This window comes from Enhydra lutris, unplaced genomic scaffold (assembly GCF_002288905.1).
Source record: "Enhydra lutris kenyoni isolate GAN:26980312 unplaced genomic scaffold, ASM228890v2 scaffoldscaffold12, whole genome shotgun sequence".
NCBI lineage: Eukaryota > Metazoa > Chordata > Mammalia > Carnivora > Mustelidae > Enhydra > Enhydra lutris.
This window is the reverse complement of record NW_019154096.1, coordinates 46197343-46250485: the sequence shown is the minus strand read 5'-3', so window position 1 is coordinate 46250485 and position 53143 is coordinate 46197343. Positions and strand designations below refer to the sequence as shown.

The 53143-nt window shown below is 38.0% G+C and overlaps 2 protein-coding genes across 3 annotated transcripts; one reads left to right on the top strand and one right to left on the bottom strand.

Annotated features, from left to right (window-relative positions):
• Positions 1-4463: 4463 nt before the first annotated feature.
• LOC111145164 (kinesin family member 11) lies at positions 4464-48276 on the bottom strand. 2 transcript variants are annotated; one of them, XM_022499866.1, is made up of 22 exons: positions 48013-48275; positions 41916-42048; positions 41134-41231; positions 40968-41046; positions 39409-39594; positions 39172-39296; positions 35890-35980; positions 34306-34548; positions 32218-32313; positions 29231-29319; positions 28289-28376; positions 26518-26706; positions 25680-25887; positions 23986-24158; positions 22003-22128; positions 21348-21506; positions 18468-18574; positions 13140-13419; positions 10627-10849; positions 7976-8127; positions 6577-6693; positions 4464-4659 (listed from the first exon to the last, which is right to left on the bottom strand). In XM_022499866.1, the coding sequence occupies exons 1-22, from the start codon at positions 48087-48089 to the stop codon at positions 4528-4530; spliced, it is 3171 nt and encodes a 1056-aa protein (XP_022355574.1). In that variant the 5' UTR covers positions 48090-48275; the 3' UTR covers positions 4464-4527. The 2 variants fall into 2 exon arrangements, with proteins under 2 accessions (XP_022355574.1, XP_022355573.1); XM_022499865.1 differs by lacking the exon at positions 4464-4659 and having other exon boundaries at positions 6239-6693; positions 48013-48276.
• LOC111144727 (proteasome assembly chaperone 1-like) lies at positions 42400-44945 on the top strand. Its single transcript, XM_022499167.1, is given in 2 exon segments — positions 42400-42404; positions 44090-44945. Coding segments are annotated over 2 exon segments (786 nt in total). The 3' UTR covers positions 44871-44945.
• Positions 48277-53143: the final 4867 nt, after the last annotated feature.

Here is a 53143-nt window from a genome sequence, read left to right as displayed (position 1 = left end):
TTTGCATCCACATTTTTTTTTTAAGATTTTATTTATTTATTTGACAGAGATCACAAGTAGGCAGACAGGCAGGCAGAGAGAGAGAGTGAGAGAGAGAGGAGGAAGCAGGCTCTTTGCTGAGCAGAGAGCCCGATGTGGGGGTCGATCCCAGGACCCCGGGATCATGACCTGAGCCTAAGGCAGAGGCTTTAACCCACTGAGCCACCCAGGCGCCCCTGCATCCACATTTTTTGAGTGGATTTTTTTTTAGAGGGTTTTTTGTTTTTGTTTTTGTTTTTGTTTTAGATTTTATTTGAGAGAGTGAGTGTGACATCTCACCAATACATGTTCTTTTCTGTTTTTACTCTAGCTCTCCTTGTGGATATGAACTGGTACCTCGGTGTGGTTTTGCTTTGCACTCCCTTGAAGACTACACTCTTATGCTTTCATGATTCTGTCTTCAGCTTTTGACAGTTTGAATATATAATGTGTCTTGTGGGTCTCTTTGAGTTTCTCCTGTTTGGATTTATTGAGTTTTTGGATGTAAAGATTCAACTGTTATAATGAATTTGATAAGTCTTCAGTTGTTTTTTTTTTTTTTTTTAAGATTTTTTTTTTGTCAGAGACAGAGTGAGCACAAGCAGTCAGAGTGGCAGGCAGACGCAGAGGGAGAAGCAGACTCCCTGCGGGACAAGGAGCCCGATGAGGGACTCGATCCCAGGACACTGGGATCATGACCCGAGAGCCAAATGAAGGCAGCCTCTTAATTGACTGAGCCACCCACGTGTCCCTCAGCTATTATTTCAAGTATGCTTTCTGCCCATTTCTCTCTTCTGGTACTCCCATTTTGAGAATGTTGGTATGATTCATTGTGCTCCACAGGTCTCTTAAGCTGTGTTCATCTTCCTTCATTCTTTTTTCTTTCTGCACTTTGGATTAGACAAATCAGTAACAGCTTCAAGTTCACTGGTTCTTTCTACTGCCTGTTCACATCTGCTATTGGAAGCCTCTAGTGTTGTGTGTGTTGTCATTTGTTTGATATTTTTTAGCTCAAAATGGCTGAAAAATATCAAACTGATATGGCTCTTTTTTAGTTTACCAAGTCTCTATTTGTTGAGACATTGTCCTCCTGAATTCCTTTAGCTCTATGAGGATATTTGAGACAGCTCATTTCAAGTCCAATGTTTACTTCAAAAGGGGTGGTTTGTGTTAATTTTTTTTTAAGTGGGCCATACTTTGTTTCTTTGCATACTTCTTAGTTTTTTGTTAGAAATTTTTAGTGTCGGGCCACCTGGGTGGCTCAGCGTTCAACTCTTGGTTTCAGCTCAGGTCATGATCTCAGGGTTGTGAGGATTAAGCCCAGCATCAGCCTTGCTGTGGCTCCAATGGCTTTCTACTTTTCTAAACGGTTTTCGACTCTCAATTCGTTGACTTAGGTAGTCTCTGAAGTCTCTCTTTGCTTGCATTCAGCTAGTATTACTGCTGACAGATTTCCTGGAATGCGAATAACCAAATAATAAAACAAAAATTTAAAAAAAGAAAAGAAAAAAATCCGTCTCTGCAGACTGTTGCACAACTTCAGGGCTTAGCTAGGCCATTTATTTATTTATTTATTTATTTATTTATTTATTTATTTTTAAAGATTTTATTTATTTATTTGTCAGAGAGAGAGGGAGAGAGAGCAAGCACAGGAAGACAGAATGGCAGGCAGAGGCAGAGGAAGAAGCAGGCTCCCTGATGAGCAAGGAGCCCAATGTGGGACTCGATCCCAGGACGCTGGGATCATGACCTGAGCCGAAGGCAGCTGCTTAACCAACTGAGCCACCCAGGCGTCCCGTGAACTCACCTTTTTCTATGGGGAGTTCTATATGCTTTATAGATGCTGCATAATTCAATTTCCACCCCTCCACTCTCTGTTATTGATAGTTATAGTAAGACTCATGCTATTTTTTCCACTCTCTTTCAAATAAATAAATAAAATCTTTTAAAAAATAATAACTTGGTACTCAAAGCTTCATAAAGGGGTGCGGGACTCGATCCCAGGACGCTGGGATCATGACCTGAGCCGAAGGCAGCTGCTTAACCAACTGAGCCACCCAGGCATCCCAGCTAGGCCATTTAAAATCTGCCTTAGCTTTCACTTTCTGCTTGTGCTGAACCTAGGGATCAGTCAGCAGTAGTGAAAGCTTAGGGTCTTCTTTAAGTGTATAAACTGGCCTGGACACAAGTGGCTTTCTCAATTCCCCAATATACATTGTCTTTGAATGGCCTAATTTCCTTAAGAAATTCTCTCCTGTCTTTTCCCTCTCAGGTTTTAGGCACTCCTTTATCTTACCTCAACTATCATCTTTTGCTGCAGGTAGCAGCCTGTTATTCATTTGCCTTATAGTTTTGAGAAATGCTTGCCACTTTTCCACCCTGAGCTGTGAATTAGATGAAAACAAAGGCAGGTGCCTTACTTCAGGCCTTCAGATTGCCCAGAGTAATTTTTTGAGATGAAACGATCCTCTACGCCCTCAGGACGAGTGAACAGGGTCGCCCTGCTCTGAGAATGTGGGTTGCTGTCTTCAAGACCACCACGGAGCTGGGAAGGGGAATGGAGCAAGGGCAAGTAAAACACCAAAAAGATTTCCTAGTTTTTAGCTTGCCTTCTCTTGACTGAGCACTAGGTTGCTATAAACCTAGCTCTGACAAAGTTGTTTCTGAATATTTTGCCTCAGGAAGAATGAGTCCTTGAAGCTACCTACCTACTCTATTTTTGCTGATGGTTATTTTTTGAGCGCTTGATATTGTATACAAAAAATTGTAGAGCTAATTTAAGGTGTGGGATGTTAAAATTTTCCAGTGATTTGGGGTGCCTGGCTGGTTCAGTCAGTGGAGCTTGCGACTCTTCATCTCGGGGTTGTGAGTTTGAGACCCACACTGGATATGGAACTTCCTTAAAATAAAAAAATTCTCCGGTGATTTATTTTTGCTTGTCAGTTGCATTAGCATTCCTAGATAACTTTAAAACATCAGGAAACAGATGACTTAAAGCTGGACATCAGGCCCTGTGAGGACCAATCTCTTTCTCACTAATCTTATACTAAGGTGTAGTCCCTTAGAGTATGACTGAAGGAGCCTGGGATGTTTACCAAGGTGCTTTGTCCTAGGTGGTATCTGTGTTAAAGTGTATTTTAGGAATTTTGGAACAACTTGCTAAACTCAATAAAGACACCCATTGCCAAATAAGAAATAATAGGGCAAACAAGTCAATGTAGAAACTAAATTTATTAATGGATTTACTGAAGGCAGTTTATTTTGTTAGATATTATCCATAGCTTATGTTGACATCTGATTTTGCAGAGATATTGTATCATTATTTTTATTAAGGTGACTAATACTTCTGCAAGGTAAATTTAGTTCCTTAAAGTAGCACATTTTCTAATTCTCCAATTGGGCTTGGCTTTACTTAGCTATCACAGTCAAAGTCAAATGTCTCTAAATTTAAATACTTAACTTGACGAAGGCATAAAATTTTTTCTTTGCCTCTATTCCTTCTAAGTGTGCTTGCTCTTCATGCTGAAAAAACTCAACTTCCAGAAATTTGGCTGCTAGATCAAAATTGTCAGGAACCTTCCAAGCGTTAAGATTTCACTAAAGAAAAATATACATATACATATTTTATTATATACAAAGTACAAAGTTTCATCAGATAAGCAAAAGGATATAAATTATAGTCATAATTAATAGTTTCAAAAAGCCCTTAAATCACTGGGACCTTCTGCATAACATATAGGCCACACAGCCATTAATCAGAGTTCTTGGTAGTTCTCCCATAAGAGTAATCTATTTTCTAGAGAAGCTGGCTTTTTACAAACTCTGTGGGGGTTAATGGGTTGGGCCTCATAAAGGAACACTTTTACATCGGGGAGAAACAAACTAAAAATATTGAAGGAAGGACTACTTCTAGAGTTTATTGTTGACAGTAATTTTAGAACCACAGAAAGTGTTAAAGACTTCTAAGTAAAATTCACACTATCTCATAATAAGAAGGGATACCATTTTGTAGCTCTACAAATGGTTTGGTCACAAATGAAAAAGGAAAAAGAGAGCTGAGAATGCAGAATGGAAAAGTCTAGGGAAGGAGGCAAGCAGATTCACATAATTCAATCATAGCAAGAAAAGTACAAAGATGGTCCTTCCCAAGACTGAGTTGGCAATATTTACCTAAGTAAGTTAAAGCCTAGAAGAACAGTACAACTTATATATATGTGTTGCCTAGTGATATACAAGAAAAATATTTTTCCTTTTTTAGGAAAGGGCTATTTTAATCAAAAGCTAAAAATACGTATTTACTCAATGCAAGTCCCAAATAAAACCCAACTTAATACACAGTGAACTACAGGCATGACAGAAAAATGAGTAGACATAGTAAATCCAACTAATTTACAGTATTGCCTTGATATTGTCCATTTGTTTTTCATCTGTACATAAGGCTCAAGTTCTGGAGTTATAGGTTTTATTTTTCATTTTTCTTAAAAAGAGAATCACCGATCCTCAAGGTAACTAAAGATTTATCTGGTTTCGTAGAGGTAGTCTGCTCCGTGTAACAGAATGCTCTGTAGTTTCTTCCACTTTAGACCTCTCCACTGAATTAATGCCTCTGTTTTCTTTGTCTTTTCCATGTGATTTTTTATGCTGTGGACATAAGGGGAGAAATTAAGTCAATATAAAGTAACACTTGATACATACTAGCTACACTCTATTTTCAAAGTCCTCTGGGTTATAGGCAAGAAATTAAGTATGGAAAAGGCTTAGCAGAAATCAGAGCCAACAATTTGTTCAGTAGGTAGAAATGAATGTCGTCTTCATCTTACCATCAAAGGAAGGAGTGAGGTGAAAGAATTATTAATTTTCTGCATGATTTTCCAAGGCATAATTATAGACTTTACTATAGGGCAATGGTTCTCAACAGGGAGCAATTTACCCCCCTCCTCCCAGAAGATATCTGGTAATATCTGGAGACATTTTTGGTTGTTAAAACAAGGAGGCGCTACTGGCTTCTTGTGCGTAGGAGTCAGGGATGCTGCCAAACCTCATATAATAAAAAGACAGTCCACCACAACAAAGGATCACCCAGCTCAAAATGTCAATAGTGCTGCTATTGAGAAAGCCTGCTCTAGGAAAACAAAGATTTAGTATCTTGCGAAAAAGGCAATTCTATTTTAAGCAGAGAATCTGATATATGGCTACCTCAAGACATTTTTTTTAAACTGTGTTTTACCTTTTCTCTTAAACTGATTTCATATTTCTCATTTAGGAATTATATTTCATTGGAATTCTCATATTTACCCATAAAGAGCTTTAGGAGACTAATGACATACATTGTAAAGATAATAATAATAATAATAATAATCCATGCTGAGAAAAATTATAAACCAACTTCAGAATTTCAAACCCAGAAAATTTCCCCACATGAAACTGCTTCAGGGAGAAAATAATTTTAGACTTCAGCTGAAGGTTTAAAATCCAATTCCAAATCTTTTCTGGTACTGTAGGGACTTCCCTGCCACAGCTGAACCACTAAATTCAAATTCAAAATGTCCTAAATGATAGTAAGGAAAGGACTTCCAGCCAGGGGATTAAGTAGTCACAAGGGTTCTCTTTTCCTAATTTTTCTTCTTTCCTTAACTTTAAAGATAGCGGAGAGGGTTGGAAAATGAAAAGAAATATATTTAGAGTTCTCTCATAGTAAAGAATAAAGCAAAAGGTAGGAAGGATTTGGGGATAAAATTACCTTGAGGGAAAGAGAGAACAGTTTAACAGAAATTAAGGTAGAAGTTTTAACAGCTTAAATCGCAGATGGAGGGTCTTTAGGCCTTGGTGGGAAGACCTGCAAGTCTACGAGGTACAAGGACATAAACATCACAAGCAGCACTTCAGACTGTAAAATGTAGACATCAGTGTTGTACGTGAGAAGATCCTTTCATCATAGACTGTGTATGTCTAGGCTCATGTCTTCAAAATAAAGGGAAAGATGCCGGGCAGTTTAAAGTGCGGTGCTCCTAAGAGTATTGAAAAGGAGTTAGAAAAGGTCACAGGATTTAACTGCACAAGATCAAGGCAGATGAGGAGGCTTAGGAAACATGAGAGAATCCTTAACAAGAGAAAAAAGCCTCAGGTAGGAGAAACGAATATAAACTGAGAGGCCTTCAGTCTCTGTCTTTTAAACCTTTTAGCTTTCAAAGTCTGAGTATGAGTAGACACAGACTCCAGGACTTCCACGTCAAAGGTGGAGGGAAGAGAGAAACGACTGCTCTCAGAATCCACGGTGCGCATGTAGAAAGTGGTAGGGCCTTACTGTAATAGCTAAAGAGTGCTATCTGAGGATGGAGATTAAGTTAAACTTTGCCTTTAATTTTCCTACAGAAAACCCCTCATCAATTATAATATTCGTGTAAATAATATATATCAGACAAGCTCAAAAGCCATCCCAAAGGGATGAAAAAATACCTTGCTGTTCCACCCACCAAGAGTGATGCCTTCCCATTCAGCAGCCAACGGCAGACGTCCGTCAGATATGGAAGGGGGACGTGACAGGACAGAACCACGTACCTGGAAGAACGGAATCCCACCACTTGACGAACAATCCACACCAGCATCTACACATGATTCCTGACTTGGAGGCTCTTCAACAGAGTGCCCTAGAACTGACTTTTCTTCATCCACGGCCTAAAATGAGAAGGTAGACGAGTGATTAAGTCCAAGGACTTAAAAATCTTCACAAAAGGAAGTGCAGCTTTCTTCTTTGAAAATAACACAATGTCCATTGTGTAAAAGTTAAACCTCAACCAAATAAGTAGGAAGTCTATAAAATAATGAGGATGCCTGGCTGGCTCAGTGGTAAGAGTATGGGACTCTTGATCTCAGAGTCTTAAGTTCGAGCCCCAGGTTGGGTGCAGTGGTTACTTAAAGAAAAAAACTCTGAAAATTAAAAAAAAAAAGAAAGAAAGAAAGAAAGAAAGAAAAGAATCCCAAATATATTTTCTCATAGAGACGTACCTATAATAAATGTTAAAAGTAGTAATCTCAGAATAATGGGGTTTCAGTTTATATTTTATCTTCTATTTCCCAACTTGTCTATAATTACTACAGTTAAGAGCAGACTGGAGATCTTCTAGGTTCTGATTCCAACTCCATCCTGTGACTTGGGACCAAGTAATTCTCAGTTTCCTCACCTCTAAAATGAGGACAGTACTAGCATCCACTTCACAGGGCCACTGAGAGTGTTAACTGAGTAAATATGTATGTAAAGGGCTTAGCACAGACTCTGGCACATAATAAGCACAACATAAATATTGGTTATTGTTATTATTACTTTGATAATAAAAAATGGCCAGATTAAAAGCAGCAAGCTGGGGCACCTGGGTGGCTCAGTGGGTTAAGCCTCTGCCTTCGGCTCAGGATATGATCTCAGGGCCCTAGGATCAAGACCCGCATCAGGCTCTCTGCTCAGCAGGGAGCCTGCCTCTCTGTCTACTTGTGATCTCTGTCTGTCAAATAAATAAATAAATAATCTTTTTTAAAAAATAAAAAATAGGGACGCCTGGGTGGCTCAGTTGGTTAAGCGGCTGCCTTCGGCTCAGGTCATGATCCCAGCATCCTGGGATGGAGTCCCACATTGGGCTCCTTGCTCGGCAGGGAACCTAAGGAGCCCGGCAGGGAACCTGCTTCTCCCTCTGTCTCTGCCTGCCTCTCTGCCTACTTGTGATCTCTCTCTCTCTCTCTCTGACAAATAAATAAAATCTTTAAAAAAAAATAAAAATAAAAATAAAAAATAAAAAATAAAAAAAATAAAAGCAGCAGACTTAGGCTTAAGGGTCAGATAACTACCATTAATTTTAAGCAACAGAGTAGGATTTAAGGGCAAAGAATAAAATTCTTCATACAAAGCTAATGACATAAGGAGTTTATGTGAGAGCTCTAACTAAAATTAAGAAGCTTTAGATTTTACCTGACTGAGCTCTTCCTTGTTGTTTTCTGAACAGTTTAGCATCATTAACAGTTCAGGCTGCTTCCTTTTCAGCTGATCAAGGAGCTGTTCACGTGGTTCAGTTCTCACCAGTGTTGATGGGTAGACGTAATTTTTCCTCTGTGGTGTTGTACCTTTAGTGGACATTATATAAATGGGAAAAGATCGAAGTGTGGAATAGGAGTAAGATTTTTTTTTAAGTTAGACTATATACTTCCCCATGAGTCTCTATCTTCCAAAGACATAACCATTGCCACACATGGGAATTAGCCTGTTACTCATCAGGCACAGATTGCTTTACAACTATTTCCTAACTTGACAAATGATCTTAAATGGACTCAATTATTTTCAGGATTCAACCTACCCCCAAACATGAAATTATCCATCTCTGAGGATGTACAAAAGATGTGTTGTAGGCTCTAAAAGGAATCAAAGTGTTCTGAGAAATGGCAGGATTCCTGGAATAAGTACAGTTTTCCCCCAACAAGATCTTTGATAGGATGATCATTTCACTGTAAATTTGGTGGTAGCTAAATATTAACGAGTTACATCTTTTTTTTTTTTTAAAGATTTTATTTATTTGAGAGAGAGAGAGAGAATGAGGAGGGGGAGGGGCAGAGCGACAAGTAGACTCCCTACTGAGAACAAAGCCTGACACAGGGCTCATTCCCAGGACTCTGAGATCATGACCTGAACTGAAGTCAGATATTCAACCTACTGAGACACCAAGGTGCCCCGCAATTATATTTCTTTATAATGAACTCATGTTCTCGTATTTTCCACAAGCACTTCTTTGTCTTTTTGCTTAGCACTTATATTTCTAATTTCATTGAAAAGTGGAAACAGGGGTGCCTGGGTGGCTCAGAGGGTTAAGCCTCTGCCTTCGGCTCAGGTCATGATCCCAGCGTCCCGGGATCGAGCCCCATATTGGGATTCCTGCTCGGCGGGAAGCCTGCTTCTCCCTCTCCCACTCTGTGCTTGTATTTCCTCTCTCGCTGTGTTGCTCTGTCAAATAAATAAATAAAATCTTTAAAAAGAAAAGTGGAAACAAATATTACAGGGCTCTTGAGGAGAAAATAAACTAACATTCTTTAGCATCGCCTCCTTTTATAATTGCTTTTAAAAAAAGCTTTGAAGTATAATTTACATACCATAAAATCTATTTAGTGATTTTTAGTAAATTTACGGGGTATGCAACCCTAAATGCAATCCAAATAATTGTTCGATTACTCATCCTGTTAAATAGTTTGCATATCTTCTTCCATGAAGGCTTTTCTAAATCATCATAGCCTAAAATAATCTTTGCCATCTCTGATAAAATGAGAGGTACACATAAGAGAATGCACAATGATAAGCTTTTTCCATTAAACTAGATTTATGTAATTACATTCCTCTATTTCTGGTATTAAAAGGCCTTTTTACAAACTGTGCTAGATAGATGGTTGTTGGTTTTTTTATTTGCTTTTAAAATATCTTCTCTTTGGGGCACCTGGATGACTCAGTTGGTTAAGTGTCTGCCTTCGGCTCAGGTCATGATCCTGGTTACCCTGGTCAGGCTCCTTGCTTGGCAGGGTGCTTCCTTCCCCCCACCCCCCTGCCCCCGGCACCCGCTCTGGCACGCTCTCTCAAATAAATAAATAAATAAAATCTTTAAAACAAATCTTCTCTGGAAAAAAAGTTTCTCTCCCTCTGCCCCCACCCCCACCCCTACGTGCTCTCTCTCTGTTAAAAAAAATAAAAATAAAAGGGGCACCCGGGTGACTTAGTCCATTAAGCATCTGCCTTTGGCTCAGGTCATGATCCCAGGACCCTGGTCGGGCTCCTTCCTTGGCAGGGAGCCTGCTTTTTCCTCTCCCTCTGCATGGTGCTCCCCCTGCTTTTGTGCATGCTCTGTCAAATAAATAAAATCTTAAAAATAAGTAAATAAATAAAATAAAGGGGTGCCTGCCTGGGCGGCTCAGTTGGTAAAGCTTCTGATTCTTGATTTTGGCTCAGGTCGTGATCTCAAGCCCCCCTTGGGCTCTGCTCAGCCTGAAGTTGGCTTGTCCCTCTTCCTCCCCCTCTGTTCCACCCTGCTTGCGCACACACACTCTAAAATAAATAAAAATCTTAAAAATAAAAGTAAATAAAAATTTTCTCTAAACAAAACCAGTGCCCTAAATATTTATAAAATCTTATTGATTCTAATGCCCAAGTTTTATGCCCAGTTTTATGACAAGTACATGTCACCTATATCATGACATCTAATCTTGATTAAAAATATTTTAGGGTTCCGGGGCGCCTGGGTGGCTCAGTGGGTTAAAGCCTCTGCCTTCGGCTCAGGTCATGATCCCAGGGTCCTGGGATCGAGCCCCACATCGGGCTCTCTGCTCAGCGGGGAACCTGCTTCCTCCTCTCTCTCTCTCTGCCTGCCTCGCTGCCTACCTGTGATCTCTATCTGTCAAATAAATAAATAAAATCTTTAAAAAATATATATATATATTTTAGGGTTCCATTTTTTCCATTTGAGATGACTGCAGTGAGATGCCAAATTCCTATCAGGCAATGGCAGGATATGGTTTTTCTGAACATCTGGCACAGTACAAGGTTGACTTCAACTTCAAAAATGTTAATTTTCTTTCCCTTTAAAGTACCTGTTGGGATATCCAGCTTCAGATCCTGTTGTAGAAAGCAATTAAGCTTAGTCAAACCAATTTTTATGGTTTCATTAAGTTCTAGACTTTGTGCCATCAACTTTTCTTCATCAGTAGTTATCTGATCAAAAAAAATGTTACGCTGGTTCTCATTAACTGCTTTATGTTCATTTAATTTTTCAGTGATCTCTGATCTGGCAGCCTCACAACCTTGGTTTACAACCTGTAAATGATGCAAATGAGCTTTCATTATTAAAATCAAAGTTGTCAGCATTTTATTCAATATATTATTTCCTTATCTTGAAATTTTCCATAGTAAAAACTTTGAAGAACATATGCAAAAGAAGAGAGAACAGTATAATTCCCCCTTGTATTGACCACCCAGTTTCAACATTTATCAAACAAGATTAACCACTTGGGGTATATAGATCAAATAAGATTAACCACTCCTCCTCCTCCTCCCATAGAATTATTTTAAAGCAAATGCTGTATCATTTCATCCACTTACTTCAGCATACATCTCTAAGAGTTAAGAGCTTTTTTAAGACCACTCTCACATCTAAAAAACTTAGCACTGATTTCTTTTTATCAAATGTCTAGTCAGCATGCAAATTTTACCAATTATCTCAAATGTTTTTCACAATTTGTTTAAATTTATCATTAGATTTGGTTGATCTGTCTTAAGTAGATGACCATATAATTTATCACCTAAACTGGGATACTTTTCAGAGTAAAAAGGGCCCTTCTTAATAACAATTACCTCCAAACAATAGATGTAAACAAGGACCATCCCAGACAAACTAGGTCTTAAGACCCTCTGGTCTTAACTCTCTTTTAACATAGGATACCTTTCCTCGTACTTTTTTAATTGTTTGGCAAGAATATTTTGTAGGTGATGCTAAAAGCACATATGCCCGATTCCGTCTCTCATGTTAAGATTAATCCATTGGGGGCACCCTGGTGGTTCAATCGGTTAAGCGGCTGCCTTTGGCTCAGGTCATGATCCCACATTCCTAGGATCGAGCCCCACATCGGGCTCCCACATTAGCAAGGAGCCTGCTTCTCCCTCTCCCCTTGCCTGCCACTCCCCTGCTTGTGCTCTCTGTCTCTCTCGGTCAAATAAATAAAATCTTAAAAAAAAAAAAAGATTAATCAGTTGAGGCACCTGGCTGGCTCAGTTGGTAGAGCATGCAGCTCTTGATCTCAGGTGTGTGATTCAGGGATGGGAGTAGAGTTTACTTAAAAAAATAAATAAAATTTTTAAAAAGAAAAGAAAGAAAAAAAAGATTAATTAGTGAGTTTCCATGTCATCACCCTATTAATTATAAAGCTCACGATCAAGGGGTGCCTGCCTTCTCAGTCAGAAGAGCATGAGACTCTTGATCTCAGGGTCATGAGCTTGAGCCCCATGTTGGGTGTAGAGATTACAAAAAACAAAAACAAAAACAAAAACTCAAAAAACTTGAAAAAATAAAATAAAAATTCTCCATCAGTTTTTATCAAATGATTTGGACAGTAACTAATGTCCATGGGGGTTATCTCACTAGGATTGCAAATGGTGGTTTTCAAATTCTTTCATTTCTTCTGCATCAGTTGGGATTCTTCTATGAAACACTTTTCTTCATCCACTATCCTGCTAAACCATGATAGAATTCTTTTGGCAAAGACACATGGTTGCTCAACTGTTTCCCTTTATTTACCAGTTTTCAAAATACTGCACTGCTTCCCTAACATGATCCAAAAAAGACCTATGAAATTTTTATGAATTCATAAGCTTTAATATATTTAATAGATTTTAATCTATTATAGCAATTATTCCTTTTGATACTCAAATTATACCATCTTTAAACAAAGGAATGTCATCAGGGGCTCCTATGTTTTTTTGATACAATCCCACTAATCTTTAATAGCTCTCTTACTTTTTAGTATGACAGGACCTCTAGGCTTATCTGGTATAATTTCCTGTTTCAACCTGAAATCAGCTATTTCTCCATTAACCTTGGTTCCTTTTGGTAAAATAATAGCTTATGTACAGCTTAAAATACTTACTTTTTTAAAAACCTTATATTCTTTTACCTAGTTCCTGAGAATATTAGTAAAACCCTTTTATAGCACAGAGAGAAAAACCAAGCCACAAAGGGCTCATGCAAGTGTTCAGATCAAGCAAACACACAAACCTATCAAGTATCCTTTAAGCAATAAGAGCAATATCCTAAATATTTAAAGCAGTAACAGGTTTGAATTATATTCAAAAAAACAGGGTGCAATTAACTGAAAGAACTAACAAGTCAAAAACCAAGGATACAGGACAGATCAGACACAGGAGTTAAATAATTTCAAACTCTAGGAGACAGGTACATAAACTAAATCATGTAATACTAACTATTATGCTTAAAATTTTAATTCATGATTTAAAACATCATCTGTTTTGAAACCAATTCTTAGCCAAGAATATTTAATTTTCTGATGATCACTATTCTCTCCAAAGTAGGTTCCAATTACAAAGTTATTACCTTCAATAAGTTCTGAAGTTCTTCTTCCCTTTTATTTAAACAAGATACCCACTGTTCAGAAAAAGAAAGCGTGCTTGTGTTCAGGGCCTCACATCTCTGTTCAGTCTCTTGAGATACTACTTCAAGGCTGTTACCAAGTTTATCACAGTGTTGCACAGACTCTTCAACCAATTTTGTACCTTCTTGGTTAAAGTGTCTGAGTTCCTGTGACAAGCCATCACAATCAGCACAAAATTGTGTATTATAAGAGGTTGTTTTGCTGATTATATCCTTAGATTTCCTATAGAAAAAGAGAACATTGTTAAAACAGAAAACTTAGACTCAAAAGGCCTGTAACTTGCCCAAGATCACCCAGTTCAAAAATGGTGTATTTGAACCCAGGCAGTCTGGCTCTAGAGCCCATGTTCTTAATGACTCTTCTATGTTGAGAATGGATGCTTTGGTCAGTGTCTCTTCATAGCAGAGTGACATCATATCTGTCATTAAATGACCTTTGGAAATGTCTTTTCTCCTAAAACCTTTCCCAGCTCTCCTCCAGATATGAAGCTTTACTTTGTACCTCTTAATGACTATACAGTTACTAAAATAAAATCTGCCATGTGGGGGCGCCTGGGTGGCTCAGTGGGTTAAGCCACTGCCTTCGGCTCAGGTCATGATCTCAGAGTCCTGGGATCGAGCCCCGCATCGGGCTCTCTGCTCTCTAGGGGAGCCTGCTTCCTCCTCTCTCTCTGCCTGCCTCTCTGCCTGCTTGTGATCTGTCAAATAAATAAATAAAATCTTAAAAAAAAAAAAAAAAAAATCTGCCATGTGTTTTATTCCTCCTACTAGATTATGTTACTTAAGGGCATCACCTGCAGTCTCTAGTCTAGTCCCTAAACTGTCCACAATCAGTCTGTCATTCTGTTCTTCAGCAGTTTTACCTTGCCTATGACCTTAAATAAATGGTAAAAATTATAAATATTATAAAACAAAGTCAACTATAAAGCTTTCTACTAATAAAGAAGATTATATTGGGGTGTGACAAACTATACACCTAGTGCACATAGTACACATAACCCTGAAAGAAAAGTAAAGTCCTCTGAAGACTTCAGAGTTGAACTTTGGTGAATGAAAGTTACCCTCTATTACCACTAGATGGTACACCATGTGAGGAAACCAAATGAGGAAGCAAACAGGTTGAAAACCGAAGTTCAGCTGCAGGTTAAATGGAAATGATTGAAAAAGAAAAAGAAATTCAAGTGAAAAACTTGGAGACTATCAACATAAATCTAGTCCCTTAAGGAATCACAACCTAGTAGGAAGATGGAATTTATTCATGAGTGACTACCATCCATGACAATAAGTGCCACAGGCAGTGAGTGGGTCTCGAACTTCAGTATATATTAACCTCCCCTAGATTCCTGGGCCCTACACCTGGCTGATTCTTTTACACAGTCCCTGGACCACACTTTGGAAACCACTGGTACAGGCAATAAATGTCAGGAAGATAGGGAAAATGGATTGCAGAGAGCTTAAAAAGAGTGTATCATAGTTCCGCGGCCATTTCAATCCTATTCTAGTATTCCCTTCAGAGCTATTGAAAAGGCCAGAAATCCTTAAGTCTAGACACTAGGAAAAAAAGTGGGGAAATGCTTTCTGGACTCAGAGTCTAGAAAAAAGAGTTCAGAATGGGGCATGGTATAATGAATAGGATCAACAACAGAACTGGAAAACCAATGATGGGAGTTAGGTAGTAAAAGAGGTGATAGCTAGAATTCTAGAATAGCACTATTCAATAGAATATAATATGAGCCACATAATTAAAAAATTTCTAGTAGCAAAAAAAAAAATTCTAGTAGCCACTTCAAAAAAGGAAATAAAGGGGTGCCTGGGTGGCTCAGTGGTTAAAGCCTCTACCTTTCACTCAGATCATGATCCCAGGGTCCTGGGACCGGGCCCTGCATTGGGCTCTCTGCTAGGCGGGAAGCCTACTTCCTTCTCTCTCTCTCTGCCTGCCTCTCTGCTGCCTATTTGTGATCTGTCTGTCAAATAAATAAATAAAATCTTAAAAAAAAAAAAAAAAAGAAATAAAGCGATCAGAGTAACAATGCCTTGGGTGTATACAGCATATGCAAAAGCAAAATATATGAAAACAATGCATAAAAGACAGGAGGAAGAAATTGGGAACATATTGTTATAAGTTCCTTTTATCACACATGAAACAGCAAATTACTTAGAAGTGTATTAACATTATTTAAAAATGTGTATCATTAATTCTAGAAAAACTACTTTAAAAATGGTAATTTAAAAGTATAAACAATAAAACTTGCCTTGGTAGCTCAGTCGGTAAAGCGTCTAACTCTTGATTTCAGCTCAGGTCATGATCTCAGAGCCTGCTTAGGATTCTCTCCCTCTGCCCACCCCCACCCTCCACCACCACTCTCATTTGCACTCTCTCTTAAAAAAAAAAAATAGTATACTGGGGCGCCTGGGTGGCTCAGCAGGTTAAAGCCTCTGCCTTTGGCTCGGGTCATGATCCCAGGGTCTTGGGATCGAGCCCCGCATCGGGCTCTCTGCTCTGCTTCCTCCTCTCTCTGCCTGCTTCTCTGCCTACTTGTGATCTCTGTCAAATAGATAAATAAAATCTTTTTAAAAAAAGGTATAAATGATAAATCAATGGAAGAGATAAAATGAAAACATAAAAACACTCAACTTAATTAGGAAAGGAATAAAGGAAACAAAGCACAGAATAGGCAACAAATAGAAAACAGCATCATGGTAGATTTTAATTCAACTATACCAATACTTTAAATGAAAATGTACCAGTTAAAAGAGGTACATTGCTAAATATGATGAAAAAGCAAGGTGATATCTGCAAGAAATGCATTTTAAATATAAAGATATAAAGACGCAGGCCAAAAGTGAAAGGATGGGAATACATTACATGTAAATAGCAATCAAAGAAAAGCTAAGTACTTATATTAGTTTCAGACAAAGTAGACTTCAGGACAAGGAAGATTATCAGGGATAAAATGGGACATTACATGCTGGTAAAGCAGTCAGTTCTCTAAGACATATCAACCTTAAATGTGTATGCATCTAACAATAGAGCATCACATATATGCAGCTAAAACTGATAAAACTGATGAGAAACAAACAAATCTAAAATTATAACCAGAGATTTCAACACCCCTCTCTTAATACTTGATAGAACAATTGGGCAGAAATTCAGTAAAGGGATGCCTGGGTGGCTCAGTGGGTTAAGCCTCTGCCTACCGCTCATGTCATAATCTCAGGGTCCTGAGATCAAGCCCCACATCGGGCCCCCCCACCCCACCTGCTTCTCTGCCTGCTTGTGATCTCTCCCTCTCTGTCAAATAAATAAATAAAATCTTAAAAAAAAAAAAAAAAAGAAAGAAACTCAGTAAGGCTACAGATGGCACAAATGACACTATCAATCAACTAGACTTAACTGACCTATATAGAACATTTCATCCATCAAAAGCAAAATACAAACTTTTTCATATGGGTAGCACCAAACAATACCTATCAGAATGCAAGGGCTCTGAAAACAAAACTGTCTTTGGAACCAAAGCTCACACAACTGGGCCAGGACCTTCATATTAAACTTAAACAAAAGTGAATGCCTGCCAAAAAAGATTTAAGTTGGATTCTGAATCTCCTAACATAACCGAAATGTTCAAGATACAGTCAAAACCATTCCAGAAAATCACAACTTGAATGAGACAAGACAACAGGTGCCAACACTGAGATAATTCCGATGCTGGAATAATCTGTCAAGGATTTTAAAGCAGCCATATAAAAATGTTTCAGTGGAAAAAAAATTTTTTCAGTCAACAATTAAAACACTTTTGGAAAAAATAAAACCTTAGCAAAGAAACAGAAGAGATGAAAAAAAGAACGAAATGAAAATTATAAAACTGAAAAACCCAATAACTGAAATATATAAAATACCTCTTTGAATGGGTTCTACAGTAGGTTAAAGATGACAAAGGAACACGAAGACAGTTCATAAAATGCCCTCAATCTGAGGGGCGCCTGGGTGGCTCAGCTGGTTAAGCCACTGCCTTCAGCTCAGGTCATGATCCCAGAGTCCTGGGATCGAGTCCTGCATCGGGTTCCCAGCTCTGCGAGGAGTCTGCTTCTCCCTCTGACCTTCTCCCCTCTCATGCTCTCTCTCACTTTCTCTCTCAAATAAATAAATAAAATCTTTAAAAAAAATTTTTTTTAGGGGCGCCTGGGTGGCTCAGTGGGTTGGGCCTCTGCCTTCGGCTCGGGTCGTGGTCCCCGGGTGCTGGGATCGGGCCCCGCGTCGGGCTCTCTGCTCAGCGGGGGGCCTGCTTCCTCCTCTCTCTCTGCCTGCCTCTCTGCCTACTTGTGATCTCTCTCTCTCTGTCCAATAAATAAATAAAATCTTTAAAAAAAAATTTTTTTTTTACTCAATCTGAACAACAAAGAGAAAATAAACTATCTATAGCCTCAGAGACCTATGGAACCACAATAAAAGATCTAACATTGGTGTCATCAAAACCCTAGAAGCAGAGGAGAAAGAATATGGAGCTGAAAAACATTCAAATAATGGATGAAAATTTCCACAACTGGTGACATAAGTGTACAGATTCAAAAAGCTGAGTAAATCCAAATAGGATAACCTCAAAGAAATATGTAAGACGACACAATATAATCAAACCTCCAAAAACTAAGGGCAAAGAAAAATATCTTGAAAGAAGCTACAGAGAAATTCCAATTAATCACGAAGGTCAATCCCAACTGAGGGACACTGTACTAAAAAAATATTCTATGCAGTTGAAAACGAAAGGTCATAAAAGACAAACACTATGAAACTACTCCAGATTAAAGGAGATTCAAGAGACATGACAACCAAATGCAATGTGTGATCCTAGATTAAATCCTAGAGCAGGAGGACAATTTCTTTCTTTTCCTATAAAGAACATCAGTGAGATAACTGACAAAATTTGAATCGGGTCTGTAATACTAGATAACAGGAGTTACCAATACTGATTTTCTGATTTATAATAATTATAGTAATATAAGAGATTATCCTTATTTTTAGGAAATACAGACTGAAGTATTTAAGGGAAAGTGAACATTATGTCTGCAATGTATACACAGCTAGTTCAAAAAAGATACCTAGACATAAAATATTAGAGGGGGCTGGGAAGAGAGAAAGGGAATGAGAATGAGAAAGCAAACATAATAAAATGTTAAAAGAGAAACTGAGTTGATAGTATTTGTACTGTTTGAAACCTTCTATTCTGAAATAACTTCAGGCAGGAGAAAAGTTAAAGAGAACTAAAAACTGCTTACTGTTCTGTATTTTCTTGGATGCTACCTAGTGGTTTCTGGATGTTTTCACACTTTTCCTCCAAGGCACAGAATCTCTCTGTCCAAAGATTGATTAACTGGCAAAGTTCCTGTAAGAAAGATATAGAAGTCATAGCTGAGAATTATACAAATTCTTGACAAGAGAACTTTAATTTCACTTCTCACCCATAGAGGAAAGCTATGTAACTGATATTAAAAGGATAATATGATTGGAATTTTTCAAAAAGTAAACAATTAAAAAAAAAAAAAGTAAACAATTAGCAAACTTTGCTACTTCAACTATCAATTAGTAACAAATTACTTTCAGTGTACCTCAATACTAAGCAAATACACCACAATGTCCCCTTATGCTGTAAGAACCACTCTGACAAGGATACAGCACCAGCTGCTTCTTAACTGATAACACTACTATGAAAGAAAAATACTAATAATCTGATGGGCCAAGCAGTCCAAAAATAGTATTCATTACTTAAAACATTTTACAGCATTTAGCTAGGTCATATTAATAAAATCTAATTTTACCTTTGCTCGTACTAGGCATCTTTAAAAACAAGTTCTTCTAAGGCACACAACATGATAGGGATTTAAACTTACAAAATAAAGCAGTTACACTAAAGGCCACGGAAGTGCTGAACACACACCCAGCATTCTTGTTCACTGTTCAGTCCATTAGTTGACCAACATCTCTAAAATACACATCAGCTGACAGTACATATCCAAGACTGCTTACAAATAATGTCTGTTAGTATTTTTATAGTCTCAAAGTAGAGGAAAATGCAGGTATATCCGATTTACCTACATGTAGGTAGGTGTTCAGAGTTTTACATAACTGCTTTGTTAGTGCTGACTTCAAGTTCTAGAAAACCTGAGAAACAGCTCACTTAATAAATTTAACTTCCATAAAGCCAGGGAAGTCAAATCATTCATGTTAAAAATATTTTCTGGATCACAGGTGTTTTACTTGTTTTTAAACAGCTGCTTATCAGTTTTAAACATTTCAAAACAGCTCATATATAAAAAGCTGATCTACCTTAGAATATATACCTGAAAAGATAAGGAAGGGTTGATGCAAGGGATGAGAAACTGCTACAATTTCAAATTGCAAGAATATATTCTAGAAACAGAGCCACTCAAAAGGGGATGCCTTTCAGGCACTATACTCACCACGACGACTCTCAGAGGATCTAAACACTCTCACATGCTTTCGAGGCCTTGGTTTCCTCATGAGAAAACTATGCTAGTAATAGCATGTGTATCTACACTGATGACAGGAATAAGCACATACTGAGGGACTCAGGAAATGTTAACTATTATTTTTACTAATGTGATGTTAATCTTTTCTCCAAAAAGTTTCATGCTTATCAATTAGGGAAACGAATACTCTGACTTCAAACCTGCTTTAACTCTTGCCTAAAAATCTTGGATTTGTTTCCTTTTTCATTTTGGATGACGTGGATATGAAATCCCTCTCCCTTACTTCCAAAGAAAAAGAAAACTCTATTACTCACTAAATCATGTCAATAGTTTTATTGACCAAAGAGTTCTGTCATGTAATAATTAGCCTCGTTTATTAAAATTTTACACACTCATTATTCAGGCCTTAGGAATACCAGGTGTTATTTTCCATATATGTCATCTTACAGATTATGACTTACCTAGTTTGGAGGTTTGGTTTTGGTTTAAAGCCTAATGCATGCAGTGAGGAACAGCTTACATGGAGGAAGGTAAGTCATAAATTACATTTAGAATTAATAAAAACTGAGAATCATATTAATTGGGGTGCCTCGGTGGCTCAGTCAGTTAAGTGTCCAACTCTTGGTTTCAGCGCACAGGTCACGATTTCAGGGTCATAAGATTGAACCCCGCATGGAGCCCAGTGTGGAGCCTCTTAAGATTCTCTCTGTCTCCCTCTGCCTCTGCCCTTCCCCCCACCACGAGCAACCATGAACTCTCTCCTGCTCTCTCTCAAAAAAAAAATTGTATTAATTTGCTACAATTCAGATGTCTGACATCAATGATACAGAAATAGTAACAGGATAGTTTATGAAAGAAAATAACTATCCATGTTACCCTAGAAAAAAAACAATTTATCAAATTATACTGTAGATACATATTCATTGTAAATACTTCTAATTGCACCCCCAAAGGTATGTTTCTCTAGCTTCATCCTGGTGTGATGAAAGGATAATCTTGTTGGTCTTTTTATTTTTTTTTAAAGATTTTACTTATTGTTTATTTGAGAGTGAGAGTGTGTGTGAGCAGGAGGAGGTGTGGAGGGGGAGGGAGAGGCAGAGAATCTCAAGCAGATTCCCCTGAGTGTGCGGCTTGATGCAGACTCAATCACACAACCCTGAGATCATGACTTGAGCTGAAATCCAGAGCTGAACGCTTAACAGACTGAGCCACCCAAGCGCCCCTCATTTGTCTTACAGATCTTTAGCATAGGGTTCTAAAGGTAGCAAATCCTAAAATATTAACTGGTCAAGAAAAGCATTCTTAAGTATTTTTTATTAATTATTGTTATAAGCAAGAGTGGCTATGATATCTTCAGGTTTCTAAATTAGTTTTACAGCATTCAGATTACCTAACAGGGATTATCAAGTTAAAGATTATAAAATTTCCAGGGGCGCCTGGGTAGCTCAGTGGGTTAAAGCCTCTGCCTTCAGCTCAGGTCGTGATCCCAGGGTCCTGGGATCAAGTCCCGCATCGGGCTCTCTGCTCAGCAGGGAGCCTGCTTCCCCCTCTCTCTGTCTGCCTCTGTGCCTACTTGTGATCTCTGTATAATAAATAAATAAAATCTTTAAAAAAAAAAAGATTATAAAACTTCCTTTTTATGCTCCCCAAATCACCTAAATGAGATACCTGTGAATGGATTTTTTTAATTGTCTTCAGGTCTTCAGTTAAGTTTTCACATAGCTTCCGAGATTCAGCCAAGGAAGAAACTGTATTTTCTTGTAATTCGTGTAGATTGTTACACAGTGTACTGAGAAAGCCATCCATTTCCTTTTTCTGATCTTCTATCTTTGAAGGAAAAGGTTTCTTTTAATTAAAAAACCTCTTTTTTGTTGAACACATATGAAACAGAACACATACAAAATGGAACACATACAAGCTAAAAAACAGTATGTAAAGTCTTGCCTTTCCAGCTGCTGGGACCCCAGTTCCACTCTCACCTTCAAGAGACCACTGCTATCATTTTTAAACACTTCCAGAGATATTTTATGCATATTTAGGCAGATGTGCAGACATATGCATGTATACATAAATATGCCCATCTCCCCCTATCCATGACAGCATGCTATATATGCTCCTACATAAATGCACAATTATTGTGAAGATCATTCTCCCATTTTTCTTAGCCATGATTCTGTTGATCACATCAATGGCAGCAAGCATCTTATTTCCTCCCAACTCACAACCCATGGCTTTTGCATGTATACAGATGTGGCCACAGATAGTTAGAATTCCTTTCTTAAACAACTTGATTTTGAGAAATTAAGAACATAGTATTTGTTACCTTACTGGCCACTGTCAATGAAGTCTTGAAAATATGCTTTAGTTGATTGTTTATTTTCAGTATAGATGTCATCGCAGGGGATAAAACTGTTTCCAGTGAAGTTAGAAGGTCAGTCTTAAGTACATCCTGGTTAAAAAGAATATTTTCCCTTCCATAAGTGTGGCTGGTTAAATGACATTATCTTAAATACTTTGTTAACACATGTATAGTGAAATACTAAGTTTCCATTCTCTAATCTTTATAGCTTATAGAGCTTATTTGTTTCTAGAATTTATATTCATCTTAAGTTACTTAATCCTACTTACAGTAATTAAGAAAATGGTCATGTAGTGCATGATAAACTCATAACAGTCTAATGGAATAGAAGTCCAAATAATTCAGAAGAGGGGAAAATGACAATCATTTGATAAGATTTCAGCATTGCAAATAAAGGAAATTTTTTTAAAAACTGCACAAATACATTTTAACAAAATAAATTTCAATAAGTTTAAGTTACTAGTCAAAAAGGCTGAGACTGAATAGCCTTCAAAGGTAGGTTTTGAGCTGGAGGTATTTAACTTTGAAGACCTGGTGACTTATATCCTATTGTATCTGAAGAACTTGTCAAGGTTCTTGTTCTTGTCAAGGTATATACGAAGTTGAGAATATAGATTGGGCATTTTTTTTTTTTTAAGATAGGTAATTTTCACAAAAAAGGAAAAAACTCCAACCTTACGTTCCCTTCACTTGGGCAGGGTGAGGAACTATAATAGAAACAATTAATGAAGAGTGAAAGGAAAAGGCAACTGGTACTCTTTTGGAAAGAAAAGCTATCATCATTTCAACTCATGCTGTGGGAGCAGCAGTCATCTCGCAATCATCAGACTCCAGCAGTGTTTCCAAGGTGGCATATAACTTGGTAGGAAGACACCAATAAATACAGTCTTGCATTTAGTGCATGAATCAATTTCCTGAAAGTACCAACTGAGCATCTTTTAGCTTCGTCAAACTTGGGTGAATGAAGAAATCTATCAAACAGTGTGATGTAAGGACTGAATCCCGGTAGTGTCAACTAATACTTGTAGTTATTTACTTGGAAAATGTTCAACAGATATTGTTAGAATCAAAAGGGGAGGCAGAGAGCCTACCTAAAGAAGAAAACAAGAAATATGGTCAAGGACTTCCTAGGCAAATCATACAATTACAAAATAAAGAGTATTATTCAAATCAGCTATGAAGGAGGTAATACTAGTGTAATTGGATGAGTGGCTTCTATAGAACTATGAAAAAAGGCTTTACAGTTAAGGGCTTGATCACACAGATCTGGCCCCATAAATTGTCATATGTGTTCCTAGAATTCTAGCAGTTCTTTTTCTTGCATTTTTCTGTATTACTGTTACTTTAAAATCAACCATCTAACATCCCCCCTGGTTGGGTCAACTGTAACATCAACATAACCAATCCAGAACCCTTGAGGAAAAGGAAATTTACCAATTTCTAAGCCAACTAACAACTGATGGGTCCCCCGAATTCATCTAGTGGTGCCAAAACTGCCCTTTCTAGTTATTAGGCTTGTTAACTCCTGTTCTTAATGTTACAAGGTTTAAGTGAAAAGGGTTTCAAAGGTTGGTTGGCACTTGGAAGTTAATCTTTCTGGAAAAAAAAAAAGCGGAGATTTGCTTTTAAAAATACAAATCTGGGGGGTGCCTAGGTGGCTTAGTCTGTTAAGCGTCTGCCTTTGGCTCAGGTCATGATCCCAGAGTCTCAAGACTGAGCCCCGCATAGGGCTCCCCACTCAGCAGGGAGTCTGCTTCTCCCTCTGCCCTTCACCCAGCTCATGCTCTCTAGCTCACTCTCAAATAAATAAAACCTTAAAAAATATATATGAGTCTACTCTTAAAGTGGTATTTATAACTGTCTGTAAAGCTTAAAATGAAAGAGCAGTTAACATTGTTTTCAAAGGCTTATCAAAGTAACACTTGAAAAATACTTTGATTTACTAACAATCAATGTCTGAAGTACAGTTTTACTTTCTGCTGCTAATGATTGTTCTTTTAATATCATATTAGAAATCTGAGAAACACGTATAGACACATTTTCTGGAACAGATGTGAGAGATCCAAGTGCTGTTGTAGTAATTGTGTCTAATGCAGAGAAACTGGAAGACAGCAGGTTACCTATACCAAAAAGAAAAAAGATACAAATGTTGACATAAATATATTAATACAGTTAGAAGTACTCTAAAGAGGTTGAGAAAATTATATCCTTGTGAAAATTTATAATAACAAGCTTAAAATAATTGGTTCATTACATCAACTAGGAAATATTTCGAATATAAATTGTTTATATTCTAGAGTATTCTACAAGTTTATTAGACTCATCACTATGTTCGCAGTAAACCAAGAATCATTGTGATCTCCAGCTACAAGTAATTACAGTATTATACAGGTAAAAGAGGTTATAAAAATCAATAAGCCAAACTTAGAGTGGTTGGCTTAGAGCGACTAGACTCTAGATGATTTTTACAAATTTTTACATTCTGTATCTTCTATAGTGAAGATAATACTTTCATACTAAAAAACTAATACTTGGGGCGCCTGGGTGGCTCAGTGGGTTAAAGCCTCTGCCTTCGGCTCAGGTCATGATCCCAGGGTTCTGGGATTGAGCCCCGCATTGGGCTCTCAGCTCGGTGGGGAGCTTGCTTCCCCCTCTCTCTCTGCCTGCTTCTCTGCCTAATTGTGATCTCTGTCAGTCAAATAAATAAAACCTTTAAAAAAAACAAAAACAAAACAACAACAACAAAAAAACCTAATACTTAGGGGTGTCTGGGTGGCTCAGTGGGTTAAGCCTCTGCCTTTGGCTCAGGTCATGATCTCAGGGTCCTGGGATCGAGTCCCGTATCAATCAGGCTCTCTGCTGGGCAGGGAGCCTGCTTCCTCCTCTCTCTGCCTGCCTCTCCACCTACTTGCGATCTCTGTCAAATAAATAAAATCTTAAAAAATAAAAACAAAAACAAAAAACCCCTAATACTGAAAAAAGAGTTTTTTCCCGGGCGCCTGGGTGGCTCACTGGGTTAAATAAAGCCTCTGCCTTCGGCTCAGGTCATGATCCCAGGTTCCTGGGATCAAGCCCCAAATCGGGCTCTCTGCTCTGCAGGGAGCTTGCTTCCCCACCCCCACCCCCGCCCCGCTCTCTCTGCCTGCCTCTCTGCCTACTTATGATCTTTGTCAAATAAATAAATAAAATAAAATAAAATAAAAAGTTTTTTCCCTGGGCGCCTAGGTGGTTCAACTGGTTAAGCCTCTGCCTTCCTAGGATTGAGCCCTGCGTCAGACTCCCTGCTCAGCAGTGAGTCTGCTTCTCCCTCTCCCTTTGCCCTGCCACCTGCTTGTGCTTGCTCCTGCTCTCTCAAATAAATAAATAAAATCTTTAAAAAAAAAAAAGGTTTTTTTCCTAAATGAAGATAACAATGGGTATGGTTAAAATTTGCTTTATAGAAAACAGGAAAAAGAAGAAAAAACCCAACTAAGATTTGTTTTAATTCAAAGGCAGTAAAAGCATTAATCCATAGTCTGAACAGAAAGTGTATGCATTGGAGGGGACTAGTAACATGATGGACACCTCAGTGTTCTAAAATATTAAATGGTGAGTTTTGAAATTAGTCTCAGACTAGAATAATTAGAAATGCTTGAACTTACCAAACAAAGTCTTGTGAGCTTCCAGCACGGCCTTCTGTTTTGAGCTGCTATCCTTAATTAATTCTTCCATACTACTAAACAGACTATTCAGGTTTTTGCCAAAAATATCCTGAGCTTCTGCATTGTGCTGATCAATTGCCTTCTTACGATCCAGTTTGGAATGGAGACCAGATACGTCTTTTGTAGTTTCTTCAACTGTAGTAAGCAACTATATGTGATTTTTAAAAATATTGATAAGATGGTTATGATAAAAATATTTTCTAATGAAAATATCTATGCTACCTAAGGATTTCTCCTCATGAGAACTAATAAGTTTTAAATGTTGTATCAGAACACATTTTTTAATTCATGCTAATTTATCCAGTTGCCCAGGAATTTCCTCTCATCTAGCAATCTTGGCAAGGAAAGGGATTTTGCCAACCTAATATATTAATTATGCTTCCTCACAAATTCTTCTATTATGTGTTACTATTTCCTCTAACATGCACCTAATAATTCTTTCAACATCTCTCATCACTAGAAGGTGCTAAATTCTGTAGGACTGATTAGTTCCAATCATGACTAAAGGGGAAAGTATTGCATCATTGTTCTCAATGTCCCCAAAGTACATTAAAATCATTTTCTATTTACAAAACTTTAGGCACTTTTTTTTCTTAAGTTGGAAACTCTAGTGAGGAAAATTCAGGTAAAATAGTAAAATAACGTTCTTTAAATTGGCAGAAATATCATTTGGGGTGGATAAATGGAATTTCACAGTTAACGCTTAAGCAAAGGAAAGTTACTTCTATCCATTCTCTAATTTCTTTAATGCAAGTGCAAATCAAAACAAAAGACAAACCCTGCTGGCAGCATCATGAAGTTTCTCCTCAGTACTTTCCAAAGCTGATGTAATATACTCTTCTTCAACAAGCTGTAATTTAGTTTCTTGTAAATGTTTTTGAGTGGTTTCAAGTTCCTGTGTCTTATTTTGCAGGTCAGATTTACACTGGTCAAGTTCATTTTTATTGTCCATAAACAACTCTGTAACCTAAATATAACATTTAAACATTTTTTTTTACTTACTTATTTTATTTATTTTTTATTTTTTTAAAAATTTTTTATTTTTTCAGGGTAACAGTATTCATTATTTTTAAACATTTTTTTAAGAATTACAAAATGCTGAACTGGTTGGTGAAACATCTGGCTAGTTCATAAAATAACAGAAGAAGAATCAAACAAATCATTTCCATGCAAAAGTTGTGACAAGTTGTAACAAGTTACGAGATAGGTTAGCACATTTTATATGGTATCTGGTCTCTTCCTGTAACCTCATTAAAAACTTTGAGATTAAATAACAGGTCTAGGGTAGTGGCGTTAGCCCTTCAGTTTCCTTTCAACACTGACAACATGAGGGTGACACAGAATGGTCATGTCTCTCCACCTTATTCAACATCTGGCTTCCCCTAACATCTGCTACACACAGTAATGAATATGTCTCAGCATTCATTATTTAGCTTAACAGTAAAACCACACGATTCAGTTCATTTCTTATAATGCTGCCTTAATGTGTCAAAAGAGACAGTAAAATTATGATACGACTTAATTTTAGTATGAATCAGCAAGAAAAAAAAATCTTAAACAAAAAATATTGGCAGGAGAGGCGCCTGGCTGGCTCAGTTAGTAGGGCATGCCACTCTTGTTCTCAGGGTTGTGAGTTCAAACCCCACATTGAGTATGAAGTCTATTTAAAAAACAAAAAAACAACAACAAAAAACAAAAAACAAACAAACAAAAAAAAAAACTGGCTTGTCTGAACTGAGATATACAGATAAAGCACACACGGTATTTTAAAGACTTAGTACAAATCAAAAGAATGTAAAAATGTAAAAAAAAAAAAAAAAAAAAAAAAAAAAAAATGATGTTGGTGCCTGGCTGGCTCAGTCACTAGAGCCTGAGACTCCCTATCTCAGGGTTTTCAAGGGTGTTAAGTCTAAGCCCCACCTTGGGTGTAGACATCACTTAAAAATAAAAAGTTTCAGGGGCGCCTGGGTGGCTCAGTGGGTTAAGCCTCTGCCTTCGGCTCAGGTCATGATCCCAGGGTCCTGGGATCGAGCCCCGCATCGGGCTCTCTGCTTAGCAGGGAGCCTGCTTCCTCCTTTCTCTCTGCCTACTTGTGATCTCTCTCTCTCTCTCTCTGTCAAATAAATAAATAAATAAATAATCTTTTTAAAAATAAATAGATAGATAAATAAATAAATAATTTCAAAAAAAATCTTTAAAAATCAAAATAAATTAAAAAAATATTTAAAAAAAAAATCATGTCCCTCAAGTTCTCAAATTTTCTTAATATTTGCTTTTCATATAACACACAATACTGTTTTGTTTTTTCATTCAATACTATTTTTTTAGAATTTTTAAAAGATTTTATTTATTTACTTGACAGAGACATACAGCCAGAGAGGGAACACAAGCAGGAGGTCTAAGAGAGGGACAGCAGGCATCCTGCCAAGTAGGGAGCCTGACGTGGGGCTCAATCCCAGGACACTGGGATCATGACCTGAGCGGAAGGTAGATGCCCAACGACTGAGCCACCCAGGCGCCCTTCATTCAATACTGTTTTAAATGCTTACCCTACTTAGCTCCTCTTCAACTGCGCCAATTTTTTCAATCAATTCTACAATCTGTTCTTCTTGAACAGTTAGTTTTCCACTCATGGCTCTAAAATAAAGTTTAATATGAATTTAACAGTTAATATTTCTTCTTAATTCCCTTAAGACTCATTCTAACAAAACTGTGGCAGTTACACATCATCTCTACCATTTATCACTATAATAATGATGCCTAAGTGTCAATAAGCAATGAACACAAATTACAAAAAACTAATGTATCCTTGTCCTTGTTTTATAAATGGAATATTCTTCTTGTGACCTCCATTTTGAAACTGAGAATCCCTTCTTATGAGGGAAAAAAGCATGTGTATGTATAAAATTTAAGAAGCTACAAAGCTGACAAATAGTCCTTTGTCATAATTCACATAAAATAGAGATGGGGAGGGATACAAACTAAGTGTCTATAACCAGGAATATGGAGGATAAATAGGACCCACAGAATCCAGGAGAGGCTTGGGACTTGAAGGCATCTGGTATCACAGAAAGAAGGGGAGGAGTCAGGGACTAAAATTGGATAAGTGAGTTAAAGTATATATACAAAGCAATTATACCTCCTACCTCCTGCACGCATACCCCAGTACATACCCCAACACACACCACCACTGATGTTTTACTAAAGTTATGTGAGAGGTAATGAATGGGGAAAACAAGTGAAAAATACATGGGCCCTCTTTGTATTTTCCTTGCAACCTCATGTGAATCTATAGTTATCTAAAAATTAAAGTTATATACATAAAAATTTTTTAACTGATAACTACTTGTTAATATCAGAAAAAGGAGCATTTATAGGAAGCACTAGATACAAAATCTTAGTTACTGTCACAAAAGTAAATTTTATTTCAAACACCTTGTTAGCAGAAAATTATTATTCTTGGAAATTAATTTCCATAGTCAAGGTCTTACCTAAAATTTTCTTCAGAAATGTATACCCCATTTTTCTCACGGGCTGCAGCAAGATCTCGTTTCAGTCGCTCTATCTCTTCTGTGTATTCCTACACAAGAAGAACATTGTAGGTATCAATTTAGCATTTAACTTTTTTTTTCATTCATTTGGGGAGGAATCGGGCTCTCTGCTCAGCGGGGAACCTCCTTCCTCCTCTCTCTCTCTACCTACCTCTCTGCCTACTTGCGATCTCTCTGTCATATAAATAAATAAAATATTTATTTTATTAATAAATTAATATTTATTAATATTATTATATAATATAATATTAATATTATTAATATTAAATAAATAAATAAATAAAAATAAAAGGCCATATAAAGAAGATGAACTACAGACTGGGAGAAAATTAATATAAACCATATTAGTGACAGAGAACTAAGAACTTTCAAAGCCACAATAATTTTTAAAAACCAATTAGTAAGGAGCCTGGTTGGCTCAGCCAAAGGAGCATGTGATTCTTGATCTTTGGGTTGCGGGTTCAAGCCCCACGTTGGGTGGAAATTACTTTAAAATATATATATATTTATTTAAATATATATATTTATATATAGATATATATTCTTTTTTTTAAGGCAGGAGGCAGAGGGAAAGAGAAAGAAAGATCTTAAATAGGCTCTACACCCAGCTCTGAGCCTGATGCAGGGCTCAATCTCATGACCCTGAGACTGGGATCATGATCTGAGCCAAAATTACGTCAAATGGCCAACCAACTGAGCCACCCGGATGGCTCCCCGCAATTTTTTTAAAGATTTGTTTATTTATTTGAGAGACAAAGACAGAGAGAGAGCGCCCAGAGGGAAAGGGAGACAAGCAGTACTACATGAGTCTCAATCCCAGTGACAGAATTCATGATCTGAGCCAAAATCAAGAGTTAGATCCTTAACCAACTTAGCCTCCCTAGTGCCCCCCAAATTTTTTTAAATAAAAAAATTAAAACCCCGGGCGCCTGGGTGGCTCAGTGGGTTAAGCCTCTGCCTTCAGCTAAGGTCATGATCTCAGGATCGAGTCCCACGTCAGGCTCTCTGCTCAGCAGGGAGCCTGCTTCCCCCTCCCTCTGCCTGCCTCTCTGCTATTTGTGATCTCTCTCTCTGTGTCAAATAAATAAAATCTTTAAAAAAAAAAAAAAATTAAAAACCCTATTAGAAAATGGGCCTAAAGACAGGAACAGACTTTTCACCAAAGAGGATATGCAAATACCAAATAAGCACATGAAAAGACTAGCCATTAGAGAAATGCAAGTTAAAACCACATTGACAGAGTGCCTGGGTGGCTCAGTTGGTTAAGCAAGCGCCTTTGGCTCAGGTCATGATCCTGACTGGTCCCAGGACTGAGTCCCATGTTGGGCTCCCTGCTCAGGAGGGAGTCTGCTTCTCCCTCTCACCCTCCCTTGTCTCATGCTCTCTCTTTCATTCTCTCTCTCAACTAAATAAATAAAATCTTTTTTAAAAAATCCAAAAAAACACAGTGAGATATTTAGCTCCTCTTATTCTCATCAGAACAACTAAAATAAAAATAGCTATAATACCAAATGCTGGTGAATATGTGGAATAACTAGATCACTCTTACATTGCTAGCGGGAATATAAACTGATACAGCCACTCTGGAAAATAGCTTGGCAGTTCTTTAACTGATAAATAAAATCTTAAAAAAAAAAAAAAACTTAACCAACTAAAAATTGGGCAAAGAATTTGCATAGAGGGGTGCCTGGGTGGCTCAGTGGGTTAAGGCCTCTGCCTTCAGCTCAGGTTGTGATCCCAGGCTCCTGGGATCGAGCCCCACATCAGGCTCTCTGCTCGGCAGGGAGCCTGCTTCCTTTCCTCTCTCTCTGCCTGCCTCTCTGCCTACTTGTGATCTCTGTCTGTCAAATAAATAAATAAAATCTTTAAAAAAAAAAAAAAAAGAATTTGCATAGACCTTTCACAAAAAAGATATACAAATGGATAGTAAGCGTACAAAAAGATGCTTATTATCATTATTCACTAAGGGAATGCTAATTAAAACCATGCTGAGGGTAAAATCATACCCTTATTAGAATGGCTAACATTAAAAAGACAGACTATAACATGTGTTGGGGAGGATGTGGAGAAACTGCAACCCTCACTCATTTGCTGCTAATGAAAATTTAAAGTGGTACAGCCACTTTGGAAAACAGTTTCTTAAAAAGTTAAACATAAACTTCCTGTGCAACACAGAAATTAAACTTCTAAATATCTACCTAAAAGGACTGCAAATACATCAACACAAAGACTTATATGCTAATATTCATAGCAGCACTATGGGAAATGATCCAAATTTCCATTGGCTGATGAATGGATAAACACAATGTGTTATTATCCATTTAATGGAATATCATTCAGCAAAATAGTCTATTGATACATGCGACAACATAGATGAAGCCCCAGTGTTATGCTAAGTGAAAGAAGCCAGATGCAAAAGATCAAATATTGCATGATTCCATTTAAGAAATGGCTGGAAAGGGCAAATCTACAAACAAAAAGTGTATCAGTTGTTGATTGTTTGCAAAGGGGTAAAGGGGAACTTTACAGTGACAGAAATGTCCAAAGTAGACTGTAGTGATGTTGCACAACTCTATAAATGTACTAAACATCACTGCAGTATAGGCTTACAATGGAGGAGTGTTATGGAAATTATACCCTAATGTGTGGTAATAATACCACATTAATGTATGGTGATTGTACCTTAAAGCTAGAAATAAATAAATTTTGTAAATGTAAATAATTGCAAATTTTGCTGGCTTGATAGAGCTGGTAAAGTCACCATATTAGCATTAGAAAAAACATTTTAATATATTAGGTAGTTAATTAAAATCATTAGATGAAATGCCTTACCACAGGCAATTAAATAAATCTTAACAATTATCTATTTCAGGTCCTTATTTTTACATTTGTCAAACAATACATTCCTCCACAAAATCCACAATTACCTTAATAAGAGCTCTTTTGGTGAGTTTCTGGTTAACTTCAGGCTTATTTAGTATGTTCTTTGCTCTATGAGCATATTCCAATGTACTCAGAGTTTCCTGTAAAAAAAAGAAAATGCCAATTACTAAAGATTCTATAAGAACAATGTAGTTCTGTTATCTAAAAGGATTATAAAATAAGTTTATAAAATAAGTTACAAGAAAAAATAATTTACAAAAAATAACTTACGGTTATATCTAACCTAAAAATCTATCATCCACTAGGACCACTATTCTAAATCTTTACAAGGAAATTTGTTCAAAACAGCCTTTTCTTCCCTTCTTTCTAATTTAAAAGGTCATCTTCTTTTTTTTTCTTTTTTTTTTTAAAGATTTTATTTATTTGACACACAGAGAGAGAAATCACAAGCAGGCAGAGAGGCAGGCAGAGAGAGAGAGAGAGAGGAGGAAACAGGCTCCCTGCCCAGCAGAGAGCCCGATGTGGGGCTCGATCCCAGGACCCTGAGATCATGACCTGAGCTGAAGGCAGAGGCTTTAACCCACTGAGCCACCCAGGCGCCCCAAAAGGTCATCTTCTTTATGATAATTTGCCTAAGAATTTTTTACTTCAGTCTTCACACTCAATGAACCCCCTCACCTGATGAGTAAGCATAACATCCTATATCCATACAATGGAAAATTACTCACCTACAAAAAGAAATGAAGCCTGGATACATGTGAACCACATGGATGAACACTGAAAACATGCTAAATGCAAGAAGGCAGTCACAAAAGAACACTTATTGCATGATTGCATTTACACACAATGTCCAGATTAGGCAAATCTATAGATTACAAAAGTAAGTTGGGGCACCTGGCTGTCTCAGTTGGCTAAGCATCTGCCTTCAGCTCAGGTCATAATCTCAGAGTCCTGGGATCAAGCCCCACATCGGGCTCTCTGTTTACTGGGGAATCAGCTTCTCCCTCTCTCTCCCTTTGCCCCCAACTTGTACTCTAATAAAGAAATAAAATCTTTTTAAAAAATCGGGGGGGAGGCTCCTGGGTACCTTTGGCTCAGGTCGTGATCCCAGAGTCCTGGGATCGAGCCCTGCATCGGGCTCCTTGCTCATCAGAAGCCAGCTACTCCCTCTCCCACTCCCCCTGTTTGCGTTCCCTCTCTCGCTGTGTCTCTGTCAAATAAATAAAACAAAATCTTTAAAAAAAAAAAAAAGAAAAAAAAATTTGAAGTAGGTTAGTCGTGACCTAGGGCTGGGAATGTGGGCAAATGGAGAGTGATTCCTAATGGGTTACAAGGTTTCTTTCTGAGGTAATGAAAATGCTCTAAATAGACTTTAGTGATGGTTGCACAGCTCAGCAAATATATTAAAATCATTGAATTACATACTTTTAATAGGTGATTTAATGGCATGTGAATTACATCTCAGTAAAGATGTTTTTTAAAATGAAAGGGGAATTAGAGACCTTATAAATCCTTTTCTAACTCCATTTAAAGGAAACAATCACAATAAAATAAGAGATTTCGCCATTTTTTTTTTGCTTCTCTTGGTTTTACCACCTGTTCTCACATATCCAATCCCATCTTCAGTGCCCTCTAAGAGTTTCTACAACACTAGCATTCAATTAACTCACTTTTAAGTCCCCAATTAAATCTCCATACCCTGGCCCCAATCAGAGTCCCCGCTCAGCAGGGAGTCTGATTCTTCCTCTCCCTCTACCCACCCCTCCACCCCCTCACTCTCTCTCAAATAAATAAATAAAATCTTTTTAAAAATCTCCATACCACATGTAACCATCCACTGCTAATGACCACAGCAATTTCTTTTGAAGACTGTGTAGGAAAAGCCATTAAGTAATTGGCTTTTTAAGATTAAAAACTGCCAAGAAGTAGAAAAACAATTTTTTCAGTGTTGTCCTCCTATGTCCATGTACAATATCCAGATTCTTTTACTCTTGCTTAGAATGAATGAAGCCAATTAATGAACTTTTAAAATATATGATAAAAAAATAAAAACAAAAAAGTAAAATAAAGTAAGTGATAGCTAAATAAGAATTACAGCTACTACACTTGCAGATGCCTATTAAAGGGCTTACCTCAAGATTGAGAGATGCAGGAGAAATTGTTGCAATTATGGATGTTCTTGTACGTCCCCCAAGAGAATCCTGGAGGATTCTAGTTAGTTTAGATTCTCGATAAGGAACATGAGGTGTTCTTTCTACAAGAGCAGTAATGACCCTTCCCAAAGTCAAAAGGGATTGATTGATATTTCCAGCTTCCCGAGCTCTCTTGTCAACTGCTCCAGAACGGCCAATGTTCTCACTTCCTGCAAGATCAACCTTGAATTTCAAAAATAAAAGTTGTTAGTTCAACCTCGAATTTCAAAAATAAAAGCTGTTAGTTCCACTGGATTTGGACAGAAAGACTTTCATTCTCTAGTATAATGTATCAACTACCCACCAAGATAATTTTTTTATTATTAACAATAGCTATAAATAGTAATTACAAAGCTAATTACCTAGGAGCTTCAAAAATATTGTCTAGAAGTACAGAATTTCAAGCTGCTCTGTGGTGGTCAAGAATGAAACAGTTGAAGGGTCCCTGAGTGGCTGGCTCAGAGCCTTAATCGTCCAAATTTTTTTTTTTAAAGATTTTATTATTTATTTGACAGAGAGAGAGGTCAAAAGTAGGCAGAGAAGGGGAAGTAGGCTTCCCGCTGAGCAGAGAGCCCGATTTGGGCCTTGATCCCAGGACCCTGAGATCATGACCTGAGCCAAAGGCAGAGGCTTAACCCACTGAGCCACCCAGGTGCCTTAAGCATCCAGCCCATAATTTTGGCTCCGCTCATTATCTCAGGGTCGTGAGATCCCCATATTGGGCTCCTCACTCAGCTGGGATTCTGCTTGAGATTCTCTCTCCCTCTCTCCCCTCTAAAATAAATAAACCTTTAAAAAAAAAAAAAAAAAGAATGAAACAGTGGTTTGACCCAGCGATCCCACTTCTATGTATATTATCCAAGAGAAATAAAATCAGTAACTCAAAGAGATATCTGCACTCCCATGTTCAATGAATTATTCATAATAGCCAAGATATGGAAACAGTGATGAATGAATAGAGAAGATATGTTATACATGTACAATGGAATACATTTACTTAGCCATGAAAAAGAAGGAAATCCTGCATTTTGTAACAACATGGATGAACCTAGAATATATAATGCAAAGTGAAATAAGCCAGACAGAGAAGGACAAATACTGTATGATCTCCCTTATGTGTAGAATTGAGGGGGTGTGGGGGAAGAAAGTTAGTTCATGGAAATGGAGAGTAGAATGACGGTTACCAAGAGTAGGAGAATGGGGGAGAAGCAGGTGCTGGTCAAAGAGTATAAGCCTTCAATTATAAGATGAATAAACTCTGAGGATGTAATGTACACTATGGTAATGACAGCTGAAACATGCTAAGAGTAGACCTAAGCATTCTTACCCCGCCGCAAAAAAGTGACTATGTGAGGTGAAGGATATGTTAATTAACCTGATTATGGTAATCATTTCACAAAGCATACATATATCAAATCATCCCTTTTTTTTACACTTTAAATATATAATTATATTTGTCAATTATACCTTAATAATGCTAGAGAAAAAAAAGAATGAAACAGTGGTATTAAGGCAGACACTTACCAAGTTCAACTTTCCAATTTTAACAAGCTCCTCTCCATCAATTGTAGTTTCTTTCATATGTATCGTAACAGAGAAAACTGAGTGGGAACGACTAGAAAACAAGATCAGGTTGTCCAGTCATTGTAACAAAACATTATTTGCTTTCTATAAAATATTAAAAAGAGTAAAGAAAGACCAAACGCTACAAGGTAGAGAAAGATAGTATCAGACAGGAGACATCAATAAGATTTTGGAAGACAGAGGGTAGATAGTATAATGCTTAGGTTTTTGCTTTCTTGTAACTGCTGCCTGCAGAGGGGACCCCAATAAGAAACTATCTGTAAACACCCTAAAAGACTTAGGAACTAGAATCCTCAGACCTCTAAAAGCTGGATGTGGGGTCAGTTTTGGACAGTTGCGTGGTATGTCAGAGGAAAAGGCTTGAAATCAGTCTTCCTATTTATAAGAATCTCTTGAAATATGTCATTACCATAAATTCAAACAGTACCACACAAATAATCAAATTACTTGATTTCAATGTCAGCTGTTGTAAAAATATATTGTTCTGCTTTGAGAATATCAGAAATAATTAATACCCTCTCCTGAAAAGCAAATAGTAAATAAGAATGATTACCAAAATACTACAAGACAATCACCACTAGACCATAAAGTGTTCCAAAGTCTATCTTATGTACTGACATTCAGCTTTTATCTGAGGGATACAAAAGCTATATAGACAACAAAAGACCTCTTACTCCCGTATCAATGACATTTGGTGAACATCCTTGTTAATTTCACTGATGATTAGTGAGGAATATGGTAATTTTTAATTTTCTTATTTGTACTTTTCATGTTGCTTGGAAAATTTTACAGTAATCATACTTTATTATTTAAAATTACAGAAAAGGGGAAGGGCACAGGAAAAGTATAAAGAAACTATAAATCTGGGGCGCCTGGGTGGCTCAGTCGTTAACCGTGTGTCTTCAGCTCAGGTCATGATCCCAGGGTCCTGGGATCGAGCCCCACATCAGGCTCTCTGCTCAGCAGGGAGTCTGCTTCCCCGCGGCCCCTCCCCGCCCCGTCTCTCTGCTTGTCTCTCTGCCTACTTGTGATCTCTGTGTGTCAAATAAATAAATAAAATCTTAAAAAATAAATAAATAAAAAGAAAAGAAAAACAAAGTATAAATCTGAATTCAATATGTATTTCATATTTTCTACCATTATTTACCCATTCCTAATTCAAGATTATGGAATTACTGCAATCAAGCATAGACCTCAACTCTGATTTTGGAAAATTGAATGTTTTACTTCACTTTATCACATACATTCATAAAAAGACCGTTACACAAGTCTACATATAAAAAAAATGAGTCCTAGAGGGCATCTGGGTGGCTCAATCTGTTAAGTATCTGCCTTTGGCTCAGGTCATGATCCCAAAGTCCTGGGATCAATCAAATCCAGAGTCAGGCTCCTTGCTCAGGGAGTCTGCTTCTCCCTGACCCTCTGCATCCCTCCCAACCCCCACTCATGCTCTTTCTCTAAAATAAATAAAATCTTTAAAAAAAGAAATCCTAAATTATACAAATTTATGAAAAAGTAGGAATTTATTTAAAAGAAAGGTATTTAGAGAAAAGAAATATTATCTAGTCTTAAACTCATTCTTCCAATTTCTACATATATATATATATATATTTTTTTTTTTAGATTTTATTTATTTATTTGAGAGACAGTGAGAGAGAGCATGAGCGAGGAGAAGGTCAGAGAGAGAAGCAGACTCCCCGCAGAGCCGGGAGCCCGATGCGGGACTCGATCCCGGGACTCCAGGATCATGACCTGAGCCGAAGGCAGTCGTCCAACCAACTGAGCCACCCAGGCGACCCTACATAATTTTTTTAAATGGAAAGCTATTATAGGAAAATTTAATTAAAATCATAAAATCACCCATAGTTTCATGATTTTCATTACTTTCATGTTATTTTTTTGTTCTTTAAATGCATGTGTAACTTTTCAAAGAGTTGCAGAAATTTCCAATTATAAGGGAGCAAAGAAGTAAGACATCTAATTTTTTTTTAGTTTTTCTTTTTAATTAATTTTTTTTTTTAGGTTTTGTTTATTTAAGTAATCTCTACACCCAACATGGGGCTCAAACTCACAACCCTGAGATCAAGAGTCACATGCTCTTCTGACTGAGCCAGCCATGCACCCTGAGATCTATTTCTTTTTTTTTTGTTTTTTATATTTTCTTTTAAATTTTTTTTAAGATTTTATTTATTTATTTGACAGAGAGAGATCACAAGTAGACAGAGGCAGGCAGAGAGAGAGAGAGAGGAAGGGAAGCAGGCTCCCTGCTGAGCAGAGAGCCTGATGTGGGGTTCGATCCCAGGACCCTGGGATCATGACCTGAGCAGAAGGCAGAGGCTTTAACCCATTGAGCCACCCAGGCGCCCTCTGAGATCTATTTCTAATAATTACTTTGTAGGTCAGGGAAACTGATATTCAGATAAGTTCACTTATTTACCTGAAGTCACATGTTTGGTTAATTGCAAATATCTAACTCCCAATCTATAGCTTTTTTAATTACACTCTAATGCTTCCTTCACAGAACAGTAGAAAAAAATATCACCTGACTTGATAAACTGCTTTTCTAGAATTTGGGATTCTTTTCATAGGGGGTGCTAACCAAATATGCCCCTTTCTACCCTGGAAAGCCAGTGTTAGTGACCATGTCTTCCTATATACTTTATACACATAATTTAATTTTACTTAAATCATGTTGTACAACCCAAATAAATGTAATTTTTGTTGGTCATACTGCAATAAAGCCAGGGGAAAAATTAAATGAAGCTATTTGACTTTCTTCTAATCCTTACTTAAACCATGGGCTTTTAAACTTTGTTCTAGGTATCCACTTTGGAGGCCCCCAAAAAGTGCTCAGGGATAATCTACAGGAGGCTGAGGAGTTAAGCCTCTGAGCATCCCACCCTCAAATAAGATTTCATCCCACCCTCAAATCGACTACAGCAGGCACATATTAATCTAGGCTCCTGCATACGATTTCATTTGAGAAAAAAATAGTCTACTTAAAAAAGATTAATACTTCTCTAATTTGACTTGTCTTTGTTCTCCTTCCAACATTCTTCCAATACTGGTGCTTGCCTCTAAATCTCAAGCCAATTACTAAAGCATGAAATCAAGCATACATACAGTCTAGGTATGGGACTCACATACTTTGATGCACCTCAATTTGATTTCCCACGTTAAAAAGAAAACGGAGCGGTGGGGGGAGGACACTGGCTTTCTTACCTAGAGTATGCATTCATCAGAGTTGCCGCAGTTGTCCGTTTTGCTGCTCCCTTCTCCAAAATCTGATAGACTTCATCCTTGTTGTGTACTGTAATTTCTTCTAAACCTTTGATTATCACTCCCCTCTAAGCAAATATCAAAAGATCATCCATGAGGTTGGTAAAAATATATATACTGACTTCTCAAAGCATCACACATTAAAATCCAGAGACATTTCATTCTCAAAGACTGAGTTACCTTGTTACGGGGATCGTCAAACATCTGCAGTCTCTCAGAAACATCAGAAGATGGATTAAGAAGATCAAAAAGTTCTTCATTATAGATTTCCAACAGAGACACTTTGACTGAAAATTCAGTACCATTATCAGTAAGTTTCTCAAAAATTTGATGAAGGGTACGTGGAATTATACCAGCCAAGGGATCCTGAAATTATAGTATTAGTTAGGACTAAAATAAGGGAAGAATGCCATTTACTATGGCTCTTAAAACACTTTTATGATATATTTATATCTATGATATATATTTAAACACAAATATGATATATGATATGTTTATGATATATTTAAACACAAATATGAGGGGCATCTGAGTGTCTCAGTTGTTTAGGCATCCAACTCTTGGTTTCAGCTCAGATCATGATCTCTGGGTCATGGGATCAAGTCCCATGTAGGGTTCCGCCCTTAGCATGAGGTCTGGGTTGAGCTTCTTTCCTTCCTCCTCTCCCTCCCACTCTGTTCCTCCCTCCACTCACTGCACTCTCAATCTCTCTCTCTCTGAAGTTAATAAAATCTTTAAACATAAATATTTCAAAACAGGTTAAAAAAAACTAACCAAATATTAGAGCAGCCAAGTCATTTATGAGTTTATGCAACAGTAATTATTTTTCTTCATACCTTCCACAAGTATGTCCTACCCATCAGCCACTTCATGTCTGAAGATTACATAGAAACCAACTGAACTAAACTACTTAGAAAGCCACATTTAATAATTCTTTCTAACTTGGCTCATGAGAACATTAGTAATACAACCATGTTAACAGAAATAGGCCCATCTAACAGGATATTCCCTAATTCTAACATAAACACAGTTGTTTCTGAAATATCTAAGCATCTGTAATAAAATTATTATAAATCTTTAAATTTTGAAACTGTGCTTTAAGTGTACTCCTTATTTCCTATGGTTATAATTCCATAACTTTATTATCCATGTTTAAAGTTATTAATGCCTCAACTATTAACCACTAGAAAAAAGGATCAACCTAAATGTTAACAAGTTAGAAAATTAACTTAGTCATTAAACTAACTTAAACACACTTGATAGAAATCTTTGTAAAACCTAGTATGTGCTTTCTACACTATCTAGTAATACAGTAATCTTAATTTCTTAAATACTGAAGGTCATTGTTGATACCATGCTGCCTCTTGCTATGTTAACTTTATGACAAACTCACTCCTACACTGCAAAGTCTTCCCTTTAAAGCCATAATCACATGCCACTTTTCCACAATATTCTGCTCCAACTAGTCTGTCCCAAACAGACCTCTCTCTTATCATGTAACTGTGTCATATGTATTGGTCCTTTCTCTCCTAATGATATCATGTTTCTTAAACAGGAATCATACCACATACTTTAATTTTACTAAAATAGTAGTTTATACCACATTCATGTTTGACATAGGTATACTGATCTTCTCTTTTCACCAATTTTTTTTAACCAATTTTTTTGTTTTTTTCCAACCAATTTTTTTTATTCAGTCATAGTTCAGTGAGACGGAAATTATTATAAACGATAAATACCTCCTCCCAAGTGTACTCTTCATTAGGTGACCTCTCACCTTCCATTGTAAAGGTTTTTCCAGTGCCAGTTTGGCCATATCTGTTAAAATTAACCAAAGTGGTAAACAGAATATAAATACATGCTTCTAAACCTTTTCAGCACTTTGAAAAACAGTGTTTTACTCACGCAAAAATAGTGCAATTATAACCCATAATAACTTCATCCAGAATTGGACAAACAACACTTCGGTAAACATCAATTTGTTTAGTAGAAGCTCCAAAAACCTATCCAAAAAAAAAAAAAAAATCAAAGCAATTCTTCAGGAAAAAGGTACTTCAAATTACTCACTTTAAAAATTTTGTTTTTTATCTATTAACTCATTCAGCCCACTAGAAACCATTTGAAAACTCAGAGTTGGGACGCCTGGGTGGCTCAGTGGGTTAAGACTCTGCCTTTGGTTCAGGTCAAGATCTCAGGGTCTTGGAATGGAGCCTGGCATCAGGCTCTCTGCTCTGCTTCCCTCTCTCTCTGCCTGCCTCTCTGTCTACTTGTGATATTTCTCTCTCTCTCTCTGTCAAATAAATAAATAAATAAATCTTTAAAAAAAAAAAAGGAAAAAAGAAAACTCAAGAGTCAACTCAAACTTGGAACTGTATACTAGAACCTAGAGGAAATATGTATACAAGAAAAACTTTACATAGCAAATAATAAAGGAGTAGCAGCATTTTAAGAAATAGGTACTGGGGCACCTGGGTGGCTCAGCCAGTTGGGCATCTGACTCTTGGACTTTTGGCTTAGGTTGTGATCTTGGGGTAATGAGATTGAGCCCCATGTGTCAGGCTCTGTCTGCACTCAGAAGAGTCTGCTTGTTCCTCTTCCTCTGCTCCAACCCCGCTCCTTAACATGCTCTCTGATAAATAAATAAAATCTTGAAAAAAAAAAAAAAAAAGAAAGAAAAAAATAGGTACCATATCAAAAGTGTATGTTTTCCTTGAGCTCTTGTCAGCCAAGCCTCCAGTTCGTACACTAACTTCTTTTCGTACATGATCACATTCTACTACAGAATGGGCATTAGCTTTCCGTTCTGCCAAATTAAATGGTCTATAAAAAGAAATATACAAAGGTATTTTAAAAACTCTTAGTTATCAGGTTACAGATGACATTATCATTAATACCTTACACAATAACGAAGTGAAGTTTTTTGACACTATTGGTGACAGGGATTAAGTGGGGGACTAAATGATACTGGTAAAGCAGACAGCAGAATTTTTCGTTTCAACTCCCAGAAATAAAAAAATAGGTTTTTTACTTTTCAAAGACACGTAAAACATGACAATTCTGACAGCTTCCTGGACTAGATGTAAACAGAATTAACTCGTTAAAAAAAAGGCCAAACTTATTTTTCAGAATTCTATTTCCATTATTCTTAGAGTCTAATAAGAATATTAGGCTATGACGTAGAAGAAAGAACATGCCAGATTTGTGTTCAAAATACTAACCTGTCAGTGGATAACTGGCACTCACACACATGCCTCCCCCCAATACCGAAAGAAAAGAAAAAAGAAATCCTATTTAGTTTAGTTTCCCAGGGGCTCCTACTATGCTTGGCACGCATCCTAATATCTGTTAAACTATATAGCTTAATAAATGTCATCCTAAGAGGAGTGATGGAAGAGCTGAAAAGAACCCTAGTCCACACAGTAGCATCATTCAGATATATATACACTTAACACACATCTGTGCCAAAGAAAGAGATGTACTCGACCTGAGTTCATTTTTCCCTTTCAGTTTCACATATTATGAAAGGAAATGGCAACTACTACATAAACCAAGTTGCTATTTATTTTAAAAATGATACAACATCCTCTGCCATGCTCCATTCCTAGTATATTTTTGACAGGCAGAAAATCAAATTTGTGATCCTGGAAAATTTAACTCACCAACTTGCAGGTAACACATAATAATGCTATCGATTGTCAAATGTAATGAAACCACACAATGTACATAACCCATGGCATGAAATACTATTAAAAGTTCAACAAACTTAAGTCAAAACCAACTTATACTGAGGTAGGCCAAGAGTATCAAGTACAATGAATTCTCTCACATGGTTAAAGCTTTTTCTTTTTTTTTTTTTTTTTAAGATTTTATTTATTTGACAGAGAGAAATCACAAGTAGGCAGAGAGGCAGGCAGAGAGAGAGGAGGAAGCAGGCTCCCTGCTGAGCAGAAAGCCCAATGTGGGGCTTGAACCCAGGACCTGGGATCATGACCTGAGCCGAAGGCAGCGGCTTAACCCACTGAGCCACCCAGGCGCCCCTGGTTAAAGCTTTTTCAATTAGTTTATAATTCTTAGCATCTCTCAACTAATCTCTTTGCCATGATGTGTGATGACATTAACCAAATGAATACCATTCAAGATGTCACAACCAAGTACTAGATATTCACACAGATCACACATTTCTAAAAGTTATCAAAACTCCCACTGATGAGCTTTAAGAACTATTTGCACTATCATAAAAAGTACTGCCAAGCCACTATATTCCTAACCAAACTTCTCTAATTAGAAATTGTAAGGTTTTGGGACGCCTGGGTGGCTCAGTTGGTCAAGCAGCTGCCTTCGGCTCAGGTCATGATCCCAGCGTCCTGGGATCGAGTCCCGCATCGGGCTCCTTGCTCGGCAGGGAGCCTGCTTCTCCCTCTGCCTCTGCCTGTGCTCGCTCTCTCTCCCTCTCTCTCTGACAAATAAATAAAATCTTTAAAAAAAAAAAAAAAAAAGAAATTGTAAGGTTTCTGTTAATGACACTAACAAACCAATCAATTTGTTGGTCTCACTACAGTCACATTACATTCATTCGTTCATTCCATAATATTCGTCAAGTACTTATTATGTGATTGGTATTTGTCTAGGAACTGAGGGTATACCAGTGAACAAAACCAAGGTTCGAAAAAACCCAAAACATCCAAATTCCTATTCTCAGAGAGCTTTTATCCTAGTGTTATAGATATATCAGGTGCTGATAAATTAGAAATCAAAGTAAATAAAACAGACTAAGTGTGATTGGAATTGATGATGTGGGAAAATGGACAGTTGCTATTACTATTTTACGGTGGTCCGGGAAGGCTTCTTTTCTCTGATTTAGGGAGACGGCCGAGGACAGGGAGGTCCGGCGGCAGCTGGCGCGGAAGAGGGAGGTGCGGCTCTTTCGAAGACAAACAAAAACATCTTTGGAAGTTTCTCTGCTGGAAAAATATCCTTGCTCCAAATTCATAATTGCTATAGGAAATAATGCAGTAGCGTTTTTGTCGTCATTTGTAATGAATTCAGGAGTCTGGGAAGAAGTTGGCCGTGCTAACCTCTGGAATGAATGGTGTAGAACAACGGACACGACACATCTGTCCCCCGCAGAGGCTTTTTGTGTATTTTATCATCTGAAATCGAGTCCCTCGGTCGTCCTCTGTCAGTGCAGCTGCTACGTAGCTGAAGATCAGCAGTATCAGTGGCTGGAAAAGGTCTTTGGCTCTTGTGCAAGGAAGAATATGCAAGTGACGATTCTCACATGTCGGCATGTTACTGACTATTAAACTTCAGAATCTACTAGCAGCCTTCATTCTCCTTTCCTGAAAGCCCTAAAAACACAGAATTTCAAAGAGCCTCCATGCTGTTCACTGCTGGAACAACCAAATATCGTACATGACCTTCCTGCAGCAGTTCTGAGTTACTGTCAAGTGTGGAGGATTCCTGCAGTTCTGTATTTGTGTTACACTGATGTGATGAAGTTAGACCTAATCACAGTTGAAGCTTTTAAGCCTATCCTTTCTTCCAGAAACTTGAAAGGTTTGGTTAAGAATATTCCTCAGAGCACAGAGATACTAAAGAAATTGATGACAACAAATGAAATTCAGAGTAACATTTATACATGATTCCGGAGATAGTTTTGTAAAGTGTATTACCATCCATTCCTTCAAGGGGAGCAGGGTATATGGGCTTGTTGGTTATTATTTTTCCCCCAAGGGGGTATTTTGCGGATGTACAAACAGAATAAACTTATTTTAAATTAAAAAAAAAAAAAAATTAAGCAGAATCTAAAAAGTGAGGGAGCCAGTCATATAGCTATTTTGGGGGGAAAGCTTTCTAGGCAGAGGGAAATTGCAAAGGCCCTGAGGTAAAGGTTGGTAGATGTGTGTGGTGGGGTGGGGGGCAGGGGAGTTATGTAGGGTATAATAAAGATAACCAGTAGCTAGATCAATGTGAGGGGTCTATAACCTTCAAACTGTGGGCCAAATCTGGCCCTTGTCTTACCAGAGCCCTAGAATGATTTCTACAATTTTAAAGGGTTATTAAAAAAAAAAAAAATCAGATGCTGCTTTGGTAGCAGTTCTTTGGCAGATTCATTCCACCACTTAAATCTGAAAACAAGGGACCACACAGTCTTACTGATTTCAGGTAAAAGATGTCCAGCAAAACAGCAAGCACCAACAAACACGGCCCAGGCAAGAACTGTGCAGCAGTTGAGATCAGAAGCCTCCATAAACGAACAAAGGTTTCAATGGCATCATCGGACCTCAAGTTCTACTGTGAGGAGCACGCCAGGAGCAACTCTTTGCTGATAGGGATACCAACTTCAGAAAATGTTCTCAAAAAAAAAGAAAGAAAGAAAGAAAGAAAAAAAATTCAATAAAGAATTAAAAAAAAAAAAAAACTTGCATCATCTTATAGTGGAATAGTAAAACAGTTCTGTGTCTCTTCTCAATAAAGCAAATTACAAGCAGTTCCTTAACTGGGATTAAATGGGAGACTAAATGATACTGGTAAAGCAGATAACAAAATTTTTCGTTTCAACTCCCAGAAATAAAAAATAGGTTTTTTACTTTTCAAAGACACGTAAAACATGACAATTCTGACAGCTTCCTGGACTAGATGTAAACAGAATTAACTTGAAAAAGAAAAGAGGGGCGCCTGGGTGGCTCAGTGGGTTAAGCCGCTGCCTTCGGCTAAGGTCATGATCTCAGAGTCCTGGGATCGAGTCCCGCATCGGGCTCTCTGCTCAGCAGGGAACCTGCTTCCCTCTCTCTCTCTCTCTATCTCTCTCTCTGCCTGCCTCTCTCTATACTTGAGATCCCCCTCTAAAAAAAAAAAAAAAAAAATAAAAAAAAAAAAAAAAAAAGAATGAAAAGAAAAACATTTTAAAAGAAAGAAAAGAAAAACATCTCTTTATACAAAAATTATTGTAAATAATTAGACACAACCTAAGCACTTTTCATTAGTGACAATGTAAAAGAAATCTCTTTTTAGGTAAGAAATGTATGCGGATAATAAACATGAATAAAGTTTAATTCTTGGGGTAGAGGAAGGAGGCTGGAGAGGGATACAATAGGGTTCCAAATGTAATGATTGTTTCCTTTCTAATTAGGTCATGGATAACACAGATGTTTGTTACTTTTTTCTCTATAACTTTTTATAGGTCTGACAAATTTTGTAATTAACAATAAAAAAGAAAATTAAAGAAAATAAAACCATTCAGAAAAAACAATATTGTTTGGCCTTATGAAACGATCAAAATAATCTAAAAATTTGTGTTTGTGGGGCGCCTGGTTGGCTCAATAGGTAGAGCATGGAACTCTTATCTCCGGATTGTGAATTTGAGCCTCACAATGGGTGTAGAGATTGCTTAAAAATAAAATCTTTGGGACGCCTGGGTGGCTCAGTTGGTTAAGCAGCTGCCTTCGGCTCAGGTCATGATCCCAGCGTCCTGGGATCGAGTCCCACATCGGGCTCCAGTCCCACATCGGGCTCCTTGCTCTGCAGGGAGCCTGCTTCTCCCTCTGCCTCTGCCTGCCATTCTGTCTGCCTGTGCTCGCTCTCTCTCCCTCTCTCTCTGACAAATAAATAAAATCTTTAAAAAAAATAAATAAAATAAAAGCTTTAAAAATTAAATAATTAAAAATTTGCATATGTATTACAGGCTATTAACTTTTTATTCAATCTTCAAAACAAGTAACTATTAACAGACGCTCTAGAATACAACTAGTAAGTGGTGGCACTTAAGGTTACCATCAAATTTCCTCTATGACACCTAGTTCAGAAAGCTAGCTATTATCTTTGACAACTACAATTCAAGATATCAAAGTGGAAGAAGCAATAATTTAAGAAAGTTTGTTCACACATTTTAAAAAGGACCTTTCTTTTTAAATTTTAGAACTTCTGGATTTACAGGAAAGCTACTAAATAGTTGGTAGAATTTGTAAAGCAACCGCAACAAAAACAAACACGAAACACACACAGACCAGTAAACCGTGGAGGGCTTTTAAAAAACTTAATAAATCAATCTTAATTAAGCAACAGTTTGCATAACGAGTATATTCCTCCTCTACTGGCTAATTTTAAAATGGGGGAGTTATTTGGAAATCAATCCGGGGAAAGTTTGAACCCTCCACCCACTCACCGCGAGGAAACAAACTATCTCCCTTGGTCTACGGAAGACCAAGTTGCAGTACAATCAGAAAGCTATACTGGCTTAAGATGCGTCCTTTTAAAAACAAACTACTCTAGCAGTTAACCTTTAAAATATAAATACACTGATGTTTCCTTGTTTGGCAAGGATTAAGAAAATATTGCAACTAGAAGAAAGAGAACAAGTCATAGATTATTCTTTTAGAGGATGATGGAGAGGACGGTAAATCCAACATAAGTACTAAAACACCTGCAAAGTAGGTATGCAGTCTTATTTCGAAACTGAGAAACTTCAATGAGTGGCATCTCCCCAACATTAGTTTTTTAAAAGAACACACTTTTCCCTAAAAACCGGCGATCAAAGTCTCCATCTGAGTACCATTTAAACTGTAACTTCTAATACAAATGCCCTTTCTTCTGAAACGGACACTAATTTACCCCTCACAGAAATCTGGCGTCGTTTTTATCGACCGAATGCGGAGAACTACGAAACACGAAGGTTTGCTCCCCGCAGACTGAAAACTAAACTCCTCTCTCCGGACAGCACAGGCGGGAGCCCTGCACCAAAGCCAGCAAAGCCCGGCACTCCCAGTCCTGCCGGGTTCGCCCTACCTGCATCTCACCACCACCTGGATGTTCTTTCCCTTCTCCTCTTTCTTCTTCGCGGAGGAATTCGGCTGGGACGCCATGACGATCCCTGCCCGAAGGTGAAGGCCTGGCTGCGGACTCCGACGTTGTGGGGCGCAGAGGATCCCTGCGGCTGGCGCGGTCCGGATGCCCACCTCCCCCGCCGGGTATTGGCGTGGCCAGGGGAAGCCACGCAAGCAAGCTCGACGTCTCCGCTCTCCACCAGGGGCTCTGACTGACCGAGGCGTCTGTCCCGCGCTGGCGGGAGCCTCGGAGTCACCAATTTCGTCTCCGTCCGAAGCCTCGGAAACCGAGCAACGACTCGGCGCCTCAATTTGAAAAAGGAGCCGAGACGCCGAGCCAATAGCAGCGTCGGCGCGCGAGGCACCATGGGACTCGGTGTCTTCACCAGAGCGCCGCCCTCGGGGCGTGGCCCGCGGGAAAGTAAAAAGCTGGTCTGTCCGTACCGGTCTGGAACTCGCAGTGCGGCAGGAGAGGCGAACGAGTGAACAGTGTGACTCTTCGACGTGACCTTACCCAGGTTACATAACGTCTGTCCGCCAAGATTTCCTCATCTTCAAAATGGAAGTAATAGCGACCATTTCAGAGGGTTCGGCAAAAACTGAGCTAACGCGGACAAATAGCTTAGACTAGAACATGTAGTGTCAGGAAATCTTGCCACGATTACAAGTATTATTAGCGAATTGTATGGCAGTGTTATGGAAGCACGGAGGGGAGAGATCCAAAGAGAAACCCTTTCTCGGAGGCAGCGTCCAGAACAGCCTTGAGTAACTAGGAAATGTTAAGAAATAAGGTTACGACGAGTACCAAGTTAAATGTCACTTTCGGGACTCTGAATTTATCCTTTAACTGGTGAGAAGATGTCGCCGTTAAATGATTCGAAGCATAAGGCAGTACTGAACTTGCCTTTTCTGACTAGCGTTTCCAAACGACTGACGCAGGCTCGGGGTGCGCTTCGCTCCCTCTACGTGGCGCAGCAACCCCTCTCCACCCGGCGGTCTTGAGGAGCTCGAGCCCACGCCTGCGCCGTCAGCCTACAAATCCCAGCAGGCAGCGCTCCCTGGGCCCCGCCTCCGCTGCGTAACTCCGGCTTTCCGTAGACGTCCAGCAAGCGTCCTGGCAGTGTTTAGGGTGGCTGGAGGGCTTCAGGTGTGGGACCCCGCCTCAGGAAATACTGAAGCTCTGGGCTGTGCCGTGGTGGGCTCACGGAGCTGAGCGGTCACACTTAGCCTTCAGGAACCTAGGTGTTTTTTGCTTTGTTTTGTTTTGTTTTTTTTAAAGTAAGGCCCAGATGAAATGGAAGACTCTTGGGCGCCCTTTGTGTTCCTCCACTTATTAACCTCCTGTATTCCCCCAAGGAGAAGTCTCAGTGTACAGCTTGGATCGCTGGTCACCCTCATTATGCGTAGCAAGATGTCTACTGATATCTATGACGGCTCGCCAGCATCGCAAAATGGACCAAAATGGAACTCTTTATTCCCCCCACCGCCACTCTAATCCTTTCTGTACCCAGGACACTAACCAGACCTTTGATTCCTTTGTTCCCCACCACATCCAGTAGACTCCTGTTGGTTTTACCGCCTCTGCCGTCACTCTAGGCCGTCTCTCTCTTTATTTAATTTAAATTCAATTAATTAACATAGATGTATTATTAGTTTTAGAGGTAGAGTTCAGTGATCCATCAGTCTTATATAATACCCAGTGCTCATTACATCACATGCCCTCCTAAAAGTCTGTCACCCAGTTACCCCATCCCCCCATCAACCGCCCCTTAAGCAACCCTCAGTTTGTTTCCTATGATTAAGAGTCTTTTATGGTTTGTCTCCCTCTGTGATTTTCTCTTGTTTTATTTTTCCCTCCCTTCCCCAATGATCCTCTTTTGTTTTTTAAAATGCACATGAGTGAGATCATATGGTATTTGTCTTTCTCTGACTGGTTTCACTTAGCATAATAACCTCTAGTTGATCCTCCTTGTTGCAAATGGCAAGATTTCATATTTTTTGATGGCTGAGCAGTATTCCGTGTGTGTGTGTGTGTGTGTGTGTGTGTGTGTGTGACACATCTTCTTTATCCATTTATCTGTTGATGGACATCTGGGCCCTTTTCATAGTTTGGCTATTGTGGACATGGCTGCTATAAACACTGGGGTACACGTGCCCCTTTGGATCACTACATTTGTGTCTTTGGGGTAAATACCCAGTAGTGCAATTGCTTGTCAGAGGATAGCTCTGTTTTCAACTTTTTGAGGAACCTCCATACTGTTTTCCAGAGTGGCCGCACCAACTTGCATTCTTACCAGCAGTAGGAGAGGGTTCCCCTTTCTCTGCATTCTCACATCTGTCATCTCCCATGTTTTTGATTTTAGCCATTCTGACCTGTGGGAGGGTGTATCTCATTGTGGTTTTGATTCATATTTCCCTGATGCTGAGTGATGTTGAGCATTTTGTCATGTGTCTGTTGGCTATTTCTATGTCATCTTTGGAGAATTATCTGTTTGTGTCTTCTGCCCATTTCTTGATTAGATTATTTGTTCTTTGGGTGTTGAGTTTGATAAGTTCTTTATAGATTATAGATATTAGCCCTTTATCTGATAAAACATTTGCAAATATCTTCTCCCATTCTGTCAACTGTAGGTCATCTCTTTTACCTCTTCTCTGAAACACTGTCCTTAACAAGTCTCCGTATTTCTGCTCTTTTCTCTTCTCTCCAGTGCATTCACTCAGCAAAGGGAAGGATCCTTAAAAGAATCAGATCATGCCCTTCAATTACTTTTTAACCTCACAATAGCTTCTCATTGAACTTACAATAAAATCCAAACTCCTGACCATGTGAGTCAAACATCCTGTCCTGTGAGGACTTCATTATACCACCTTTGCCTGTAACCAACATCAACTCCAGGTACAAACCACATAGCTCACTACCACGCTCCCAAGCTTCTAAGTGCTCTCTTGCAGCCAGGCCTTCGCATTTGCTATACCCTTTGCCTGTATCTCTTTTAGTTTGGTTCTTTGCATGACTTACTCATTCTTATCCTTCAAAACTCAGCTCCGCTTTCTCTTAAAAGGCTTTTCCTGGCCACCCTAATCTAAAGAAAATTACTCCTGTTTCAAGACCCTGTTTAATTCCTTCATAATGTATTACAGTCTGTGATTACGTTGTCAATGTATTGTCTCCCTACTCTGCGAGAATGTAGAATTTCATTAGGAACTGTGGATTGTCTTATTCAGTATTGTTTTCTTAGTTTTCTTGAGCACAGCCTTACACAAAGTAGTCACTCAATAAATATATGAGGACTGGAAAGAAATTAACCTTTCTCTACCTTAGTTACCTTACCTGTAAAATGGAGATAATAATGATTACTATTAGAGTGAAGATTAAAATAATAATATGTATAAAGTGGCTAGTACATAGTAGACCAAAAAAAGCTAATTTCTTCTTTTTTTCCTCAGAAAATACCTAAACAATGTTTATATTAATGGTCATTTGGGTCAATGCGAGAAATTAAAGGGTCTCCACTCGGGTAAGAGTTATAGCTTCCATTTATCTAGAGCTACAATGTGTCCGACTCTATGAGAGGTTTTGTATGCATAGTCTCATTTAATCTTCACAACAATTCTCTGAAATAGGAACTATTATTTCTCACTATTTTATCAATACATAGGTTAAGTAGGTTTATTGTTTGTACTCGTACAGCTAATAAGTGACAGAGAAGGAACTCAGAATTCTTTCTGATTCCAAATCACAGGTCGTTCATTAACTGCTACCTCCCCCACCTATCTGTTCTTATTCTCAGTGCACATGCATTCACTTTCATCACACCCTGTTGGGTGTTTGACTATGGTCCAGGCAGTGAAAAGATAGGCTGTATTACAGTTCCTGACCTCAAGACCAAGTCTAATGGAGAGAGCCAGGGTCTAATAGACATTTGTTAAGTTTTGTTACATCATACAGGTGGCTTTCTCTGATATGGTATTTTATACTGCCCCTACTATACTATACTGCCCGAACTACTCAAGCTAATCAGCACTTCTCTCTTGAAAGTCAGTTTATGATTAGAAATTATTTTTAGGGCGCCTGGGTGGCTCAGTGGGCTAAAGCCTCTGCCTTTGGCTCAGGTCATGATCCTTGGATCCTGGGATCGAGTCCCGCATCGGGCTTTCTGCTTGGCGGGGAGCCTGCTTCTCCGTCTTTCTCTGCCTGCCTCTCTGCCTACTTGTGATCTCTGTCTGTCAAATAAATAAAATCGTTTAAAAATTTTTTTAAAAATTTTTTTAAAAATTATTTTTTATATTCTAAGAATAGTTAATCTGGATTTCACCAAAGCAACATCAGTGCCCATGTGTTTGGTCTGGCATTTAACTTTCAATAGTGTGTGTACTTCTTATATGTTAATTGATTTTTTTCTTAAAATAAAGCATGGACATTGTCTTGAGAGTTAAATAGTAATAATTGGGGGTGTGTGGGTGGCTCAGTCGGGTGAGCATCTGCCTTTGGCTCGGGTCATGATCCCAAGGTCCTGGGATCAAGTCTCATGTTGGGCTCTCTGCTCAGCTAGGAGTCTGCTGCTCCCTCTTGCTCTCTCTCAGCCTGCAGTTCTCCTTGCTTGTGCTCTCTCTCTCTGTCTCTCTGTCAAATAAATAAATAAAGTATTTTTTTAAAATAGTGATAATTGACTTACAACAAAAAGGTATTTTCCCTGCCTTATCCCACCCCAATCCCTCAAGATCAATACTCCAGAAGCAACAACTTTCAATTTGCTTTAGCTATTTTTTCTATTATTTACATATTTCCATTTTTGTAAGGAATTTGTATCTACTGTTATCTTTTGATTACTCAACTTTAGACTTTATATACTGACTTCCTGTTATGGAAGATAAGGATTTAGTTATCAAATGTTATGATCCCCTCTCTTTCCCTCCCCCATACATCCAATATTTACAATGCTTGTTAAATCAAAAATCTATATTTAGGTTATTATGCATGTTCATAGCTGAGTATTTCAGACTAATGGGATTATGTTTTCTTTATTTTTGTCTGTCCTAAAGTTAATAACTGCCTAGTTTTGTTTGCTTACTTTTCTTTGTACATTTCCAAA

Bases quoted from the DNA above. Each gene is read 5' to 3' on its own strand.
- LOC111145164 (XM_022499865.1), bottom strand. From the start codon at position 48,089: ATGGCGTCCCAGCCGAATTCCTCCGCGAAGAAGAAAGAGGAGAAGGGA. The intron at 35,981-39,171 runs GTAAGAAAGCCA...CTTGTTTTCTAG, and splicing joins CTGATGAATGCATACTCTAG to TCGTTCCCACTCAGTTTTCT. The intron at 13,420-18,467 runs GTAAGCAGTTTT...CTTTTTCTATAG, and splicing joins ATCCAAGAAAATACAGAACA to GAAATCTAAGGATATAATCA.